Below are 72089 nucleotides of genomic sequence, written 5' to 3'. Positions count from 1 at the left end.
TTGCAGGAAGTTTTGGGCACAAAGTTGAGTTTTAGTATAGCTTTCCATCCTCAGACCGATGGGCAGAAATTTCAGCGATTGCATATTTGAATTGCATATTAGGGTTTAATTGCAAAAGTGGGTAAATATGAGCTTTAGATTATAAAGGATTTAATTGAAGTCCATAATTGAAGTAGAGGTCCTTAAATGGTAATTAGACCATTAGATTTTCATGGACAAAAATGGGCATGCATAGAAAAAAATAATTAAAGTTTTACTGAAAGACGTTTTAGTAATTTGGTAATAAAAAGAATTAAAAGGGAAAGAGATGGCAAAATGTGCTCATCTTCCAGTTGGGCCGAAACTTCAAGGGACTCCATAGCAAAGGTTTCTTCACTTTCTCAAGCTCATAGTAAGTGCATCCAAGCCCCGTTTTTAATGTTTTTTTTACGTTTTTTGAGTCCTCGTAGCTCGATTTAGCTTATTCTACCATTAATTCATGTTAGGGTTCATATTTAGAAAAATAACCATAGGTGAAATGTGTTGATTTTGATGTTTTATGGTGGAATATGAAGTTTGAAATTATTTTAAACAACTTTTGCTAGGCGATTTTAAGTAAAAACGAGTAAAACGACATAATCAGTAAAAATACCTAATGTTCATAACTAAATGTTAGAGTGGGAATTTGACATTGCCGTAGAAGGGAAAGATGTTCAACATATCATAAAACATAAGAATAAGGGATGAAGTTTAATTTTCGAGCTTTGGGGCAAAAGTGTAAATATGTAAAAGTGTAGGGGCAAAATCATAATTTTTCCAAAGTTCGAGTCAAGGACTGTTTTGATGAATGTGAGTATTAAATAAGCTAAATTTTCTATTGTAGATCAAGAGCAACGAAATCTGGAGTTAGACCAGGGAAAGAAAAATGTTGAGGACTAAGTTGCTAGATTTGATCGTATTTTGTACCGGCGTAAGTTTATGGTAAATAAATGCAATATTTCAATAATTATTATTAATGTTGTTATTTTATAGCAATTATGTACTTATTTCATTAAATTATTTCATGTTGACTCAAGTATGATATGATAGAGAATTAGTGTTAAAAAGTCCCGTTGAAACATTAGGAATGTATAGGATACAAATGTCATGACAATAGGGGGACGAGATCCCATGTAAGACCATGTCTGGGACATGGCATTGGCATTATTGATGTTATGAGAGGTCCCACGTAAGACCATGTCTGGGACATGGCATTGGTACCGAGATGAGAGGTCCCCCGTAAGACCATGTCTGGGACATGGCATGGGCACCGATATGAGAACTCCCATGTACGAACATATCTGGGATATGGTATTTGCAATACAGGAAACATCCCATGTAAGACCTTGTTTGGACATAGCTTTGGCATGCTATTATTAGATAGGAGACCCGAGTATCCTTAGTATTCCAAGTGGTTCAACGGGCTAGTGAATAGACTATGTTCCATGAAAGTTCAAGTAAAAGCATAATAAATAGATTCAGGTGAGATATAAGGGTTAAGATTATCTCAGTTATTAGTTGAGAAAAAATTTCAGCAAGGGAGGAGTAAGTTATAATTATGAGTTATTTAAGTAAGCAAGTAAGTAAACAAGTAAGAGAGTAAGTAAAGAAGAAAGTAAAGATCATGATACTTGATGATAATTTATGAGTATAATTATTTATGATAAATGTTGTTATTTATTTTCTTGTAAACTTACTAAGCTTTATGATTACCCCTTTTATTTTCCTTCTTTTTATAGTATTGCCAAGTCAATTCAAGAATCGTAAAGTCATCAGAGATCGTTTCACACTATCAACAGATCATCTCGGTATTTTGTAATTCGAAACGTTTTAAGATATGACATGTGTGGGGACTTGGTCATTTTGTGTGTGTGTCATTATGATATGGCTAATGAATAGCATGTAAATACTCGATAATAATTAGCTACTGAAATGGCTATTTAAGAACATGTTTTGGTGTTATATATGCCTAAATGATAGTTAATACAAAGAAATTATAAAAGAGTACAAACAATTTTGCAATGGAACAGTTTTTGAATAGCAGCATTGACGTGATTTTGAAAATTCACCAAGGATAGTAGAAATGGAATTTGAGAGTGAATAAGATATAGAATTAAATCTTATCGAGTTTATTTTCACATGACATAAACGGTGTAGGCAAAGAAATTTTATATTTTGTAATATTTGAATTTTAGTGAGACAGTGATACGAGTCACAAAGGCCCAATTCAAGCTCAAGGACGTGATGGGCTCAAATTACCACAAGGCCCAATAACAATATCAAAGGCCAGGAAAACGCATATGAAACTAAATGGAATCATTCAAGACTTCATTAGCAAGGCCTTAGATGCGTTTACAAAGGAAAAAGAAAATCAAGATTCACTTTCTTGTTTTCAAGAAAATCAAGAAACCGAATCTTGGTCCAATTTTGCTGTTTTGAGCGATTTCAAGAATCAAGAAAATCAAGGTTTCAAATCTTGGAAATCTTGGTCCAAGAAACCGAATCTTCCAGCTAAGGCGTATTGGATCTCAGTTACGAGCATCAACGAACCAATTTCGGGAGAGAACGAATCACAAGCCCAAGTTCTTGAAGACACGGCCCAATAAGATGTTCCAAGCCCAATCAAGAAGTTCAAACTAGACTTAGTTGAAAATCAGGCCAAATTGTCAAAGTACTTAGTTTAATTTTTAGACTTTATGAATTAAATTATATGTAAACATTCAGTCCAAGAGGCCTATTTAAAGGCCTTGGCTGAATTTTCCTTTAAAAGTCAAACAATTAGGTTTTTTCTTAGCTTTCCTAATATGTAAGGCTTGGCCGGCCACCCACACACACAACACATTGAAATCAGATTTTTTTTTATTGAGTGAAAAAATTCTCTTTGAGTTTTCTCCAAGAATTCTCTCTTGAGTTTTTTTAGAAGTATTTTTAACAATCTTTTTGATTGTGGGAGCCATCTTCAGCCTTATTCTTGCCGTTGTTCTACATCGGATGGGAGATTCGAGCCGTTTGAAGGGTGAAATCTTTCTTGATTTCAAGGCTTCTTAGGACTTTATTCATCTTTCTTGCTATTCTTTCTTCTTTAGTTGTTTCTGTTTATGCCGATTGGTTGATTAACTTGATTTAATTTCTTTTGTTGAGTTTTCAGCCATTCCAATCTTCAAGAATCTGTTTGGAACCATTCTTGGCATTAAAGAAACGTCCCTTAGTCATACTCTTCAATAGATCTTACCGCCCAAGCCTCCTAATTCTGATTCAATTCGGTTTGTTGGGTTTTGAGTTTATTTCTCTGTTTTGAGTTCTCCTTTGCAGATTCGTCTTGGGGGAGTCTTTACTTGAAACTAAATTTTTGTTTCTTTATTTCCAATCAACGCTATTAATAAGTTTCTTGATTCTTGGCTGATTCTTTCTTGTTTTGGGTGTTTCGTTTCAGATCTGTTAGTTCTAAGCTTAATTTTCTGTTTCGTTTCAGATTCGAGTGTCTAGCGCTTTCATAGGAGTTTTTCGTGACTTGGCAACTTGATCTTGGTCCACGCACAATCTCTTATCATTCGGTATCAGATTTTGGGCGTTTTGGGTGTTCTTGGTTGATTTCTAAACTGATCTCCTTTAAAAACAGTAAATAGCAGTTTTTTACCCAGAAAAATTTTTGGAAAAAAAATCATTTGAGTGGGTAAACGTTGTCTGATTGGTCTGAAATTTTATATGCATATTTGTGGCACTGTGATAGAATATAAAAAAATATTTCCCACAAAAAAATCAGTAGAAAAAGTCAAAAAATAGAAAAATATGAAATTAAATAAAACTTAAAAAAATATTCAGCGGGTTGAGTTTAGTTACAAAACTTTCCAGATCAAATATACAATATTTAAGGACATTCCAGTTTAAATTTTGTGATTTTTGGAGATCAGGAACACCTCAAACAAAATTGTCAAGTTACTCCGCAGTTTTTTGAGTTTTCGGGTATCAACAATTTTTATTGATTCTTAGCTGTAGGTTTTCATTTGTTTTGATTTCTCCCTTTACAATATCTAACACCTTCTTGTTTCTTGTGTTAGTAGGATTTAAAAGTGTGCACAATTCTTCCTCGGTGCGTCACAAATCAATTGGTGTCTCGTCACTTTTTGGATTCCTAGTGCAATTAGGATTTTTTGGTAGTTACGATTCAAACACTTTCTAATTGATTGATATAGACTCTACTAAAGAACTCACAAGACTGAATTCTACCTCTTTGAGAATTTGATTTTCCTTTTTGAGTGATTAACGGTGAGGTTTGTTATTTTTTTTTTTGGAGTGTTGAGTGTTTGTTTTTCAGGTATTCGAAAAGGAAAAAAATAAGATGCTAGACTGGGTCCAGTCGATGATGAGAATAATGACCATAATGAGGTCCATGATAAATTTATAGAGTTCCAACAACAGTTAGACGAACAGACTGCTGCACTCAAACAAACAAATGCCATACTTCAAACATTGAGTGCTACTATCAATGAGATGCGATTGGACTGAGTGGAGAAAAGAGCCCAACGAGGACAACTTAATTCAAGTGAAAGGGCAAAAATGAGAGTGCCAAGAAGATGAACATCCAATGAATATTCGAGAAGAGATTCATATCATGATTCCTATTCAACGAGAAATTCAAGACGATGCAAAGCAAGTTTCGAGTGTGAAGTTTTCCAAGGTGACGAACAAGAAATCACAAGTAATCCTTCGTATGCCCCAAGGAACTCATCCACTGAGAATTAATTTTAAAAAGGTGATCATTGTTCGTATGCAAGTCATTCCGTACATACCCAACGAGAGTCTTTTCGTTCTAATTCATTTGTAACATCTCTATCTTGTAACAAAAGGAAGACAGAAAAAGAAATCGAAAAAGAAAAAGAGAATGAAAAAGAACAAAAAGAGATTGAGAGTGAAAAGGAATGTGAAACAGACAAGAAAATTGAAAAAGAAATTGAAGAAAGAAGAGAAAATGAGTTAGAAAAGAAACAAAAGAAAAAGACGAGGAACGGGTAGTGAGGAATGTTTCCACTAACCAAGATATGAATTTTTGTTGTGTTGCTACTTTTCAGGTTCCCGAAAGACCGAAAGATAACTTTCAGCTTCAATACCTTTCTAATGAAAGACGCTTTCATACGATCAACATAGGTAAGGTTGAAGATGAAATCACACTACATGAGCCCGAAGGTAAGCGAGGTAATGAAATTTTAGCAACCGAGTCCTGTGCAGATTTGAAAATTATTGATAAAACTTTTGGTGACTTAGTTCTTAAAGATCCCCTCATTTTGATCCGATTAATTGTTATTCTTCGATTGTGGTTGATAAAGTCATTACGAAAAGAAGCGTGAGTTGTTATTCTTTTGATTTGCCTTGTGTAAGATCCGCGAATTTGTGCAAATCTGTTTTGGAGAATAAAATTTTTTTTGAATGTATGTTGGTATGTATGTGAAAATCCTCATGGTTTAACTTGATTGGTTTAATGCAATCTTTGTTACACTTCGGCATGACTAATCAAAATCAAGTTTTTAAACCCGGAATTTGTTTTGGTATATTTTGTTGGAAAATCAAGCATCATCTATTATGTGCAAATACTTTCTATTGTTTTGATACTTGGTTTTTGAAAAAGGTAACGGAATTTGCCAATTTGTTTTCAATTTATATTCGTGCCTTAAACAGTTTCTCTGGCTGTACATGAAGTTTGAGTTCCAATTGACAAAGGTTAACTCAACAACGGAGCTTCGACTACACTATGCCCCCGATGAGCGAAGGTTTGTATTAAATGGAAAAGGTAAAATCGACCCTTATTCTTATGCTTATAAAGGTAAGATGCTTGAAACTTTTGAAACACTTTTGTACTCCTCGGATAGTTACAAAGATCGTATTGATGATTTTATTTTTGTAAAACACTTAGATCAAAACGTGCTTGACTGTCCTATTTTATTTATTGATGATCTATCTGTTTTGATGGTTGATAAAAAGATTATTGTTTTTGATAATTTTTATGATGCATGTGTGAGTGAATCTATAGTCCGTCGATTAATGCATGGTATGATTGTGCAACTCTGTGAACTGTGTGAACCTTTTCAAATACCTACTTGTGACGATTACATTTACCATTTGATTTATTACTCGTGATTTATTCATGGTTTGTGGAAACAAATTGAGATGATTGAATGCCTTAAAACATGTCTATTTTTGTTTCGAATATTTGACGAGGCATTAGCAAGTAAATTAGCTTGTTTGCATGGTAATCTAAATCTGTCCATTCGCATACGTTATACTTGTTTTGTTATGCTTATGATTGGACATCAAGTTTGTTTCTGTTGTAATTTACTAACTCATGGCTATTCCTTTCAGTGGACTCAATTGCCATTAGTCTCGTTTGATCGAGGAAAGTCGAGTAAGAGGAGCTATGTTCGAGTGAACCAACGCATCGACTTGAGAACAAGTCGCTTCGAAGAAGGGGGGATGATACGACCACCTTGGCGCCCTTGGTTCGATTCATCAAGCGCCATTCGAAAACTTTCTAAGTGAATTAACTTGTTCGACTCCATGGAGTTCAATTGAGTGATTCTAGCTCGTTGAGCTTAATTCGCTTTTATTTAATTTCATGCATTTTTAATTTGTTGGAATAAATTAAATGAGTTAGTTTATTAAATTTAGTTCACTCAAATAAGTGTTAGAATTAATTTTAGTTCAACTTAAATAAGTGTCGATAATTAATTTGTTTAAATCTTGACAATTTTAATTATTTGTGTTTAATGTGTTTCATGCATGCTTTTAATATGTTTTAGTTATTACATAGCATAAATAAGCCTGTTTCATTACATCTAATTAATGTGTCTTGTTTTTTATTTAATATGTCTAAATTCAATTAATTTTACTTTGTCTTGCTGCTGAATTCATTGTGTCTTGAGCTCATTCAATTTCCTGAAAGACCAAGTTGGATCTAAGAGGTGATGAGCCTTTCCAAGTACTCGAGCGGATCAATGATAATGCATACAAAATTGACCTACCTGGTGAGTACAATGTAAGTTCTACTTTCAATGTAGCTAACTTATCTCCATTTGATTTTTCAGATTCGAGGACGAATCTTTTTGAGGAAGGGGGAATGATACGAGTCACAAAGGCCCAATTCAAGCTCAAGGACGTGATGGGCTCAAATTACCACAAGGCCCAATAACGAGGTCAAAGACCAGAAAAATGCGTATGAAACTAAATGGAATCATTCAAGACTTCATTAGCAAGGCCTTAGATGCGTATACAAAGGAAAACTAAAATTAAGATTCACTTTCTTATTTTCAAGAAAATCAAGAAACCGAATCTTGGTCCAATTTTGCTGTTTTGAGCGATTTCAAGAATCAAGAAAATTAAGATTTCAAATCTTGGAAATCTTAGTCCAAGAAACCAAATCTTGCAGCTAAGGCGTATTAGATCTCAGTTACGAGAATCAATGAACCAATTTCGGGAGAGAACGGGTCACAAGCCCAAGTTCTTGAAGACACGGCCCAATAAGATGTTCCAAGCCCAATCAAGAAGTTCAAACTAGACTTAGTTGAAAATCAGGCCAAATTGTCAAAGTGGCCCAACTTGTTAAGTTTTAATTCTTTAAATACTTAGTTTAATTTTTAGACTTTATGAATTAAATTCTATGTAAACATTCAGTCCAAGAGGCCTATTTAAAGACCTTGGCCGAATTTTCCTTTAAAAGTCAAACAATTAGGTTTTTTCTTAGTTTTCCTAATAGGGTTAGGAAAGTAGTAGTAGGCCTATATATGTAAGGCTTAGCCTGCCACCCACACACACAACACATTGAAATCAGATTTTTTTTATTGAGTGAAAAAATTCTCTTTGATTTTTCTCCAAGAATTCTTTTTTGACTTTTTTTTAGAAGTATTTTTAACAATCTTTTTTTATTGTGGGAGCCATCTTCAGCCTTCTTCTTGCCGTTGTTCTACATCGGAGGGCAGATTTGAGCCGTTTGAAGGGAGTTGTGAAATCTTTCTTAATTTCAAGGCTTCTTAGGACTTTATTCATCTTTCTTGTTGTTCTTTCTTCTTTAATTGTTTATGTTTATGTCGCTTGGTTGATTAACTTAATTTAATTTCTCTTGTTGCATTTTCAGCCATTCCAATCTTCAAGAATCTGTTCGGCACCATTCTTGGCATTAAAGAAACGTCCCTTGGTCATACTCTACAATAGATCTTACCGCCCAAGCCTCCTAATTTTGATTCAGTTCGATTTGTTGGGTTTTGAGTTTATTTCCCTGTTTTGTGTTCTCTTTTGTAGATTCGGCTTGGGGGAGTCTTTTCTTGAAACTAAATTTTTGTTTCTTTATTTCCAATCAACGCTATTAATAAGTGTTTCGATTCTTGGCTGATTCTATCTTGTTTTGGGTGTTTCGTTTAAGATCTGTTAGTTCTAAGTTTAATTTTCTGTTTCATTTCAGATTCGAGTGTCTAGAGTTTTCATAGGAGTTTTTTGTGACTTGGCAACTCGATCTTGGTTCGCGCGCAATCTCTTATTAGACAGGTTTTTGAAGTCCCCTATTCTCAATTTAGGAAATCATTCAAAATTGTACAAAAAGAATTATAAGTCATAGTTTATATGTCTAGATTCCTTAGTGAGTCTATTTTCAATGAAAACAAGCAGAATCACCATATGAATCCCGTACAATTGGATAATATATTTCTAGTGAATAGAGGTCAGAACCGTCAGACAGTGAAATAGGGGAGATTTTAACGAATTTACTGTACTATTTGGCTTACCCAAAAATTCTGGAAATTTTATGATAAAAAGATATATGACTTTCAGGGAAAATTTACGGATCTAAATTTCAAGTTTCGTAATCCGAGTTATATTTGTTTAAGTATTCGAAAAATTTTTAATGTTCTCGGTTTGGACCCAAACCATTTTTGTTGCATGTTTTAGGGTCTCGAGGTTCCTTTTTAAGGACATATTGATTGAACGTGAGCGAATTAATTTTAAAAGTAAATTTTATGCTCCGAACTAATAAGTCAGATAACACCTCGTGCTCGACTCCCGCAATGGTCTCGGATAAGGGGTGTTACAAAAAAATACTTTTAGGACCCCGTTTCTGTGAATAGGGTTTATAAATATTTTCATTAATTATATTTGGGGTTACCTTAGAAGGGAATTGAATAATAGTTAAATATTTTTAAGTATTAAGAGTTTAATTAAAGTAAAGGGACTAAATCAAATAAGGGATAAAAGTAGGAATTACTACTAAATTTTAAGATGAAACTAGCTTAAGGGACTTATCAAATAAATAAGCCAATAATTATAAGGGTACGGTGATGGTGGATGGTTTTAATAAAGGTTATAGTATTATAAATATATATAATAAGTTAGTATAATAATCATTAAAGGAATTATAAAAGTAAATAAATAATAAAAACAAATTGAATAAAGCACAAAAGAGTCCACTAAAAGAAAATCTACTCTTTTTCTTCTTCTTGCCGAAATTATTGAAAAATAAAGAGGAAAGGAATCATTGATAAAGCTTGTGTATTTGGTTTGAAGGACTTGCATATCGAGAAACAAGAGATCACGTTGCTAGTCATGGAAAAGAAAAGGCTAGGGAATAATTATCTACAAGTGTAGTTTCGGTAAGTTCGTAGACTTGAACTTAAATTTTCTATTAATTACTTAATTAATCAATGTTATTTTAATACTTGATAAACAATCGTACGTGTATTATCGAATAAAGAAGTTAAGTGATGAATGAGGAAATCATGGAAGTAAATAATTACAAAATCGTCGGTATAACCGACTAGCGCTGGGTGCAAACATTGTTGGTTTATCCAACTAGTGTTGGGCTCACTATTGATTTTGTCGGTATATTCGACTAGCACTAGGCGCAACTTTTGTCAGCATGTTTGACTAGTATTGGGTACACAATCATCGGTATAATCGACAAGCGCTAAGCGCAAACATCATTGGTTTATCCAACTAGAGCTGGGCTCACATTTTATATTGTCTATAAATCAGACCGGTGCTGGGCGCAAACTCTTCTGCGATTTATTCGCTAGGCACTAGGTGCCATATAACTAATAGGCCACACGACAAGATTATGTGATTTATCGAAAAGAGTTGGTTATAACTATTACTAAAGAAGAATTTTAATTTTTATTTGGTTGAGATATAAACTCATATGATTCAATTATTCTTATGGTTAGTTATATAAATGAAATCTATTAAATGCAAATTGGTTTCCCTGTTGCAGGTTAGATAAATAGTAAACTCAAACTCGACATCCAACTAGAATCCCGTAATCAATGTTGGTGATTTTTCTTTTGTGATTTTGGCATGCACCTAGGGTGTAAATATGTCCTAGAAGTTGAATCTTTTGAATATGTGATTATGGGTTTGTATATATAGATATAAGTTTATGTAGCATGTTTTGGTGATGGTTGGATTTTCTTGTATTTATGTTCATGTGATAAGTTTAATGAAATTAGTTGTTTTGAGGATGATTAGTATAGGTTATGCATTTACCATATTAAATTATTTGAATGCTTGGACATTATTTCAGGTACCTATGAATGGTATATTGGTTTTGGATGGATGATTTAAATGTGGTGTCAATGAGGGCACATTGGTTAGGCACTTAAGATGTTTGTTTCGATATGGTTTGAGCATGTTTTATTGTGTTTTGATGTTGCTTAAGGTCCCTTTTGAAGTGTACTTAGAATGGTTAAATGGTTATGCTTGTAAGGTTTTAGGAAAGGGCTTTTTTTTAGGTGAATTTTAGTGCACATGGCCTGATACCCGGGCGTGTGTCTCAACTGTGTGTGACATACGGCCTGGCGACACGATCTTGTGTCCCCTATTAGTTTCTTTGCATACAAGTCAAAAAGTTACATAGCCTAGCAGATGGCCTAGAACAGGGACGTGTGGGGCAAGTTCGAGATTTACACAGGCAAGGACACAGGCTAGGACACGGTCAAGTGTCCCTAGTTTGAAGGTTACATGGCCAGGGGACGCGAGCATGTGCCCCAGTCGAGCCACACGGGCTTGTGATCCCTACAAAATTTTATAACTTTTTCTTAAACTTCCCAAGTGTTAGTTTCTTTGCATACAAGCCAGGGAGTTACATGGCCTAGCACACAGCCTAACACTCAAGCATGTGGGGCAAGTTCGAGAGTTACACAGGCCGGAACACGTTGAAATACCATCCAACATTTTAGAACTAAAAACTTTGAAATTAAATACCATTTCATTAGAGATCATGTCCAAAAGGATGAAATAATTCTAGAGTATATAGACACCTTAAACCAATTAGCTGACATTTTCATAAAACGATTAACAAAGAAAGATTTTGGACATTTAGGGAAGAAATAGGTTTAACAACCTTGCCTTAAATTTGTGTCCCAATCTTCTTGTACCATATTTGATTATTTTATTGCTACAAGCTTGTTGAGCATGGATTTCATGGATTTTATATGCAAAAAGGTAGGGGGAGTTTCCTGTGAAAAATTGTTCTATTTTTATTTCATTTCACATTTAAAAAAAGTGGTATTAACTTAGTCTTTTTTTTTACATATTCTTACTTCATGCATTTCATGCATTTTACACACACTACATATCTTTATGCATATGAAATGTTGAGGAACTGTTTTGGAGTCATTTTAGGACACTTAGGAAATAATACAACAAAAAATTCTAGTTTTTGTTGTTTTACTACACTTGGAAAACATAATGCTAATTTGGTATCGATACCAAATAAAAATATCGATACTCGTGTAAAAATATCAATACCACGGGGCTTTTAAAGGTGTTTGCAGCTGTTTTAAACACAAAGATACCTATGTTGTTTTCCCTCCACCGAAAATCCTCTCATCTCCTCTCAAATTTGTTTTTTCAAATTTCTTCAATTTTTCAACGAATCTTGGTTCTTTTCCATCTTTAAACTTCTTTTTCACAAGATTTGATCCTCCTTTCTTGAAAATTTTTCCTTTTTCAACAATTTTAAGGTAAATTTCTAAAAATTTCAACTTGTTGATTTTAACAAATGTAGGTTGAAATCTTGTTTGTTTATGGTTATTGGGATATTTTTGAACAATATATATCATGTTTTATTACAGGATGTCACCTAGTCCTAAAGATATTTGTTAAACTCTTTTTCAAACCCTAACCCACCAAGTGTTTGACAAAATTCCTCAAAGAGATTTTTTTTTTGTTTTAATGTTTCTCTAAGTTGTTAATAGCTATTATGGCCCCCAAAGAAGTTTTCTAGGGCTAGTGCATCGTCTTCTAATCCGTCTAGTGAGTTGGAGTCATCTTTAGTACTTGTTTCCAAGACTCACACTCTTAGTATATTTTTAACTCGTATTTTGCATAAAAACGTGTATGGGAGGCTAGGAAAATTGATATAGCTATGTTAGAAGTCTTTACCTTTGCTTATCTCCCTATTTTACAATATTAAGGGTAGATGGATTTTTTAAATATTTATTCGCCAACTTATTTAAATCATGTTCGAGCTTTCTTTTCCAATGCCAAACTCGAACATGATGTGTCTAGTTACTCAGTTACTGCCATCACTTCTTTTTTAATGGGAGCTCCTATTCGCCTCACTCTCGAAGAGTTTGGCGATTATCTTGACTTGCCTTCCGGAGGTTCCTCCAATGAAAAAGGGCATTTTGATCCCTCCTTTTTTATCTAGTCCGGATCGACGTCTGAACTATATCTCCATGATTGTGTCCTCCATTTAATTCTTACCTGGAATCTAAGACCTATCAAAAAGCTTGCCAAACTTCGAAACACCGATTATTGGTGACTCGATTGTTTTAAATCTGATAGGCGCCCTAACCTTACACTTATCTTGTTTGATGACATTACGAAAGCTAATGGGAGGGGGATGAATACCAATATCACTCTTCCTCATGGTACATACCTGTCATACATCACCCATGGAGACACCCCCATTTCTTCTAATCAACCTATTTGTTATGGGGCCTTACATCATGTGAGATATCATTTCGATGCTGCCACCAAAACTTGGATGAGACATGACCAACCGGAAGATAATGATGATGATGACGTCGATACTACTTTTAATGTTATTCCAGAACCCGAGCCCCGCTGCTCCACTTCCTTCTTCGTTGTATGCAACTCAACCCTCCTCCGAGGTTAATAGTACTATCCTTGATGCTATACATACCTTGAGCAACGACATTCGAGGTCTTAGGGAAGATGTTAACTCTTGTCTCTCGACCTTGGAGATGCAAATGACATCTCTGTGAGCCTGTTTTTCCTTCAATGCCTCATTTTTCTCCTCACCATGATGATTAGATTAGCTCTAGACCATACATTTCATTTTCATAACATTTGCACATTTTTTCTTCTTTATGCCTTTAACTTGTTCTTGCATTTATTGCTTTATTTTTATCTTAAGCTATTTTTTTTGCTCATTTCACTTCTATCTTTTGATAAGCTAACTTCCTCTCTCTTTAAGATTTATTTGTATTTTAATATAACAAAAAGGGGGAGAAGAAAAAAGGTAGATTGATGATTGAGATTACTCCTTGTTGATAACTAAATGCAAATTTTTTGTGACCAAATTTTTTTTTAAGTAAGAATGAAGGCCAACTTGTATGACCAATTTTATTTTGGCCTCAAATTTAAAATATCTTTTATTAAGGGGGAGAAATTATTCAAAAACAAATTTACCAAATGTAAAATTGATACCAAAAAGGCATTTTTTTAAATAATCGATACCCTTAGTAAAATCGAGACAAAAAGGAATTCTGTCAAAACTTTAAAAATTATCGATACCATGTTTTCGGTATTGATACTTTTTGAAAATGATCGATACATTTCTTAAAAACGACATCAAACTTGCATTATGGTTCTCATAAACCTTACAAGGTATCGATCTGGTATCGATACCTATTTCAGGAAGTATCGATAAAATATTTTTGAAGTATCAATTTTTTTCATTCCAATGGTCACTAAATTTGCATTTATGACAAAAAATATCGATACCCTTTTTGGAGGTATCGATACTCAAAGTTGCAGGTGAAATAAAGGCTCTAGTTTCACATCCCCAACAGCCATATTAACTTCTCTAACATCCTCAACAACTGGAAATCTATTAGGGGGTATAAATACAATCTTTTAAAGTCCTAAAACATCCAAGAAAAGTACTTGAAGCAAAAATCATCAATGAAACAATCTTAGAGCTTAAATTTTTGTATTCTTCTTACATACACTTGTGGGTTTTATCTTCTTTATTTTGCTCAAGTGTATTTCATTGTATTTATGCTTCAATTTCCAAACAAATTTATCGTGTAAGGATTGTTTCTTTATCTGCTCATTTGTATCTCTTTGAGAGGTTTTGAAACTTAAGATTTGGGGTAGAAATCTTAAGGAGTTGTAAGGTTAAACCTTGTCCTCAAAGATTGAATAAATTAGTGAATTTGGGATAAATCCTTAGTGGTGGAAAGATAAGGTAATGGAGTAGGCAATTGGGGCCGAACCACTTTAAATTCTTTGTCTTCTTTATTTCATTCTTGCCTTTGCTTTCACCAAAATTTTTAAAGGCCAATTCACCCCCTCTTGGCATTTTCGGTTTGCTTCATTGAACTTTCAATATCTATATTAAATTATAAAATATAAATTAATTTTTTTATTAAATAATAATTAAAATTATGAAAATAATAGTAGTACATCAAACAATATTTTTTTTAAATTTATATAATTATTTACTTTTAAAGAAATCAATATTATTAAATTTATTTATTAGTTTATCCTATAAAAATAAGTTTTATTCATTAATTGGGTAATTATATAATAAAAATTGTTATTATGTTAAACTGTTATAAAATAAATAGATAGAGAGAATAAAGAACAAAGGATATAGGGAGCAAAGAGAGAGCGTATTTTATTGATCAATCAGAATATTTACAAAGCTTCTCCAAAGTCTCTATTTATAGGCATAAGAAGTATAAATGAAGTAGAGATCTTCTTCTAATCACTATTAAAGTTTAAAGTACATCAAAACTTATCTTAATATTGATGGACATCCACTTAATAAGATATTCATAACACTCCCCTTGGATGTCCATTGGTAGATAATGTGCTTCGTTAAAACCTTACTACGATAAAAACCCTATGGGAAAAAGTACACATATCTATAATATGCATAATATGCTGTCTCATTAAAAACCTTACCAGGAAAACCCAATTGGATAAAACCTCGGTTAAGGGAAAAAGAGTACAGCACGTATTTACTCCTCCTCATGAAAACATCACATACTTTCTCATATTCTACATATTCAAACTTTAATACTATTTTTACTAATAACTATTTGAATATATTTTGAAACGTCTTGAATAATTTATTTATATTTCTATAAATATTTAACACAAATGTGTATCTGCTTCAGTGGTTAAGTGTTCTGGGTGTGTGTATGAGGTATTGGGTTCAAGTCCCACTTTTAGCAAATTTTTTTATTTTGATCCAAGACTTACCCTTGTTGAGTGGGTTTATATAAAACTGTCTATTAATCTATATTAGAATGAGCCTGCTGGTTTGAGTGGTAAAGGGTTAGTGCGTTGGAGGTCTTGTGTTCGTATCCTTGCGCAAGCGTGGATGTTAATTTTTGCTCGGTTGTTTGATAGAGTTTTACTAGATCTAAAATTCTAAGGGAGTTATGAGTTTTGGGTTAGTGGGAGAAAAATAAGGGATTATGTAGGCATATCTTTTATTTTTTTTCTTTTTTTTCAAATTTTAATTAGTTTTCTCTCTTCTTCCAAAGTTGACGTCGATTTCTGCTCCTTCTATTCTTTTCTATCAATTTTATTTCCTGTTCCTCCTCTTTCTTGCGTAATCCTTATTCCTCCTTTCCTTTCAATTTCTTTGTTCACCCTTTCTGTTCTTTACGCGATTGTAGTAAGCCTCTCAATTTTTTTCGTTGTAGTAGCATAACGATTGTTGGAAGAAATCTAAATTCTATGAATGGTTGTGTAGGTGAGGGCGATGAATTTGTGGTTTTCCCTTCGATGGTTTAACTTTCGAGTGTAGTCATTTTGCAGTGGTAAGTGTGGAACGTTGCTTGGTTTAGTTTTTTTATTTCGTAAAGCGTTTGTTAATAGGGCTTTGGGATTCTTTTTTTAAGTGCTGGTGGTCTCGGGGCTGGTTTCACGTCAAAACCGTTACAGGTGTCTTCCCAAATTGCAAAAAATCAAGCATCGACAAAAGTAAGAAAAGCTCTCTGTCGATGCCACACGGGCGTGTGGCCAGTCGTGTGGTTGGCCATGTGTGAGACACGACCGTGTGTCTGACGAAGGTGTGGCCGTGCGTAGGACATGGCTTTGTGGTGGCCACACGGGCTAAGCCAAGATGGGTGTGTGGGCCCAAACGGGCATGCCACATGGGCGTGTGATTTTGGGCCAGGCCTTACCCGTGTGGCCCACAAGGGCATGTGGACCTATCATTCTGAATTCTTCCCTAGGGTTGCACGGGTCGTTCTGATCGACTGTGGGTCTACCGTAGGGTCAGTAAAGGCTAATCAAACCCTAAAATTTTTTAATATGACAAATTTGATATTCTGTTCTGAGTAGGACACTATATGCATATCTGATTATTCTGATAAGTATGTATATATGACATTTTTATATGAGCATGTTATGCATGATATTACTATATCTGTTATTTTTGTATCTTTGACTAGGGTGGGTTTTATATATGTGAAGGAAGTGATCTGTACGGTGACACTTCGCCTATATTCACGTAGCTTGGCTGCACATTATCTGTAACGTGTCGTATCGATACTATATGATGTGTAGGGATGGGTGGGTGTTTATAACCTCACATTGTGTGATGGGCTGGTCGGAGATGGTGTGTAGAGGAGGGGGTAGGATTTTGCATATCTGTATCGCCTATTTTGTTTTGATATCTATATTTGAAATGGACATGAGTCTGAATCTGTATCTGATTGTGTATGAGATTTTTGTATGTATTGCATGCCCATTTCTATTGGGTTACACACTGGGTTTACGAAAACTCACCTCTGTTTGTATGTTTTGTTCAGGTAATCCACAAACTTAGGCAGACCGGTGTGATAGAGCCTCACGATGACCACGAGTTCGTAACTGTTTAAGCTCATGGTATTTTTATTTTATTTAATTAAGGATTATTTTCTGGGATTTTTGTAATTTATGGACTCTCCGGACTATTTGATTTTATTTTGGGATTTCGACTTTATTTTTACATTTTATTTGCGATAGATATCTAAAAAAAATGGTTTTTACTAAAACAAGGGTTTTCCAAAATTACGAATGGGATTTCCAAAAATAACATTTTCTATGACTTCTACTATAAGTTACATTTTGGAAAATAAATCAATTAAATTACGTTTTCAGTAATAGATATAAACGAATATGAGTTATAAAACTGGAATTTTTTATCGTAACAACCCCATTTTTCAAAACCTTTCTTCATGACATCTATGGATTCGGCCATAACGTCTAGGCTAGGTTTGGGGTGTTACATTTAGTGGTATCAAAGCCAGGTTACAAAACTCGAGTTGTGAATTTTGGGTTCCAAAATTGAGTTTCAAAAAGAATTGGTTTTCAAATCATTTGTATAATTTGAGAAAGTATGTGGTACACTGAGTCTCCGGCGTCAATCTTGTAAGTATTTTCGAACTTAGATTGAATATTCTGAAAACTTGTAGTTAGTACTTTCTGAAATTGTACTGAGTTAGTTTGAGACTGAAACCTCTGAAAACATTTCTGACCTTCTAATAATTTGTGCATAAAATATCTGCTAATAAATACTGGAACTGATAAATAAAATTTTATAATGTAGACAAATTTGAATTTACGATGAGCGCTCGTGGAACTCGCAGTTGTGGTATCCATGGGTGCGGCAGAGGCCGCAAAGGGACTCGAGTTGAGTCTTCCTCTTTAGGCAGTATGTCAAACTTAGACACGAGTGAGACACTGGTTTCACCTGCTACTGAGACTAGGTCTTAGAGCCGCTCGACTGGGGATGACGCACTGTCCCAAGCCATGCTAAGGGTGTTGGAGAGGGTCGTTGGACCCATTCTAGATCTAGGGGTCGTGGGTTGGTAACTGAATGACTACGGTCCAATGGTACTGAGTTGTTTAGGGGTGTCACTGGAGTCACCGCTACTATGGTCGAGTATTGGTTGGAGGCTACTGAGAGGATCATAAATGACATCGACTGTACTCCTAAGCATAAACTAAAGGGTGTAGTCTCTTTGCTTCGCGACGAGGCATATCAGTGGTGGTTATTGGTTGAAGAGGGTACTTAGCCTGATCGTCTGAACTGGGACTTCTTCAAGACTACTTTTTAGGGGAAGTATGTGGGTGCGAGCTATGTAGATGCTCGTAGGCATGAGTTCATGAATCTCAGGCAAGGTGATAGATTAGTGGCCGAGTATGAGGCTGAGTTTCTGAGGTTGAGCCGTTACGCTCGAGGCATGGTGGAGTCTGAGTATGAGAAGTGCATCCATTTTGAGAATGGCTTGAGGGATAATCAGAGAGTATTGATTACTCCACAGAGGGAGCGAGAGTTTGCAATTCTAGTGGATAAGGCAAAGATCGTTAAAGAGGTTAAGCGCGTGGAGCGCTAGAATAGGGACCGAGAGAGAGGGAAGAATAAGAAGGACTCGGAGCCCTCTAGTTCTATTCAGAGGCCAAAGAAATGGGCTAGACCTGATGGGCCTGTTAAAGTGGGGGATCCTGTTGCTCCTACTGGGATTCAACCATGTGGGGATTGTGGTAGGTGTCATTCGGATGAGTGTTGGAGGAGGTTAGGGGCCTGTCTGAGGTGTGGGTCTTCGGAGCATCGGATTCAAGAGTTTCTCAGCAGGCTAATCAGATGTAAGCTTTAGGATCAGGTTTCGTACAGCATTAGAGGGTAGTTCAACAAGAATCTAGGGGTTGTGGACCAGCTAGGGGTGGTAATGGTATGGGCCAAGGATAGAGAGCACTGGGTAGAGGTGCTAATCAGATTGAGGCGAGTCAGCATACACTGGTTTATGTTGCTCGACGTCATGAGGATAAAGATGCTCCTAATGTTATCTTGGGTACATTCTTTATTTTTTATATACCTTATACCGCTCTGATAGACATAGGTTCTACACACTCCTATGTAGCTAGTACTATTTTTGAAAACTTGGGGATTTCTGTTGAGAGTACCTTTAGTGAGATTACCATATTGAGTCCGTTAGGGAAATCTGTCCAGGTTAATAGACTTTATAGGAGTGTTCCGTTAAAAGTGCAAGAGGTTGTGTTTCTGGCGAATTTTATGGAGCTACCATTTGGGGAGTTCGACTTAATTCTGGGTATGGACTGGTTCGTTGAGCACCTGGTTAGCTTGGATTACGCAACTAAGAGAGTTGTTTTAAGGACCAAGGATGATAAGGAGGTGGTTGTGATTGGTGAGCGTTGAAATTATCTGTCTAATGTGATCTCCGCTCTTGTGGCTGAGAAATTGGTTCGAAAAGGGTGTGAGGCATATATGGCCTTCGTCAGTGTTTCAATTTCTAGGGACTCTTCTGTCAGGGATATCAGAACAGTTATGGATTATCCAGATGTCTTTCCTGATGACTTATCGATTTTACCTCTAAATTGAGAGGTTGAGTTCGGCATTGAGCTTCTACCAGGTACAGCTCTAGTGTCCATCGCTCCACACCGTGTGGCATCGAAGGAGCTTACAGAGCTTCTCAACTTCAAGAGCTTCTGGATCATGGTTTTATCCGTCCAAGTGTGTCTCCATGGGGGCATCGGTTCTGTTTGTAAAGAAGAAGGATGGTACCATTAGGATGTGCATTGATTATCGGCAGTTGAATAAACTGACTGTAAAGAATAAGTATCCACTTTTGAGGAACGAGAATTTGTTTGATAGTTTCGAGGAGATTTTGTGTTCTCGAAAATAGATCTCCATTCTGGGTATCATCAGCTTAGAGTCAAGGAAGTGGATGTTCATAAGACTGTATTTAGGACTCGCCATGGGCATTATGAGTTCCTAGTTATGCCCTTTGGTCTGACGAATGCTCCGGCTGCATTCATGGATTTGATGAACCGAGTGTTTCAGCCGTATCAAGATCAGTTCATCGTGGTCTTCATGGATGATATTCTGGTTTACTCTAAGATTGAGGATGAGCATGACGAGCATCTTAGAGTAGTGCTTCAGATACTCTGCGAAAAATAGCTCTACACTAACTGGAGCAAGTGTGAGTTTTGGTTGCAGGAGGTAACCTTTTCTGGGGCACGTGGTTTCTGCTAAGGGGATTCGAATTGATCCTAGAAAGATTGAGGTGGTGCTTGATTGGAAACATCCTAAGAATGTATCTAAGATTCGTAGTTTTTTGGGTCTTGCGGGATACTATCGGCATTTTGTTAAGGGGTTCTCTTTGATTGTAGCTCATTTAACTAAGCTTCTGCGTAAAGGTGTTCCTTTTGTCTGGACTGATGTGCAATAGTCGAGCTTCGAGTTGCACCATCACTGGCTTTATATCTTTAGGCATTAGGACTACTGGTCCAAAAACTCCACGAATTTGAGTTACGTCTTTCTATTTTGACCAATTTATTCCACATCTATATTTCCTAATAGATTTATTCAAGATCTTCCTTTTATTTCATTATTTAAATAATAATATTGCATGCAAAATCATAGTCGACCACTTTTATTATTCAGTTCCACATTTTCTCGAATTGACATAACTTATCGAGATCTCTTATTTTCACTATTTTAATCTTCAATGTCAGGTAACTGAATCTCTTCTGGAGTTTTACTTATTAGTTATGTCTTGGGTCTCTTCTGGAGCACCCACCTCCACTATATGACCATCTAGAAGAATTTTCATCTTCAGAACTGATCAATCTATTATTTATTCTGATTGATTGTCCTACTGGGACTTTGAGTCAAATTAAAATATTAACTTCGTTATTCTCGTTAAGTTTGTAAATACATCAAACATTTAGCTTGTAATGAGTTTTCCTTGTTGAACTTTTGGTTCAAATTATTCTCCCCCTAACTCATTACAAGTTATTATTTCTCTCCCCCTAACGTCGGGAAAACTATCGAATCAAAATTGTAATTACAAAAAAACTTGTAATTAATACAAAGAAACTTGTAATTAATATATATTCTCAACTTTCTTTCAGGATTCACTCATCTTTGTGCATTGTGGTTGAGCAATTCGAACATATACGCACATACAGAAATTCAAAAATGAGAAATATTTAGCTCTTAATCAAAAAACAATTGTAATGGGGAGTTTTTATAACTTATTGGTTTGATGCGTACAACACGCAAACCAACATAATCTCATGTTGAAATAGGAAGTTTAGTTCTCATAAGTAATGGTTCAGACATTAATCAGAGGCATTCAATAAGTACTTTCTCTAAACCATTATGTGCATAAAAAGTAAACTTTTACAAAAAACTTTTACAAAAGTTTTTCAGACTCAATCAGTAAAAGACTGAGATATAAACTCGTCAATATGAGCAAGATGAATTGTCTTAATTGCATGATCTGAAATTAATTATTTAAACAAGAAATCTTGCAAACAACAAGTTGCTAGTTGATAACACATATGTGATTATTTTGTAGATGCATCTACCAAAATCATATAATATCAAAACCATCCAAATGGTGGACGAATGGGCCCATATTCATTTTAGAAATGCAAGACATTAAATCTTAATTTTAGCTAGTGAGTTTCTACTAATCAATTTTCATTGAGAACAAACAACACATGATAATTCTTTTAAATTAAAGAATCTTTTGGTTCTTTAATGAAAATCCGTATGAATTCTCGATTAGTTTTCGCATCATATATGATATAGGATGGCCAAACCAGTCATGTCAAATAGTAAAAGTATGTGCTTATACAAACTCCTGGTTTGTAGTACCATGTGCTTCAATTCACTAATATATAGATATTCAATACTTTTCATTTGTAGTCTCAATATGATATCCATTATAGCGAATATCATAGTAAAAATTTTTCATCTTTTGTCGAAAAATTATCCTGCGTAAGTTAGCCAAAGTAATTGTTTCCCTTCTTTTTTTAATGGATGCTTTGATAAAGTTTGTAACACCCCAAACCTGACCTAGACGTTATGGTCGAATATGGCATGTCACATTGAAGTGTCTTTTGAAAATTTAAATTATTGGAAGAACATTCGTTTCTAAGTTTTAAAAACCTCTTCATTATTATTTAACAATCATCTACCTAAAACATTTGCCTTGTTGTCTACTTTTGTTATAATAAGTTGATCTAAAATCGCGGAAGCTTTTAAAATTCTGTTGTTTAAAACACCTGTCTTTGAAAACAATAATTATTTTAAAAATTCATCCTCTCCTAAACTAGCAGTTTAAAATAAGTAAGCAAAAGCCCAATTAAAAATTTAAACAAACTTAAAGCTCTTATTACAAAAACAAACCCAACATATAATTTAAATTTAAATAAAAGCAAGTATAGATCAGCTGCAGTTGTGTGGCCACCTCCGAGTCCCTCGCAGCACCAAATCACCTAAGGCTGAGGATTACCTACACGGTTCAAAGGAAATAGTGAGTTTACGAAACTCAGTGTGTAATTCCCTATCAGTCAATTAGTAAACAACAAGCAGTGAAAATCTGGGCCCGAGCCCTATTCCGTAACAGTACAGTGTGGGCCTTAGCCCAATACAGTAACAATGTGGGCCTTAGCCCAAAATAGTATCAATATCGTGCAATGATGCAACCCATCCCAATCCAGCCAGCACACCACTCCGTACCACCAGCACACCATGTGGGATAAAATCGACCCACCCAGCCAACACACAATATCGTAGCAAAGCTGCCAGTAATAGTATTGTAGCAAAGCTGCCAGTAATAGTAAATGCGACAAAGCCATCAGTACAGTATACTTCCTCCATATCAGTATCCCAACCCCATGCAATATGTCATGTCATAAATCATACGTGTATGCAGAATGTCATACTCAATCATAGTCATACATATCATAGAGCAAATCAGTCATACATAAGGCCATAACAGTCATTTCATCTCTTAAGGGTATAATAGTTATTTTACCCTATGAGGGTATTTTGGTCATTTTACCTTATGAGGGTATTTCGATCATTTCACCCTATGGAGGTATTTCGGTCATTTTACCTTATACTATGAGGGTATTTCGATCATTTATTGACCTCTGGAAAGGTCCACAGTCACCTCGAGCGACTCAAGTAACCTAAATGATCATAACAGCGTAATGCGCCCAAGGCCCAATACTCGGCCCAAGTGGACCCACACGCTTGTGCGGGTCGTTTAGCCCAGATTTCACCTCAACTATGAGATCTACATAGCCCAGTCTAGTATTTGCCACAAATTGTGGATTTCATCCATGTGGAGCCCACTCAGCCTATCTCGGCCCAACATGGCCCATTACAGCCCAGGCCCATGAAAATGCTCATGGAGGTCTCTACTGTCCATCGCCCATGATTTGTAGATTGGCTTATCACACGAGCGATCGTACGCCTGTGTGGTCTCAAACGCCAAATTTTTGGCTTTTCAGCTTTTTATCGTTCTACCATTGCAATGGGGTGATTACAGACTTGATTGTGAGAATGCACAAAGATCCACGAGCACCAAAACCTACATTCGTACAAAACTTCCCATTAGTCGCTAAACAATAGGGTTAATCTCCCCTTTTTACACCCTTAACCAAAACACTTACCTCGATCGTCAAAAGTGGCTTAGCCCACTTATACCACTGACGAATGTTGACTACAATCCCTTTGACGAATATTTGCATCACAAACGGATTTTTATTAAATAGGATCGTATAATCATGTGGTTTAAATCCACACATGGCAACTTACGGACCCATAGAAAGAACTCAGCCTTCACTTCAGAATACTAGACTACATACTTACCTTTGATTGAGTAATGGGAGAAAGGTTTCGACGACTTTAATACCACTTGTTACTCCTTCACTCCTCGAGAAATTTGAACCGTCATAGAATTGTTGTCAAGTTGAAAACAAACTTGAAGAGATGAAAAGGGAGAGAAGGGCAATATTCGACAAATAGTTTATCAAAAGGAGTAGAGGAAGAAGAGCAATTCGGACAGAGGATGCAATACAAAGCTACTTCAGCTCTGTTCGGTCAAGGTTTGGAAAAGTAGAGAAACGATAAGAAGCAACCAAGAGAAGAGGAGAAGAAAAAGAGAATTCGGCAGAGGCTAACACCAAAATGCTATTCGGCCAAACAAAAAGAATAGAAGGAAAAGGCAGCAAAAGAAAAACCCGATAGGTACTCGAACTCTTAGTAAAATTTGGCACCAAAAAGGATAAAAAAAAACACTACACAAAACAAAATAAAAAGTATACTAGAATGAGCAGTAACCCCTCTAGCCAAATTTTTCTTGAGTATCGAAGTCCACTTTCGGCACACTTCTCCTCTCCCTTCACTTCCCTTGATTTTCTCCTAAAATCTCTTCCCTTATCCCTCCTGAATCACTCCACCTATTTCTCCTCAACTCCCCCAACAACTCCATTCAAACTCCCCCTTAGCTGTGTTTCAGTCCAACTCCACTACCTACACAGCTCAAGCAGCAAAATAAATGCTCCATTGCGCAACCCAGGACTTGAACCTCAGACCTCACAGTTACACAACAGGCCACCCTGCCACTTGACCATAAGCTCTTTTTGTGTCATAAAACAAGAACTATTATTTATAAGGCCTATACGCCAGTGTCCAGATTCATTTAAGAGCAAAACTCAAAATTCTACAGAAGCCAAGACTTGAACCCAGGCTTCTCAAACACTCCCATACACACCTAAATCACTTAGCCATTAAAGCAAACAAGCAATTTGTGTCATATCATGCAAAAATTAAATACTTAAATTTTTGGGGCGTTACAAAGTTTTACTAAGTGCTTAAACATATGACAGATACATGACCAATGCATTTTCATACCACATTAGTACCATGGATTGTCAATAACCTTCAAATATTTTTACCACAATTTTCTTACTTTTTTATTATTATTCTTTTTCTAGTGGTTAGAAGTACCACTATTATAACTACCTTGATAACGGTTATTAGTACGTCTCCAACTACATCCTCAATTATAACAACAACCATGATCTTTATATTTTCATTTTTCATAATTGTTATGTACTGCTACATTCACTTCAGGGAATGAAGCAAAACTAGTGGGAAGAATTTCATAGTTTTTCATAACTTATTACTTTTCCTAGCCACTAAAAGGTATGATATCGTTCGAAAATACTTTTAAAGTCATTTTCACAATATTGCTACTACAAGAGCACATTAGATATTTCAATCATATAGTGTGATGTATCTTTCGGGAATATATATAATACAAATATATGAGTATCTCATGTTATTTCTATAATAAAATATATATAACACATGAAGGTTTTATTCAACATATATTTTCTTGATCGGAAAACAATATTATATTTTACAAAATTTTGCATCACAATGAGGTAAAATATTAGCTCTTAAAGAGATTTTTATAGTTTGATGCAATATTAGCTCTTGAGGAGCATGTAATCATTTTATTATATAACCTTATTAAATGCTTAATTTATTTTAAATAATATACAGTTTGCAATTCCTTTTAACATGAATGATAAAAAATTTGATCTTCTAAAATTTTATTTATTCATATAAAAATAAAATGAATAGGTATAAATAAAACATAAATTAAATATAACAAATAATAAATTCATGTTACTAATAAATCATTGTGGTTAGATAATACTTTTATATATATCATAACACAACAAAATAGAAAATATTATAATGTCAAATTAAAATAACTTTACGACTATAAAGGTTTACATAAACATTTTCTAACCTCCACCTCTTATGGGTTAATTTCATTTCAAATTTTACGAAATTATTACAAACAATGTGAATATCTCAAAGTTTATGACAAGTAAGTATTTTTACTCATATTCCATAATAATCATATATCTTAATCAAAATCAAAATTATACCATCAATTCTATTAAAAATGGAAAAAGTATATTTATCTCCACATAAAAATCCCAATAACTAAATGTGTGAAGGGTTTTATAAATCCATAGATATGCGAATAGTGAATTATAAAGTTAACTTTTAATAGAAATCAAATCAAATTTCAAAAGAAGTTGATTAGATTGACTTACATGGATGAAAAGTAGTGATTATAAACATCCTTTGTAATGAAGAGAAAGAGATCATCCGAAGCAAATATCAAAAGGAAACTTTGAGAGTGGATCGTATTTCTTGATTTCATATAGATAACGATATCAAATATTTCACCATCCTTAAGAACAAAAAGTAAAATAAGTTAATCAAAACAATAATAACGTATAGTGAAAGAAGAATGAAAAATAATAATAAGATATGAAATGTTAAATAAAAGAAACTTCTTGTAAAAATTCTGCATCTTGCCGTCAAAGACATTGGAAATCATGAAGGATAAATTTGATCGTCAATAAAAGGAACTATCACTTTTGAGCAAGATCATGCTGATAACGTGTTATAAAATATGGGAGAGCAAAGAAAGATAGCGTATTTTATTGATCAATCGAATATGATGATAGTCTATATTTATAGCATAAGAAGTATAAATGAAGTAGAGATCTTCTTCTAATCACTATTAGAATTTAAAGTACATCAAAACTTATCTTGATATTGATGGACATCCAATTAATAAGATATTTATAATAAAATCAAAAATATTTTAAAATTTTTAAATGATAATGGGGATTGTTTTAGAAAAGAAAAGTGGAATTATAAATTTTTTAGGGTAATTTACTATTAGTCATTAAATTATGAATAAATTTTTGTTTTAGTCACTTAATTAAAAAGTTACAATTTGATTATTAAACTATTCAAAAATTTTCATTTAAGTCATTGGACTATTAAAATCAATGTTATATGACTTTTTTCTATTTCACTGCTTACACCAATCAAAAACTTTGGATATCATAAATCTATGAACCAAAATTCAGACAACTTTTTTTTCGATCCCTGGCACTAACAGTTAGATTGACTTGGATCTAAGGTATGTTATGTCAATTGGTACTGATCCATTGTATTTGTAACACCCCAAACCCGACCTAGACATTATGGCCGAATTTGGGAGTGTTACGATGAAGGGTTTTGAAATGCATCTTTCATGTTAAAACTTCCCGTTTTATTGGTTACTAAAAGAGTTCACATTTCTGGAAAAACTTATTATCACACTCTTTAATGAAAATGTCATATATCGTCCTTTAAAGTAAAACATAAGTTTGTAGCGGAAGTTTGTAAGTCGTTACATTTTGAAATCCCAGTTCGTATTTCAAAAAAAATATTATTTGTGTGAAACCGTGATTTTGTCAAACATTGCAATATAAAAGTCAAAAACACATCCAATAAAAAATAAAAAAACAGTCCAGAGAGTCCTAAAATTACAAAACTCTCAAAAATAACCCAAAATTTAAATAAAAAATCATTAAGCAAAACGGTTCGCAAACTAGTGGTCACCGCTGAGACACCATAGCACCGACCCGCCTATGTCTGAGGATTACTTGAACAGAACAGACATATAGATGTGAGTTTTCATAAACTCAGTGTGTAACCCAATAGAGATAGACATACATATTTACACAGAAATTTCATATGCAGAGCAGATACAGATACAAACATAAGTCCTTAACAGAATCATTCAAAATCAAATAATCAGAACAGATATACAGAATCCTACCCCATATAGGGTATAAAACACCCACCCATCCCTACACACACCATAGTGTCTATACGACACATAACAAAATAGTATGCAGCCAAGCTGCCAGAACATAGGCGAAAAGTCGCCAAACAGAACACTTCCTCCACATGTACAAATCCCACCCCAAATACAGATACAGAATACAGATTACAGATTTAACAGAATTAACTTGTCTCGCATGCTCATATACAGATATCATACATGGTTATACAAAATAATCAGACATACAAATCAGTTTTCCTGACTCAGATCAGTCTATCAGAATAACAGATCTCCTGCATTAAGGGTATGGTTAGGCCTTACCGACCCTACAGTAGGCCCATCGTCGATTGGAACGACTTAAGTGACCCTAGGGAAAATTTTAGAATTTTGGGCCAACATGCCCGTGTGGCCTACACACCCAAATTGGCCTTGCTCATGTGGTCAACACGGCTTAGCCCATGACCTACATGCCCAAATTGACCTAGCCCGTGTGGCCCACACGGCCACACCCTTACCTGTCACATGGTCGTGTGTCGCACACGGCCAACTAGATGGCCGGGTACACACCCGTGTGGCATTGACAGGCCACTTTTTTGGCTTTCAACAAACCTTGTTTTCCCGTGTTTTCGTTACACACCTGATTTGGGTTTGACACACACATTCAACTACCTTAGACTCCCAACTCCACCAAACCTCTTTCAGACAACCGAAACGAAAATCATCGCCCACACTCACGCAAGGATTCGAACACAATACCTACAGCAAGCTAACTCCTTACCACTCGAACTAGCAGGCTTATTCTAATGTGAGTTTACCAAAAATATCATGTAAGCCCACCTAATAAGGATATGGCTAGGATAAAAAATAACAGAATTTTCCAAAAATGGGAGTTGAACCCAAGACCTTATACACACACCAGAATACTTAACCACTGAAGCATATACATATTTGTGTCAAAATACACAGGAACAAAGTTAAGAAATTTAGGGCGTTACAACTCTACCCCTTAACAGAAATTTAGACCTTAAAATTTACCTGATCTGAACAGATGAGGATACTGCTAATGCATCAAATCCTTAGGTTCCCACGTGGCTTCTTTAGTGCCTTGATTCCACCACAGAACCTTAACTAACGAAATGGACTTCCTCCTCTGAACTTTAACATCTCGATCCAAAATTTGAATTGGCTCCTCCTCAAATGTCAAATCCAGTCTAACTTCGATCTCCTCAACAGAAACAACATGAGATGGATCATACTGATACTGCCTAAACATCGAGACATGCAACACATCATAGATACGGTCCAACTCTGGAGGTAACTCTAACTGATAGGCGACTGGTCTCACACACTTCAGAATCTAATACGGCCTAATGAACCAAGGGCTCAACTTTCCCTTACGACCGAACCGCAAAACTTTCTTCCACAGAGATACCTTAAGAAACACGAAATCACCTACAAAGTACTCGATATCCCTCATTTTTAAATCTGCATAGGACTTCTGTCTATCTAAAGCCACCTTAAGGCGACCTCGAATCAGTCTAACTTTATCTTCAGTCTTGAAAACCAACTCAGGACCCAAAACTCGTCGTTCACCCAACCCAGTCCAACATAGCAGCGTACGACACTTACGACCATACAAGGCCTCGTAAGGTGCTATCTGGATGCTAGACTAGAAACTATTATTATAAGCGAACTTAGCAAATGGCAGAAAATCCTCCCAACTACCTCGAAAATCAATCACACAGCTCCGAAGCATATCCTCTAGTATCTGAATCACCCTTTCAGATTGACCATCGGTTTGAGGATGGAATGCACTGAAGTCCAATCTTAAACCCAGAGCTTTATGGAGTTTCTTCCAGAACCGAGAAGTGAAGCGAGAATTCCTATCAGAAATTATCAAAATTGAAACCCCGTGTAGTTTCACAATCTCAGAAATGTAGAGTTTGGCCATCTTCTGCAGAGAATAATCCGTCCAAATCGGAATGAAATGGGCGGACTTGGTCAACCGATCCTTGATGACCCATACAGAATCCTTCTTAGTAGGTGTTAAAGGCAATCCACTAACAAAGTCTATCGTAACACATTCCCATTTCCATAAAGGAATCGTAACGAGTTGGAGCAAACCCGAAGGCAACTGGTGCTCAGCCTTAACTTGCTGGCACGCCAAACGACTAGAAACGAAGTTTGTTACCTCTTGCTTTAAACCTGGCCACTAATACAGTTCATAGAAATCTCGATACATCTTATTCCCAACAAGATGCATAGCATAAGAGCTACTATGTGCTTCCCTCAGAATCGACTGTCTAAAATCAGAGTCGTTCGGTACACAAACCCGTCCTCGAAAACAAAAAACCCCATCATTATTTAGCCCAAAATCAGATGTACTACCACTCTTAACTTGATGAAACTGCTGAACCAGATAATCATCCTCTAACTGCTTCTCTCGAATCTGATCAATCCAAGTCGGCTTACCTTGCAACTTAGCTAACAGACTCCCATCCTCAAACAAACTGAGACGAGTAAACATCACCCTCAAACCAGACATTGCTCTACAACTGAGAGAATCGGCCACCACATTGGTCTTACCGAGATATATTCTATAGTGCAATCATAATCTTTGAGCAACTCAATCCATATACGCTACCTAAAATTCAACTCCTTTTGAATAAGGAGGTACTTAAGGCTCTTGTGATCAGTATAGATGATACTCCTCTCACCATACAAATAATGCCTCCAGATCTTTAACGAAAACACCACGGTAGCTAACTCGAGATTGTGCGTCGAATAATTCCCCTCGTGTGACTTAAGCTGTCAGGATGCATAAGCTACAACTTACCATATTGCATCAGTACACAACCCAAACCGACATGTGACGCATCACTATACACCACAAACTCCTTACCATATTTAGAGATTCAGGCTGTATCAGAACAGGAGCTTGAGTCAGAACAGACTTGAGCTTCTTGAAGCTCGATTGTTGCGCATTAGTCCAGACAAAAGGAACATTCTTCTGCAGAAGCTTAGTCAAAGGAGCTGCAATCAGCGAGAACCCCTCAACAAACCTCCGATAATAACCCACAAGATCCAGAAAACTGTGGATCTCAAAAACGTTCTTAGGTTGTTTCCAATCAAGCACAGCCTCAACCTTTCTAAGATCCAATTGGATCCCCTCAGCAGAAACCACATGCCCCAAAAATGTTATCTCTCGTAACCAGAATTTACACTTGCTCAACTTAGCATAGAGTTGTTTCTCTCGAAGTATCTAAAGCACTACTCTAAGATGCTCATCATGCTCATCCTCAGTCTTAGAGTACATCAGAATATTATCGATAAAGACTACGACGAACTGATCCAGATACGGCTGAAAAACTCGGTTCATCAGATCCATGAATGCAGCTGGAGCATTCATCAATCTAAAGGGCATAGCTAGGAACTTGTAGTGACCATAACGAGTCCTAAAAGTCGTCTTATGAATATCAACCTTTTTAACCCTAAGTTGATGATAGTCAAAACGGAGATCTATATTTGAGAATACCGAAGCTCCATGAAATTGATCAAACAAATCGTCAATCCTCGAAAGTGGGTACTTATTCTTCATAGTTAACTTATTCAACTGTCGGTAGTTAATACACGTCCTTGTGGTACCACCTTTTTTCTTCACAAAAAAACTGGTGCCCCCCACGGAGACACACTAGGATGGATGAATCCACGATCTAAAAGCTCTTGAAGCAAAACCATAAGCTCTATAAGCTCCTTTAGTGCCATTCGATAAGGAGCAATGGACACCGGAGCTGTACTCGGTAGAAGCTCAATGTCGAACTCAACTTCTCGATTCAGAGGTAAACTCAGTAGCTCATTAGGAAATACATCCAAAAATTCTCTCACTATTCTGATGTTCTCAATAGAAGAGTCCCTAGAAACTGAAACACTTACGTAGGCTAAATACACCTCACACCCTTTCCGAACCAGTTTCTCATTCACTAGAGCGGAGATTATGTTAGACAAGTAATCCTAACACTCGTTGATCACAACCACTTCCTTATCATCCCAGTCCTCAAGACAACCCTTTTAGTCGTGCAGTCCAAACTAACCCGGTGCTCTATTAACCAATCCATACCTAGAATCAAGTCAAACTCTCTAAATGGTAGCTCCATCAAATTTGCCGAAAATACAACCCCTTGAACTTCCAGCGGTACCTTCCTATACAGTCTATTAACCTGAACAGATTGACCCAATAGACTTAGTATAGAAATTTCACCCGAAGTACTCTCTACCACAATCCCCAAGTTTTTAGAAATGGAACTAGCTACGTATGAGTGTGTTGACCCTATGTCTATCAAAGTAGTATAAAGAACATAAAAAATAAAAAATGTACTCGTAATCACATTAGGGGCGTCTCTGTCTTCACGGCGTCGAGCAGCATAAACCAGTAGAGGTGACCTTGCCTCAGTCTGATTAACACCTCTACCCGATACTCTCTGTCCTCTGGCGAAACCATTACCACCCCTAGCCGGACCACGACCCCTAAGTGGCTACTGTACAGCCCTCTGAGGCTGAACAAAACCCGAACCTAGAGCTTGCATCTGATTAGAATGTTGTGGACACTCTCTAATCCGATGCTCCAATGATCCACATCGCAGACAAGCCCCTAATCTCCTCCAACACTCGCCTAGATGACGCCTACCACAGTCACTGCATGGCTGAACCCTAGTAGGAGCAATTGGGCCTTCCACTCTAATAGGCCCATCAGGTATGGCCCATTTTTAGGCCTCTTAACAGAACTAAAGGGCTCTGAATCCCTCTTATTCTTGCCTCTCTCTCGGTCTCCATTTTGGTGCTCTACACACTTAACCTTTTCGGTGATTTTCCCCTTATCCACTAGAACAAAAAATTCCTACTCCTTCTGTGGAGCAATCAGAACCCTCAAAGTGTCTCTCAGACCATCCTCAAATCACACACACTTCTCGTACTAAGATGCCACCATGCCTCGAGCGTAGTGGCTCAATCTCAAAAATTTTGCCTCATACTCGACCATAGTCCTATCACCTTATATGAGATTCATGAACTCATGCCTACGAGCATCCACATAGCTGTCACCCACATAGTTAGCACCCACATTCTTCCCCTAAAAAGCAGTCTTGAAATAGACTCAATTAACACGATCTGATTTAGTACCCTCCTCAACCGATAACCACCATTAATATGCCTCGTCGGGAAGTAAAAAAAATCGTAGCCTTTAGTTTCTGCTCAAGAGTGCAGTCAATGACATTCATTATCCTCTCAGTGGCCTCCAACTAGTATTCGGCCACAGTAGGGCGACTCTAGTGACGCCCCTAAATAGTTTAGCTCTATTGGACCAGAGTCGTTCAGTTACAGACCCACGGCCCCTAGATCCAGAATGGGGTCTAGAGACCCTTTCCAACACTCTTAGCATGGCTTGGGACAATGCGTCGTCTCCAGCCAAATGGCTTTGAGACCCAGTCTCAACAGAAAGTGTAGCTGGAGTCTCGCTCATATCCAAATTTTTCATACTACCTAGTGAGGAAGAGTCAGCTCGAGTCCCCCTACAGCTCTCGTCGTACCCACGAATACCTCGACCATATGTTCCACGTGCGCTCATCATTTCAATTTTATCTACATTATGAAATTTTATGCACCAGTTTCAGTGTTTATTAGCAGATGTTTTATGCTTCAGATATCAGAAGTTCAGAAATATTTCAAAAGTTTTGGTGTCTAACTAACTCAGTATAGTTTTAGAAAGTTCTAACTATAGTATTTTCTAAGTTCAGAAGTACTTACAGGATTGGCGCCGAAGACTCGGTGTCCCACATACATACTAAAAAAGAAGCAAATTTTGTTTGCAAACCAATTCTTTTACAAATACCATTTTGGAACCCAAAATTCACAGCTTGAGTTTAACAACCTGGCTCTGATACCACTAAATGTAACACCCCAAACCCGATCTAGACGTTATGGCCGAATCTGAAAGTGTTATGATGAAGGGTTTTCAAACACATCTTTCATGTTAAAACTTCTCGTTTTATTGGTTACTAAAAGAGTTCACATTTTTGGAAAAACTTATTATCATATTCTTTAATGAAAACGTCATATATCATCCTTTAAAGTAAAACATAAGTTTGCAGTGGAAGTTAGTAAGTCGTTATATTTTGAAAGCCCAGTTCATATTTTAGAAAACATTTGTTTGTGTAAAACCGTAATTTTGTCAAACAACGCAGTATAAAAGTTAAAAGCACATACAAAAAAATTTAAAACAAACAATCTAGAGAGTCCCAAAATTACAAAACTCTAAAAAATAACCTAGAATTTAAATAAAAATCATTAAGCAAAACGGTTCACAAACTAGTGGTCACCGCTGAGACTCCGTTGCACCGACCCACCTATGTTTGAGGATACCTAAACAGAACAGACAAACAGATGTAGTTTTCATAAACTCAGTGTGTAACCCAATAGAGATAGACATACATATTTACACAGAAATCTCATATTCAGAGCAGATACAGATACAGACATAAGTGCTTAACAGAATCAGCCAGAATAAGATAATCAGAATAGATATACAAAATCCAACTCCATTCCTCTACACACCATCTCCGACGATCCCATCACACCATGTGGGGTATAAAACACCCACCCATCCCTACACACCTCATAGTGTTTATACGACACATAACAGAATAGTATGCAGCCAAGCTGCTAGAAAATAGTCGAAAGGTCGTCCTACAGAACACTTCCTCCACATATACAAATCCCACCCCAAATACAGATACGGATTATAGATTACAGATTTAACAGAATTAACATGTCTCGCATGCTTATATACATATATCATACATGCTTATACAAAACAATCAGACATACAAATTAGTTTTCCTAACTCATATCAGTCTATCAGAATAACACACCTCCTACATTAAGGGTTTGGTTAGCCCTTATCGATCCTATGGTAGGCCCACAGTCGACTGGAACGACTCAAGCAACCATAGGAAAAATTTCAGAATTTTGGGCCCACATGCCCGTGTGGCTTGCTCGTATGGCCCACATGCCCAAATTGGCCTACCTGTGCGGCCCATACAACCACACCCTTGCCCGTTAAAGTCAACAAGCCACTTTTTCGGCTTTCGCTGAACTTCATTTTCATCTGTTTTCATTACACACCTAGTTCGGATTTGACGCATACGCTCCCACAAGATAACCAGAATATTCAATCGAACAACGGTAGTTCCACACAACTAAATCACCGACGGACAATCCCGAGCCCTTTCGTCTTTCCCAAATTAGAAAAATTTGGATACCACAAACCAAGACATAGTGAATTACGCGAACAATTTGTGACAAAATCAAAAGAGAAGAAGAAAATGAAAGATTTTTTATAGTAAACATAAAGGAGAGAAAGAAACATCAAAATGAGGAAATTTGGGAAAAATAAATGAAAATTAAAATAAAATTAAAATTAAAATTAAAATGATCCCCACTCCATCCACTAACCACCTTATCCCATAGAATCCTACCCACTAACCACATCCAATTAGACTCCTAACTCCACCGAACCCTTTTTAGACAACCAAAATAGAAATTATTACCCACACTCACGCAAGAATTCAAACATAAGACCTCCGGCAAGCCAACTTCTTACCACTTGAACCAACAAGCTTATTCTGATATGAATTTACCAAAAATATCATATAAGCCCACCCAACAGGTATAAGGCTAAGATAACAAATAATAGAATTTGCCAAAAGTAGAACTTGAACCTAAGTCCTCACACACACACTAAAATATTTAACCACTGAAGCAAATACATATTTGTGTTAGAATTCACAGAAACAAAGTTAAGAAATTTAGGCCGTTACAGTATTGATCACTGAATTGGTGATTGGAGCTTGTTGGCAAAACTTTTTTTTAAAAATTTAACAGTTCGATGACTTAAATAAAACTTTTGAATAGTTTAGTGACTTAAATGAAAACTTTTAAATAGTTCAACTATCAAATTATAATTTTTTAATTTAAATAATTGAAATAAAAATTACCAATACTTTAGTGATTATTTTTTCAAAATTTTAAAGGAGAGAAATGATATTTTCATTCGCAACAAGAATTGACAATTTGCAGGTTAGCATAAAAACTCCGCCTACTAAACGTGATTGCGGCACGATGAGAGAGGTTTCAGCGTTGCAGGTTGGCGTTAGTGATGTTATCCAAACATCATCTTGAGTGAGATTGAAATAAAGAACAATGTTTTAAACATATTAAAGGGCGGAATCAGTTAAATTTAGAGAAAGATTAACGTTCTCTTTCATAAATTAAAATTTTAAGTGTTAAAAATTAAGTATTAAATTTTTATTGTTTAATTTTATAAATATTAAATTTATATTAGAAAAATTATTTATTTGATAAATTAGTGAATATAAGTATTAGATATAATTATATTATTTGATAAAAGTAAATATCAATTTTAAAAATATTTATTTTTAAATTTAATCTTAATAATATAATATTTTAGATTATTTTAAATAATTTTAGATAAAATATAAATATTGTAATTTAAATATCTTATTTTCTCAAAAATAAATTATTTCAATTGTTTAATAAAATAAAATAAAATATTATTCGACACTTAATTTTTAACATTTTATATTAAATAAAAATTAAAATAATTATCAAACTCATTTAAAATATTAAATATTTAAAATATTAAATATTAAATATTTTAAACATTTCTTTTTAAAATGAAATGGAAATTTTCTTTAATTTATCCAACACACGTGTCTCAAAGCTTAGGCTTCCTTTGGTTTGGCTTTTAATGCCAGTGAGGTGCAGTTGGGGGGAAAATATGATGCCAACCTTACTGGTGTGCTGTTTGGTTCAGCAGGTCAGTCTAGTGAGAAGGCATCTCCACCACGCTGGTCAGCTGGAGATTTCAGCAGCAATGGAGATTTTAGCTGGAGATTTTCGCTGTTGGTATTTTTAACAGACAAAAATACCCTTACTCTTTTGCCTCCAATATTTTACCCTCTTTCCATAGGCTATGCAGCAAAAAAATTATAAGTATTAGGGACACAACCATTTCTCATCATCTCATTTACAATAGCATTTGCTTCAGATAACTTCCCTTTATGACAGTAGCCGTGCAGTAAAGTGCTAAACTCGTTCGGCAAGCAACCTTTCTCAGGCATTTTATCAAACAACTCTCGGGCAAACATTTAGAGACTAACAAATACTAACAATATTCAAAAGCACAATAACAAAATGTATTTATCACCCAATGCCGGGGTAGGATCGCATTCACGCACTGTAGCTTTTTCTTCTATCTTCTCTTTTCTACATCCAAAAAATTTTGCAACAAAAATTGACATATATATGCTTCAAATAGGAAAGGTCAAAGGAACTGCATGATGTTTCTACATCAGAAATAAGTGGGGTACTTGGCAAAAATTAGTGGTGAGTAATGATAATAAACTAGGTTGTATACTTTTAAATTTGTAAAATCTAATAAATAAATTAACTATAAAAAATTAAAAATAATTATCATTTTATCTAATAAATAATTTAAATTGATTATATAATTCATTAAAATATTAGAAGATACATTTTAATATTTTATTAAATGAATTTATAAATTCACATATTTTAATAATTTTAAAAAAGTAAAATAATTTTAAAAAATTCTATTATATATCAATTTTAATCTGATGTCCTTAATAGTTATTTTTTATTCTCACCGCTACAGCTGCATTTGAATCCAAACACACACTCCACCATTGTTTCTAATCTCACCACTACAATATCCAATCTCACCTTTACAGTAACTAATCTCACTGTCACCGCTATTTTTAACCTCAGGTAACACACCGCCCATCCAAACTAACATTGGTTGAGATCTAATATACTAGATTTTGGTTGAGACAGAGAAGTAGGCCTGTTAGTCTCGGCTAAAATACTGGTGCTTGGGCTGACTAGCTCCTTTACTTAATATTTAAAAGCTCTTCTCTAGTGTCAGCAATCGTCGTTCGCCGGAAAAAGTTTTAAGAGTTGAATACCATAATCAAGGGCAGGGCTTTTCAATTTTCGTTTTACAAATAGAAGAAATTGAGCTAGGATCACTGGGTCTGGGAGGGGAACTAAAGTTTACAATTAAGCAGAACAAGTAGCAGTCCTTTGAGTACAACAGACCACAGAGGAAGAAAGCTCAATAAACCGATGGTGCGTTTCCAACTCCAAGAAATATATAGAAAACGGCACCGTAAGTGACCTCTGTTTCTCATTTCTGAAACGAGAAACACTGCATTCAGTTTGCTTTCCTCTCTGTTTCCAAATGTCGTTAAGATGCATTTTCCTGGCAAACTGGAAACAGAATGTCAACAAATGTTTCTTCAAGCTATACTCAACTCACCTACCTCAAACAATTTCTACAAATATTTACATGAATAAGTTGTTTAAGAGCGGGAGGTTAGACATTGCGCGGAATCTGTTTGATGAAATGCCTACGAGAACCGTTGTGTCATGGAACACCGTGATTTCTGGTTACACAAAGTGGGGGGAATTCAATGAAGCACTTGCTTTACTTTCATCCATGCATCGGAGTGATATAAAGTTTAATGAGTTCACGTTTTCCACTGCATTAAGCTTATGTGGTCGCCTGCTGTCTTTAACTCCTGGAAAACAGATTCATTGTGTGGTTATTAAATCTGGGAGTGAGAGTTTTGAGCTTGTTGGAAGTTCTTTGTTGTATTTTTATGCGAACTGTTCTGGTATCGAAGAAGCGAAGCGGGTTTTCCACGACTTGCATGATAAAAACGAGTTGTTGTGGAATTTGATGATTGTGGGTTATGTTGAGTGTGGTTTGATGAAGGAGGCTCTTGATATGTTTATCAAGATGCCGAAAAGGGATGTCGTGGCTTGGACTACATTGATTTCGGGATACATGAAGAGTGAAGAGGGATGCGATAAGGCTTTGGAGTTGTTTTGGCGGATGAGAGGGAGTAGTGAGGTGGTGCCTAATGAGTTCACTTTGGATTCTGTTATAAGGGCTTGTAGCAGGTTAGCTAATTTACGTGAAGGGAGGCTTGTTCACGGGATTTTGATCAAATATGGATTTGAATTTGATCAATTAATTGGTGGTGCACTCATTGAATTTTATTCTGATTGTGAAGCTATTGCTGATGCTAAGAGAGTCTATGATGGAGTAACAAATCTGTGTTTGAATGCTTCAAACTCACTAATTAGAGGCCTCATATCAATGGGTAGGATTGATGATGCTGAACTGATTTTCAATACACTTGTTGAGGCAAATTCAGTTTCATATAATCTAATGATTAAAGGGTATGCTGCTTGCGGCCGAGTTGAAGATTCAAAAAGATTATTTGAAGAGATGTCTCAAAGAACAATAGTTTCTACCAACACTATGATTTCTGTATATTCCAGGAGTGGGGAGATTGGTAAAGCTTTAAAGCTGTTTGAAGAAACACAAGGGGAAAGAAACCCTGTGACATGGAATTCAATGATGTCTGGTTATATTCGAAATGAGCAATACAAAGAGGCTCTAATGCTGTACCTGAATATGTGCAGATTACAAATAGCCCATACAAGGTCAACATTCTCAGTTCTCTTTCATGCATGTTCATGCCTGAGATCTCTTCAACAAGGACAATTACTTCATGCACACTTGATCAAAACACCATTCCATTCTAACGTTTATGTTGGAACATCCCTTATAGATATGTACTCCAAATGTGGCAGCATCAGTGATGCTCACAAGTCATTTTCCAGCATCTCTTCACCTAATGTGGCAGCATGGACAGCTATTATTAATGGGCATGCACACCATGGGCTTGGCTCTCAAGCTATCTTACTCTTTGAGCATATGTTGCAGAAAGGAGTGGTCCCTAATGGTGCTACTTTTGTTGGAATTCTGTGTGCCTGTGCTCATGCTGGTCTAGTAAATGAAGGAATGAAATTATTCAGGTTGATGGAAAATTGCTATGGTGTGGTCCCAACAGAAGAACACTACGCATGCGTGGTTGATCTTCTTGGTCGGGCAGGTCTTCTGGAAGAAGCTGAAGAGTTCATTAAAAAAATGCCAGTTGAAGCAGATGAGGTTGTTTGGGGAGCTTTACTCCATTCTTGTTGGTACTGGATGGATATGGATGTTGGTGGGAGGGCGGCACAAAAGTTGTTCAGTTTGAATCCAAAGACTATATCTGTTTATGTGATTCTATCTAACATATATGCAATACTTGGGAAATGGGGAGAAAAGTTGGAGGTGAGGCAGAGGTTGAGGGACTTGGAAGTGAAAAAGGATCCAGGTTGTAGTTGGATTGAGCTAGAGAACAGACTCTTTGTGTTTTCTATCGAGGATAGGAACCATCCATATTGTAACATGATTTATGCCACCTTAGAACACCTAACAATGAATTTAAACTCTTTTCATGTCGCTCCGTTTTGATTGTCTATTTGCTATACTAATGAAAGAGCCTAGCTGTCCTCATGCAGATCGATCAAGGTCTTTTAGTTTGTAGATTCATCATTGGTATTTCCTAAAATATGATTCAAAATGGACAATCGTGAGCTAAGGTCTGTGTGAGTTTAGATAGTGGATTGACATAATACTTCTATTTTGTAATAATTCTTCTCAGGCTTAAATATTCATTTAGCGTCTAAATTTTTCATTCTGTCAAGTTCGTGTTATGTATTTTTAATTTAAAGTGTAAAAAGCTCTCAAACTTAAAAAAAAAAAGTAATTAAACCCTTAAACTTAAACTTTTCATTCAATATGTTTGTTTTTTTTTGCATTCAATCAAACACTTAAACTTTTAAAATGCATTCAAAAAATCCTCAAACTTTAAAAAAAAAAGCAATTAAACCCCTGCTTTTTTTCACTTAATTGGTACTTAAATTTTCAAAATGCATCAAAAGACCCTAATTTTTTTCAAAAATCAATTAAGCCCTGCTCTTATTAAAAATTAGAAAAAGTTTATAAAAATAAAAATAATAAATTTTAGAAAAATTATTAAATTTTAATAAAAAAATTTAAAACTATTAAAAATTAGAATTTTTTTATAAAAATCATAAAAAAATTTAGCGACCCCTAGTTTTTTTTAAACTGAAATCTTCACGTGTCGCAACACAGCGTGACATGTGGTGAAAAATGATAAAAAAGTAAAATCAATAGAAGTTATAGAAAAATTATAAAATGCTTCTTTTGGTACGATAATTTTTATAAAAAAATTCTGAAATTTATATTTATTTACATTTTGTATAATTTTCTTACGACTTTATAAAATTTTATAATTGTTTTAATATTTCTATATATTTTACAATTTTTATATTTTTTACAATTTTATATTTATTCTATTTTTAATATTTAATTTTTTAAAATTTAATAATATTTATAACTTTTATTGATTTTAATTTTATATAATTTATTTTCTAATTTTTAATAAAAGCATGGGCTTAATTGTTTTTTTTTTAAGTTTGAAGGTCTTTTTATACATTTTGAAAGTTCAAGTACCCAATTGAATGCCAAAAAAAAGTAGGGGGTTAATTGCTTTTTCTGAAAAGGTTTTAAGGTATTTTTTTATGCATTTTGAAAGTTTAAGTATTCAAATGATTGAAAAAAAAAGTAATGGTTTAATTGCTTTTCCTAAAAAAGTTTGAAGGCTTTTTGTACCATTAAATTTTTTTTTTATCTCAAGTTAGTATCTGAATTTTCATTCTATCTATATTCATATTTTTCTGTAACACTGTCAAGCTTAGGACAAGTGACAGGATAGGATTGTGACCCGTGATATTAATAACATAACGATGATGTGATAATCTAAAAATATATTAAAATTAATAAAAATATTTTAAAAATAAAACAAATACAAACAAAATTATATAATTCAGAAAGAAAATATTTAAAAATCTTTAAAATACTATAATTATTTAAAACAAAAATAAAATATATATTAAATTTTGAAATATTACAAAAATAAAGTAAGTATCTTCGTCATCTCATCTCAACAAATGCCTGTTCTTTTTATCGTCATTCATCAATTACATTTTCATCTAAAAATCAGGTAATAATTTTTTCATTATTTTTCATTCTAAAATTTAATCTTTAAAAATCTAACTTCAAATACTATTAACTTCATTATCATGGGTCTCATGATTCTTTTTTTTCTAGGTTTGATTTTTATGAAAACCCACAGCTGCCACCCCTCCACCTCCAAGCTTCTTGCACAACTCTCCCAAACTACTGTTCCAGCACCCATCAATGCCCCCACCAAAACCTTAGTTGATTCAAGATAAAAGAAAGGGAATGTTTTGGGTTTCTCCAGGCAAATAAATCAAAGAGAAAAAAAGAGTAGAATGCAAAAAGTTGCAGTGCCTTTGGTGATGAAGATGAGAAACTTTTTATTTGGGTTTACTTAAAATTTTAAATCCTCGACTTGATTTAATGATGAAGAGAAAACCTAAATGGATGGTTAGAATATGAAGATAAGCCTAAACTAGAGAATGTTAAAAGAAAAGATTAGAAGATGAACAAATAAATTTTTGTCATGGATCATGGATATCATATTAAATGAATATCTATCATGATTAAGATAAAGTTTGAATGTATTTTAAATTTTAATAGTTATTAAAATTACATATCTACTTCTTTTATACTTATTATGCATATAAATAGGACTCTAATAAATCATTGTAATAATCCCTTTTGATCAATAAAGTACCTTCTCTATTGCTTTCATTTTTCTTTATTTTTATTCTCTCCATCTCTTTTATTTTATAACACGTTATCGATGACGATAATTCTCTATTTTTTTCAAAACCTTTGAAGTCATCCCCACAGATCAATTTTTTTCACCTTAAACTTTAACCCTTACAACTTCATCTTGGGATGTTAAAAATTCAATTTCAAAATGGATTATAGTTCTTATTCTAGATTTTTGATTTATTGTACAAGTATGGGTAACGATAGATTTGGTAAGAAACTTTTATATTTAAAGAATAGATTTGGTAAGAAAATTTTATATAACCATATTTTCTTTTCAATTAAGGTATGACTATTATTAATTTTTATTTGACATAAATTTCACATTCGATGATATTTGATTTTTGCCTTTCTAGGTTAATTTTTTATGTAAAAGATATAATTGTTGATTAGATATGTTTGCTATTGATATGGTATGTTTTCTCTATTATTTTTTGGTAAATCATTCTTTTGAAGTTTTTAATTAAGTTATATTATGCATAATATTTAGATGTTTTAATTATTAAATTATTGTTATTAAATATTCTTGAAATTTTATTAAAATTATGGTGGAAAGTGTTATTAACCTACCATTTTTATTAAAGTAAAATTTGATAGGATCTATTTATTCTTATTAACTTGCTAATGTTGAGATTGTATGATATCTTTTAATTTGAACTTATAAATATTTTATTAGAGCAAGATAAGATTTTATAACATATATGTGGTATTGAAATTGGTACAATGTGTATCGGATAATTTTCAAGCATCGTACAAAATTTTTTGATTATTTATTAAATATTTTACTATTAGATTATAAATGTTATTACGAAAACAAAGTTGTTTTACTACTTGTAATAGTGCTCGTGGTAATAGTCAAGGTGATGACGATGATATTAAAATCTTGGTATATTTTACTATGTTTTATTTATTATATTATGTTTATTATAATTGGAGACTAATCATGACAACATGAATAGATAGATTTTGATTTGAAATTCACGCATGTGTTTGCGATGATGATTATGAAATAAAGAATCAATGGAGGCGTTTAGAAGTCTATCCTACTAGATTTATTGCATTCCATAAAGTGAATGCAAACATAAATAAAATAAAAGATATAATCATGGACTACTAAAAGTGGGAATATAGTAATAAATAAGAGAACAATGAGAGTTCTCAAGATAACTCTTCAAAGGGTAAAGATAACTTATGTTATCAATGTGATATGAAAGATTATTGGTCACATATGTGGCAAATGCCTAAATATTTTGTTTTTGTTAATATGCTTTGAGGAAGTATATGAGAATGTAGTAATAAATTCTATCATTATAGATAGAAATTATTTATCTTATTTGGTACTAAAACAAACAAATATTATTCCAATATTTGATAGTACAAAATTAGTTGAAAGCTCTAGAAGAGCTAATATATTAATATTTTGTGATGGTTAATCCATTGGTTTTAAAAGATATGTATAATGGATCTTATATTGAGATTGTGAATGAGGAAAATATTATATTTCATATGAATCACTATTGTTATAAATATCTAAATTTGAAAGAATACAAGCGAAAGGATAGAGTTATTAATTTATATTTATTTTATAATATTTGTGATCTTCTTTTGTCATCATCCCCATTAAGGGTTGGAAGCAAAATATTTGACTGTGAAAGATCTATTTATGAGCAATAAAATATGATAATTTTATCTAAAGCTCGTTATGGTTAGATGCACCTAAAGTTGTAAAACTTTTTTTAAATATTTGAAGATTTTGGCATATTCCTAAAGCGAATATTGCATATAATTGTTTGGAAATTATATTTATTTTGTCAACTTAGTCGCATTATAGACTTCACATTGATTTAGACATTTCTAGTAGTAAATGTCACAATAGTACTTATATGTGGATACAAATTAAAATGAATAACAATAAAATTATCAATTTGTTACAATTTAGTACAATTGAAACACATGTTAAAGAAAACCAGAAGTTTACTAATACAAATGCATTTACTACTTGGCGTGACCAGTTAGACCATCCTGGATCATATATGATGCGAAAATTAATTGAGAATTCATATGGACATTCATTAAATAACCAAAAGATTCTTTAATTTAAAGAATTCTCATTTGTTGCTTGTTCTCAATGAAAATTGATTCTTAGAAACTCACTTGATAAAGCTGAGATTTAATGTCTTGCATTTCTGAAATGAATATGGGCCCATTCATCCACCATGTGGATGGTTTTGATATTATATGATTTTGGTATATGCATATACAAAATAATCACATATGTGTTATCAATCAGCAACCTGTCGTTTGCAAGATTGCTTGTTTAAATAATTAATTTTAGATCATGCAATTAAGACAATTCATATTGCTAATACTGGTGAGTTTATATCTCAATCTTTTATTAATTGAGTTTGAAAAACTTTTGTAAAAGTTTGTGCATAATGATTTAGAGAAATTATTGATTGAACACCTCTGATTAATGTCTAAACCATTACTTATGAGAACTAAACTTCCTATTTCAACATGAGATTATGTTGATTTACGTGTTGTACGCATCAAACCAATAAGTTATAAATACTCCCCATTGCAATTAAATTTTGATCAAGAGCTAAATATTTCTCATTTTTGAATTTTTGTATGTGCGTATATGTTCCAATTGCTCCACCACAACGCACAAAGATGAGTGAATCCTCAAAGAAAGTTGAGAATATATATTAGTTACAAGTCTCTTTATATTATTAGATGTTTTGAATGTATTTGAGATTCAATTATGACATGATTTGTGATTACAATTTTGATTCAATAGTTTTCTCGACATTAGGGGGAGAGAAATAATAACTTGTAATGAGTTAGGGGGAGAGTAATTTGAACCAGAAGTTCAATAAGGATAACTCATTACAAGTTACCTTTTAGATGTACTTACAAACTTAATGAGAATAACCAAGTGTTATATACCATCTAATATTTTAATTTGAATCAAAGTCCCAGTAGGAAAATTAGTTAAAATAAATAATAGATCGATCAGTTCCAAAGATGAAAATTCTTCTAGATGATCATATAGTGAAGGCGGGTGCTCCAGAAGAGACCCAAGACATAACTAAAAAGTAAAACTCCAGAAGAGATTCAGGTACCTGAAACTGAATTTTAAAATAATAAAAATAAGAGATCTCGATAAGTTATGTCAATTTGAGAAAAAGTGGAATCGAATAATAAAAGTGGTCGACAATGATTTTGCATGCAATATTATTATTGAAATAATGAAATAAAAGGAAGATCTTGAATAAATCTATTGCGAAATATAGATATAGAATAAATTGATCAAAATAGAAAGACACAACACAAGTACAATTAAATTCGTGAAGTTTTTGGACCAGTAGTCCAAATATCTAAAGATATAAACCCAGTGAGGGTGCAATTGAAGTAGTTTTACAGAAGTGGAATAAAAATATGAAGTTTTTCGCTAAGTCCTGGCATTGATTATGAAAAGATATAATATTCTTTTGTGGTGGATGCAATAACCTTTAGATATATTATTAAATTGTCAATTCATAAAAGATTTAACTTGCGTCTAATGGTTATTGTTACAATCTTTTATGAATCACGATATAGTAAAGTTTATATTAAAATCCTTGAAGGATTTAGGATGCTAGAAGCATATTTAAATTCTCGAGAAATTGTTTATTTATATGAATTGAAATAATTTGAACATATGAGGTAAATTTGACTTAGTGAATAGTAGTTGAAGGAGGATTATAAAATGATCCAAAATATCTATTTGTGTTTTTATAAAAGAATCATGATTAAAGTTTGTTATGATTATTGTTAAATCTCCTGAAGAGATCAAAATATATTTCCCCAAATTTCCATCACTCATGACTTTTAAAAGAATGGTAATATAAATGCTTAGCAAATACATCCAAATAGTCATTTGAAAAACTAGTATTCAAGATTGAATACGTAGAATATGAGAAAATATGCGACGTTTTCATGAGAGGGAGTAAATACGCGTTGCACTCTTTTCCCCTTAATCGAGGTTTTGTCCCATTGGATTTTCATGGTAAGGTTTTTAATGAGGCAACATATTATGCGTATTATAGATTGTGTACTCTTTTTCCTTCATTAGGTTTTTATCCTACAGGGTTTTTCCTAATAAATTTTTAACGAGGCACATTATCTACTAGTGGATGTCCATCATGATCAAGATAAAGTTTGAATGTACTTTAAATTCTAATAGTTATTAGAATTATATCTCTACTTCTTTTATACTTCTTTTAAATTCTAATGAAGCATTGTAATCAACCCCTTTTGATCAATAGAGTACATTCTCTATTGTTTTCATATTTTCTTTGTTCTTTATTCTCTCCATCTCTCTTTATTTTATAACAATTTTGGGTTTGAGAATAAAAGGAAGAACTTAAAGAAATTCCTTCCAAATTTCAAAATGTTTAAACTTAATAATTTATTACCATTTGTTTAAACTAGAACAAATCTTTAACTATCACTGTCAAATAGCCGTCCATGTGGCCTTTTGCAAATTGGTTAGCGTTACCACTATAACATCCTCGTTATGTCTCGGAGTTAGGAATAGTATTAAATTAGGTCAAGAATATTAGAGAATTTTAAAAATAGATAAAATAGGAATTTGGGTAATAGTATAGAAAGTAGTTAAGAGTCAGAAAATTAGAAATACATTTGAGATGAGAAAATTAATTCAAAATATTGATTTAATTGTAGAAGAATGGAAAGTGTTGGGTAAAAGTAAGAAAATCAAAATTTTAAAATGATTACATTAAATTAGAGAAAAAATGAGGAAGGACCAGAAGTGAAATTTTAGCAAAGTAAAGTATGAATCATGCATGGTATTGTAGAGAAAGTTGAAGGATTAAATGATAATTACTTAAATTAGATAATTATGAAAAACTTAATGGTTAAGGGATAAATTGTGTGAAAATTTAATTGGTGGATTATTTTGATATTTATCATTTAAAAATTGATAAATTAATTAGATATTTGTTTAGAAAATTTGGGAAAGACAAAGAGATTTCATTTATCTTTCTCTGTAACACCCCAAACCCGGCCTAGACGTTATGGCCGAATCTGGCGATATGACATTGAAGTGTTTTTCGAAAACATAGTTTCAATGAAAAACCTGTTCTATATTAATTCTTGTTTATTGAAAAATCAAGTTATCTTTAGCAGTTGGTTGATCATATTAGTTTGTTACTATATTCAAAACATTGTTTTGATGCGGTAGCTTTTATTCTATGGTACAAAAACATGGTGTTTTGGAAAAAAAACATTCATCTTTTGAAAATCTGCGTCCTACTTCTATCAGATACGAATAAAAATAAGTAAAATCCCCAAATTAAAAGTTTAAAAGAAAATTTTAAAAAGGCTTTATTACAGAACAAATACCCAAAATAAATTTCTTATATATAAAAAAAACAAATGTAAAAGAAGATGCGGTTGTGTGGCCACCTTCGAGTCCCTCGCAACACCGGTCCCTAAGATTGGGGATTACCTGTAAGATAAACAGAGGGGTGAGTTTACGAAAACTCAGTGTGCAACCCTATAAAAACAAATAGCCAAAGCATTTACAGTCTGGGCTTAAGCCTAATTTAATAACAGTTCAGTTCAGTTGGGCCTTAGCCCATTACAGTGGCAGTAACGGTTCAGACATGCAATAAAAAATCCTACCCATCCAGCCTCTACACTCCACTCCGTCTAGCCCAACACTCCATGTGGGGATAAAATCACCCACCCATCCCTACACTCCAAAATTAGCACCGATTGCGGCATTAAACTGTATTTGCAGTAGAGCTGCCAGTACAGTACACTTCCTCCATTCATAATAATCCCATTCCCATGCAACATATCATACATGTATGCAACATATATATATTGTGACATGCTCATATACAGTCATACATAACATTAAGCATACAGTTATTTTATAACATAAGGGCATAATAGTCATTTTATAACATAGGGGCATAATAGTCATTTTAGTCATTTTAGTCATTTTATAGCATATGGGCATAACCATTATTTTATAACATAGGGGTATAATAGTCATTTTACCACGTGAGGGCATAACAGTCATTTTATAACAGTTTGGGGGTCTAAGCCTACTTATCGACCCATTAGTAGGTCCACAGTCGTCTCGGGCGACCCGTGCAACCTTAACAGTCAAATAGTGAAGTTGGGCCTATATGCGGGTCCATATGGGCCTAAGGCCTATATGCGGGCACATATGGGCCCACACACTCGTGTGGCCCATATAACCTAGAATTGGTCTCGGTCATGAAATTACACAGTTTGGCCCAATTTTCTCCACACGCTCGTGTGGTTTACCCGTGTGGAGTCCACAAGCCCGTTGGGCCCACAGCCCATTTCAGTCCATCATGGCCCAAAACGACCTAAGACCACGAAATCGCTCATGGTGGCCGCAACAGTCTAATGCCCACATTTTATGCATTCGGTTTACTGCACGAGCGTGCACACGCTCGTGTAACGTAATTTGTCAAAATTTCTGGCTTGTTACCAGTTTATGCTTTGGGCAGTGTTTACACACCTGATTCCGTTAGTAATTAAACCGCACTCCGAGCACTCCAAAAACCTAGATTCAACCAAAATGACATTAGTCAACTACTTAATTTGTTATTCAGTCAAAGCCTAATGAAGTAAAGAATCGATCAACAATCGAAACCCCTTTACCGAAATCAATCGAAAACACACCCTCAGATTCTTGAAGATGCACCAACCAACCCTTGGTCTCCACCTAAAACAAAAGTCACAAAACCTTTTCGTTAAACCTTCAATCAAAAACTTAACGAGATTTCGCAACTTTTAACCATTAAAAACCCTTACCTTCAATGAAGCGACGGGAATATCGCACACTTACAGCCTTGATGGCGAAACTTCAGCCCCTTGTATACTCCCTGACACCAAACAAACCCCTTATTACCCACTTATCCATAAACAACGATAGAATTCCATTAGTACACAATCTTACCGATCACAGGAAAAACAACTGAGGCGCAACGAAGAAGGAATAAGCAAGGAAAACAAAGGAAAGGGGTAGGGTAGAAGAGAGACAAATTTCGGCAAAGGAAAAGAGAGGGGGGAACCAATGGAAAAATTCAGTAAGAGGGGAAAAGAAAATGAATACGTTAGAAAGGTAGATAGATAAATAGTTTTGGGAAGAAAACAAAATACAACTCTATCAGATTTTCTGATAACCTCTAAAATTCCTTAATTAACTCCTCCTCCTATCCCTAAATTCGCTCCCACACTTCCCCACACCCCTCAAACACCTTACTTTTCTCCCCAAATCGAGATAACTTCCCATATCCCATGATTTCCTCCTAAAATCACTCCTACTTTCTCACTACTCAGAATTTTAGTCGATCTCAAACTCTCACTCGACGCAAGCAACAAAATAAATCCCTTGTTTGCACAAGGATTCAAACTCAGGACCTCAAACAAAACCAACACTCCACTTAACCACCAGACCGACAGGCCCATTCTGACATATTTTATCAACATTTATTTTTAAGTCTACTGACTAGGGATAGGGGTTTATTCAATTAAAAACAAAAATTTTGCCCAATCCAAGACTTCTTAGACACTCCCAGAACACATAACCACTGAAACAAATACACAGTTGTGTAACAAACATACAAAAATAATTACTTGGATTTTTGGGGCTTTACATTCTCCATTTCAACGCCACCTCCATTTTCTCCATCATTTCAATTTTTTATTTTATTACAATGAGGTCATTCACATCATTTTCAAGCTTTTCAAGCTTAATTTTTTTCAATTTCTTTCATGAATCCTTAGTGAAATCAATATAGAAGCCTATTAGCCACCTTAATTTCATGAAAAGAGAATAAATAATTATCTTAGAGAGAGAGAAAATAAGAACTAGGGTTTTATTTCAAGAAATCAAGGTAAGAATGATAAGTTCTTTATGAAAATCATGTTAGTTTCATCAAAATAGCATAAATATGTTATTTGATTATGATTTTAACAAGTAGATGTTATGTGTTTTATATGAAAATGAAGAAAGGTGAAGAAAGATGAAAGAGTAATTGAAGAAAAAGGAAAGAATTTGTCAATGAGTAAAAAGAGAAGAAAATACATCATCCAAGCTTTGAGTGTAACTACTCAATAATTATTCTCTATTTAATTTTAGTTTAGGCATACATTATATTAAATTAGTTAATTTCATTTTGAATATGTTGATATTATGTATGAAATTTAGAAGTGAAAAAATGATAAGTTGGATTAGATTTTAATTATGTTATGAAATTGAATCAGTGTATTAAAATAGTAATAAAGGATTAATGTAACCTCTCAAACTCGGCCTAGCCGTTAGGCCAAATTCGGAAAGGTACATTGGCCAACAGAATGACCTAAAAAAAACCTTTTGTAGTTTCTAAACATACTTTTTAAACCATTTGTATGAGTCGTTCAAAACTAGTGAAACCGAATATTTAACTTAATCTCGTAGAAACTTGAAATTTAAAGAAATCGATGATTTCGATATTTTATTTGTAAAAGCTTAACTGCTATTCAAAACTTTCATAATTCAAATCACAGTTCAAAATCATTTATCTTTTTCTTCAAAACTAGAGAACTTGATTATTCGTCATTATTCGAGAAAAAAACATGTTAACTTTAGAAATCAAATGTCTTTAGAAATCTCCTTTGTAAACATTAGTAATTTTGAAAATTAAGTCTAACTTTATTTAAAACTCATTTCTCAAAATTGCAGCAAAAAATGTAATATTGATGATTATTATAAAAATCATAGCGAATTTTTTGCTAAAATCATATCTTGTCAAAAATAATTATTTCATGTAAATTCGATACAACGTTAATAGACTATTTAAAACCTAAAAAAGATAAATCGTTTTTGACTAAAACTTATTTTATTTTCATAGCGAAAAGAGAGATTTTGTCAAGTTTTATTAAAACCAAGGTTTATGCATAATCTTATCAAAACTAATTTATGCAGTTTTTAAAACTTAATGTCATACAATCAAGTCATGCAAATCAGAATAAAAGTTCCCAAAATAATGTCCCATGCCACAGTTTGAAAATAACAATTAAACAGTCCAGATATCAAATATTAAAGTATAAAACATTTATTTGAAAATCGTCCAAGTAGTCCTCCATCAGTCATGTCCATGTCTTAACATCAGGAGTTATCTGAAATGTCAGAAAATCAAAAGGGTAAGCTATTTAAGTTCAGTGTGAGTTCTAACTCAAGTATTAAACATAAATTTAGTATACAAATCAAAATATTACAGATAATTTATACAATTTAATTCTACGTAGTCTTAACTTAGGTACAAACATTAATTAAAAACATACATTTCAGAATATAACATAAAATATGTAAGCAATCTAATTTCACATACATCAATATGGATGATGATGTCATTACAGAGTTTTTAAGAAATCAATGCAGAATTTTTAGAAACCAACTCTAATACACACCATAAAATAGTTCCTCAAAACTTGTCCATCCAATAACACCAAAATGTGGACAAGCCACCAAATAATTCAGAGAAGTTGCTAGATACAGATATTTGTGGACAAGCCACAGAATTGCAGATAAACTGCTAGAAATTAGGGTTAAACCACTAGAATCTGCAAATCATTAAACTGTCAGAATCTTCCTCCTTTCAATATCATCCCAACCCCATGCATGTGATATGGCATACAGAAACAAAAGTTTTCAGTAGTCATGTGTAACATGCGAATCAGATTTATGTTACAAAATAATACAGTGGATATGCTCAACATGCGAATCATATTTTCATTAACAAAAATAATGGCATGATTAATTATTCATACTTATTAGATAATTCCATTAAATTTCATATCATGAGTGTCGGAATATAAACATAATATATCATTTATCAATAAATCATAGAAACACATTCATATCATCACAGATTGATCGATTCAGAATCTCTTACTTGAAATAATCCTTTTAACGGATTTAGCATTCCCTTTCAAATACTTAGTTTATTGATATATATTCACATTTCAGAGAACATAAGAAAGTATCAATTATTAATAGATATACATTTTATTGAATAATGAATCATATTTTTATATTTTGTGTTAAGTTAAACCCACACCTTATGTAAGCAAATCCAATGTGAAAAACTCCTAACGCTCACTTCCAAATTTCATTAGATCTATCTTGGATCTAAACACAAAAAATAAATAATCCATCATTAAATTTTCACTTAATTTATCATTTTAAATAAAAATGGTTTAATCTTGATTTTCAATACCACAATTACGCTTATACGACTAAAATCGGAGATGTAATTCGCTTTCAAAAGTTAAAGGTGTTCCAAGTTATTAGAAATCGATCCTTCAACACACAAATAATATATGAGATGTTAATATCAAAGAAAAGGATATCTAACACTACTACTACATTCACCCATTGATAAAAATGAGAAAGAAGTGATGATCTATACCAATATCATCCCATACTTACATTAATACGATTGGACTAGAAGAATCAATAGTTCACTAGAGTCTTGATTCGAAGAAGTAGAGACCATGGAGAAATCAACATCAAAATAAAATAATGAATAAAAGAGAAGAGTATAATTCATTATGACTAGAGATTTGAAGAGAAAATAGAGAACAGAGAAAAATGATGACGGTGGTGGTGGTGCAACGACAACGGCAGTTCAATGGTGGTATGGTGATGGAAGAAGAGAGTGAGAAGAGGAGGATGGGTGATTAAGTGGTGGTGTTTAGTTCGAATGGTGGTGGCTAACAGTGGAAGGAAAGAGGAAAAAATCAAAATGATGGTGGTTCAAGGTGGTGCAAAAGGGGAGGAAGAGAGATAAGATAGAAGATGAGAGGAAAAGAATGAAACAAATGAGAGATAGACTCTTTTTAGGGTGGGGGACGATAATAGCAAGTCAACAAGGGGAAAAATGGAAGGGAGTGAAGGGAGGGGAAGAAAAGCAATGAAGGGGAACATGTGAAGTAAAAATGGGGCTAAGGGAGGAAGGTTGACTAGCTAATGGAGGAAATAATATTTTTTTCTAATATGGCAATTATAGTGGACGACACAAGGGAATTGATCAAATATTTTTATGCCAAAAATTAAAAGAAAATTATGAAAGAGTGGGGAGTTGAACATAGGACCTAAGGGAAATTAATTAGGTTCTTAACCACTAGGCCAACTTACTTTTTTGTTAACACTTCCAACAACATTTATTTAAAAACATGGTGTGACATTTACTAAGATTTGAAGCAAAATTGCACCAAATAGAATACGGGAGAAGAGATTCAAACTTAGGTCTTCAAGGACAACTACACCACTATGAAATCACTAGACTTGATACTTATATATTGTGAAATGTGCCAAGTTCATCATAAAAAAATAAATCAGGCGTGACTGCTCTCGGTTCAATAACCAAAATTTGACTAACCTGATTTTTTGTGATGTGACAATTTAATTGTAAATTTAGCAAAATAAATCATGTGTATTTTCAGTGTTGAAAAGAAGAGTAAATGATTTGTGATGAAGTAGTGATGATGTGAAAAGGATTGTGCGGTGAAATTACTTGTCACACCTAAAAAAAGTTAAAACCTAAGTTGTAATGGTGACTTTGGGTATTAATTTGAAAAGCTTTCTAGTTGGGCGAACTCTTATGTAAATAAGAGCAATTTATGGACTGGATGATAAAAGATTGGATTTCAACCTTTAGTTTCGTTACTTTTGAACTAGAAATCTTCTTAGTGGGAGGCATGATGATTGGGGGTATCTACAATTTGTTGTTGCAGTGATTTTTGGTGAAGGAAGTACGAGAGGATTATATAAAGGAGAGACATTATTCTCTGGTGCTATTCTTTCATTTTTTTTATTTTTTTTTCATCTTTTTCTCTACTCAGTTTTGAAAGAGAAAAGGGTTAAGGAGAATTATGCCTGGAGGGAAGAGACTGATGTTTGAGTCTAAAAAATTGAAAAATTTTGTAGCTGGTAAGCTTGCTAACCTCTTTATATTGGTGAATTTAAGAAAAGGGAAGAAAGTTAAGGTGTAACCTCTGAAACCCGACCTAGGCGTTATGGTCGAATTCAAAAGGCTACATTAACAACTGAAATGACCTAATTAAATCTTCATATTTCAATTGTGCTTTTAAATCATTTTCTTATTCATTCAAAACTAGTGAAAATGAATGTTCACTTGATATTTGCAACACTATGTTAATTTCAGAAATCAATTGATTTCAGATTGCATTTCAAAATATTAATTATTTTGAAAAACATGTTGAATTTTATTAAAACTTACTTTCAATATTGCAGCAGAAAAGAGTGATATTGACAGATTTTTATTAAATATTGTGTTTCATACATAATCATTTCGAATACCAATTTAAGCAGTTTTAAAACTGTAATGTCATGCAATCAAAATAATCTCGAAATAAAACCCATGCCACAATCTAGATAAAATTAATATAGTCCCAAAAAATGAAATCATAAAAATAAGTTTGAAGTAGTTTTTACTTAAAATTTATCTAAGATGACTCCTCCGAATGTTGAGTCCATGTCCTAACCTCGAGGGTTATCTGTAAAAACAGTAAACTAAGGAGTGATCTATAATGCCTAGTGTGAGTCTTAACACATAAGCAAAACAAATACATTGTAATAGTAATTCAGAATCATAATATCACATATTGCACAAATTATGTTAGAAATGTGCATGCTTATATTTAATAGTGCAATTTTGGAATTTTAGAAATAGTTTCCTACCCATCACTGGTATACACCACAATAAGAGTTTTCCTAGAACTAATCCATCCAAAAACACACAAATTTGTGGACAAGTCACTAGTATTGCAGATAAATTGTCAGTACATCATCCTTTCATAATCGTCCCAACTCTAATGCAATGTAGTATGACATACATTAACAATAACAGAATGAGTACAGTGGGCATGATTTTAACATACAATCAGTGACAAAAACAATAGACATGAATTATCATGCATTTAGTATTTTAGTATCAGTAAACATGTTTTGAACATGTAATCAATTATAACAGAATCAGTGGGCATGTTTTATCATCACAAGACATGTGAAACATTACGTAACCATTTACTATCATTGCACACATGACTAGCATAACAAATTTCGTAAATCAGGGGCACTTACTCTTTAGCCAATCCTAATAAAGGACTTATTACTCATTGATCACTTCACCAAGAATACTTATGCATTTGGTTAGTCATAAATACGAAAAAGGTTTAAACGAGTATTATTTTTAAATATACACATATATTATTTTTGGACAACACATCCACAAAATTTAATCGGTTAGAGCCCACACCTTCAATTGCAAATATGATGTACACACTTTGATCCTCAATACTCCTATGATGTAGATCTGGTCAGATTTTTCCAAGATCTGAACTTTAAACAGACAACACATACAAAATCTGTCTATGTTAGTTTCAATTTAACCACTAAAATAGAGTCGATTAAGACAAACTGTATAGAATTGGATTCAACCATTTAACACTATGTCAAATTTCGAGTTGAGGATGTGATTAGTCCTATAATCAATGATCAAATGAGCCGACTAAATTTGAACCTTAGACAAAGGAATACACATATATTAGTGTTGCCTTAACAGAATTGAAAAGAGAATATTAAGTTCTATATTGAACAACTTACTCTTCCGTAAATAGATTGGAATAGGACACTTAACAGAGATCTTGAGTTGATGAAAGAATAACAATTACGGAAGAAAAATAATTGAGAAAAGATGAATAGATATGTATAAATATAAAAAAAATAATATTAATAGGATATTCAGTTACAGCCAAAAGAAGAAAAGAGGAAGAAAAAGAAGAAGAATGATGGCGGTGCGACAGTGATATAGCGGTGATACGGTGGTGGTGGGGCGGTGATGGTATAAAGAGAATGGCAATAAGGGAAGAGAGAAAAAGCAGAGGATGAGTAGATGTAGAAAGTGGCAAAAGAGTAAGGGACGGTGGCAATGGTGGTGTAAAGTGGCGACAATAGACAAATATTGTAACAACCTATTTTTTAGTGGTGTCAAAAATAGTAGTTTTGGGGCCACCAAATTCGATGAGTAAGTTTGATAATATTATTATTTAATATTTATAAGTTAGATGTGGTTTTAAAAAGGTTTTTGTTATTTTGATGATTAATTAAGTTCAAGTGGTAAGACCCTAAGGTTAAGTGGTTTTAGAAAATGAGGTATCGAGACCTCTTTTCTATGAATCAAGCTGTAAATATTTTTATAAATATTTACAGAGTGTCATTAAGGTGGTATTAAAGTTTCGTTGAAAAATTTTAACAATTTGATAGTTAATTAAACGAAAAGGACTAAATTGTAAAAGTTGAAAACGTTAATCACTATTAGTTTAAATGTGTTAATTGATTAAAGAATCATAGTTGGATGGCCTTAATGGGTAAATTATCCATTCTTAAGATGGTGGACGGTTTAAGTTTAATTTCTTTTAATTTTATAAGTTTTATAAGTTATTTTATTATTAAAATAAAGAATAAGGGTTCAAAAATAATAATAATAAGAAAACATACAGTTTTCTAATACACCATTGTTATGATTCAAGGTTCGGCTATGGCTATACCTTTACATGGCAAGCCATTTTTCATCCATTTCTTTTAATTTTTATGTTTTTGAGATCGTTGCAACTAGGTTCAGCTAGCCCGTACCTTCGATTTTGAAACTGTTAAAGATTTTGAATGCTTCCATTGATGAAACTTGTGGCTTTAGATGTTAAATGATGAATTTGAGATATTATTTTTTAAAGTATTTTAGTAATTAATTATTGATGAATTTTCTGATGAGGGACTAAATTGTTAAAATAGTAAAAGTTCAAGGATTTGATGTGAAATTATTGCAAATATGGGTTGATATGGGTTCCATGAATATTAGATTGTTATAAATTGGCATTAAAATGGTTAATTTGCATGTTTTGGGCTCAGGAATAAATTGAATAAAAGTAAAACTTTAAGGGCAATTTTGTAAAATGTCAAAATGACTAAATTGCATAAAATACATTGTCTTACTATCTAAATTAGTACATTGAATGAAATTATTAATTTAGATCAAGATCGAATGAAAAATCAAGGAGAATAGAAAATTACCAAAATACCCATGTACTTTGTCATTTCTGCAAGTTAACCAGGTAAGTTCATATGAACTGAATTTTGTATAATGTTGATTAAATTGAATGTTAGTATGTGATTCTATTGTGATTGAATCATTATATACATGTTATTATGCAATTTATATGGTCAAGAAATGATAAAAATTCAACAATGTACGACGATTATCAATCCCCGTTTGAACCTTAGGAATATATAGGATACAAATAACCTGTCGTTAGGGTTACCATGTTTCAGGCGCTGGTCTTGGATATCCTACCAGTGACTGAGTTTCAACATGTGTTGCGAATACTTGACAGCTTATGTGAGCAGCATCGTGTAGCTACGTTCTGACCGACAACTTGTGTGAGCAGATCCAGGTTACCAAGTCTCAGGTGCTTGTCTTGAATGTCCTACCGATGGCTGAGGTTCGGTAGTAGTTGCAGATACTCGACAACTTGTGTGAGCCGTATCGTGTAGCTTACATTCCGACTGACAGCTTGTGTGAGTAGGCCCATTTTACAGCTCGTGTGAGCTACAACTATATGTTTAGCATACTTTGTGTGAGTTTTCTCGCATATTTGGTATTATTCTAAGTGGTTCAATGGGCTTGAAATGTAAAAGTCCGTTTTCAGTGAAATTAAAATAGTGGTTTTGGGACCACAAATCTGAGGTTAAAAAATTTATTTTATTATTATTTTATAGCCTACAACATGATAGAAATATCCTATAAAAATTTCGTTAAGAAATTTTACCGTTTACATGCTTAATTTGATAAAAGGACTAAATTGCGTAAAGTGTAAAAGTTGAGTTCTAATAGCTAAATGTATTAAATAGCTTTAGGGTTTTAAAGTGGAAGTCTTTATATGGTAATTAGACCATCTACGAGTTAGTGGAAGATATAGGCTTGGCAATTTTGAAATTTTGTTTAGTTATTAAGGTTAATTTTAGAAATTAGTAATTAAAGATAAAATAAATAAAACAAAATCAAGTCTTCAACTTTTATGTTCTTTCTTGATTGAAAATTAGGGATTTAGAAAGCCATTATTAAGCTTGATAGTTGACCAACCTTACAAACTCAATTGGTAAGTGATTTTTGTCCCGTTTTTAATGATTTATACGTTTTTTGGATCGTTGTAGTTTAATCTAGCTAGCCCGAGGACTAATTTGTGCAACCATTAAACTGTTAGGGTTTTACCATTGATGAACATGCATGAGTTTTGAAGTTTGATGATAGAAAATGAATGGTTATTGTTAGATAAACAACTTTTGTAAAGGAATTTTTAGTAAAATTATTAAATAAGGACTGAATTGAAAAATAGGCAATATTACATGGTGAAATTGTGAAAGAATTGAAGTATAGTACATGCTAATGACCTATTTCATATTCGGCCATAGTGGGTTGTGGTGAAATTGATGTACTAGGGACTAAATTGCAAAGAAATTAAAAGTATAAGGGTAAAATGGTAATTTTGTCAAAATATATGTTGGACTAAATTGAATGTGAAATATATTGAATTGGGTTAAATTTATCCGTATAGATCCAGTAAGACCTCGTACAGAGTTAGATCAAGTCAAAGAGAAAATCTCAGATTAATCGCCTCCGTATCTACGTATTCTCATCGAGGTAAGTTCGTGTAATTAAATTGAATATTTATATGTTTTAATTGAATTATATGCGTGTGATTTGTATAATTGCCAGGTATAAATACCGATCGCATTTCCAATGACGTATGTCAATTACCGAGACCCGTTTGAACTGTAACACCTTAAACTCGGCCTAGATGTTATGGTCGAATCTGGCGTGTCACATTGAAGTGTCTTTCAAAAATTTGACTTGTTGGTAAAAATTCGTTTCTAGGTTAAAAAAAACCCTTTATTATTATTTAACAAATCGTCTAGCCAAAACATTTGCCTTGTTATCTACTACTGTTATAATAGGTTGATCTAAAATCGCGGAAGCTTTTGAAACTCTATTGTTTAAATTCGTGTATTTGAAAATAGTAATTATTTTGAAAATTCGTCTTCTCCTAAACTAGCAGTTTAAAATAAGTAAGCAAAGCCCAATTAAAATTTAAACAAACATAAATGGCCTTATTACATAAACAAAACCCAACTCAAACTTTAAATTTAAATAAAAGTAAGTGTAGAATAGGTGCAGTTGTGTGGCAGCACCAAATCGCCTAAGGCTGAGGATTACCTGTATAGTTTAAAGGAAAAAGTGAGTTTATGAAAACTCAGTGTGTAATCCCCTATCAATCAAACAGTATACAACATGCGAAGATGATGCAGGCACGAGCCCTATTCAAGAATGAGACAGTGTGGGCCTTAGCCCAATACAGTAATAGTACGTGCAATAATGCAACCCATCCCAATCCAGCCAACACACCACTCCGTACCACCAACACACCATGTGGGGATAAAATCGACCCACCAAGCCAACACACTAATATCGCGACAAACCCGCGTTAATAGTATCGAGCTAAGCCGCCAAGATGTCGATCGCAAGAAAGTCGCCAAGATGTGATATGTGGCAAAGCCACCAGTACAGTATATTTCCTCCATAAAGGTATCCCAACCCCATGCAATATGTCATGTCATAAATCATAAGTGTATGCAGAATGTCATACTCAGTAACAGTCATATACAAATCATGAACACACCATTCAACCTACCTCTAGGGGTATAATGGTCATTCCCATCTATTAGGGGTAAAAGAGTCATTTTTCCTTTTAAGGGTATTTTGGTTATTATACCTATTTTAGGGTCTCGATGCATATACCGACCTCTCGAGAGGTCCGCAGTCACCTTGAGCGACACAAGAATCCTAAATGGTCATAACCGTGTAAATAGACCCAAGGCCTATTACTCGGCCCAAGTGGGCCTACACGCTCGTGCGACACATTTAGCCCAGATTTCGCCATGGCTATGAGATCTACATAGCCCAATCCAATATTTGCCACAAATCGTGGATTTTATCCGTGTAGGGCCCACGAGCCCATTGGCCCACACGGCCCATCTCAGCCCAACATGGCCCATTACGGCCCAAGCCCATGATTTGCGGATATTTGTAGAAATTGTTTGAGGTAGCTGATTTGAGTATAGCTTGAAGAAACATTTGTTGACATTCTTTTTCCAGTTTTCCAGGAAAATGCATCTTAACGACATTTGGAAACAGAGAGGAAAGCAAACTGAATGCAGTGTTTCTCGTTTCAGAAATGAGAAATAGAGGTCACTTACGGTGCCGTTTTCTATATATTTCTTGGAGTTGGAAATGCACCATCGGTTTATTGAGCTTTCTTCCACTGTGGTCTGTTGTACTCAAAGGACTGATACTTGTTCTGCTTAATTGAAATCTTTAGTTCCCCTCCCAGACCCAGTGATCCTAACTCAATTTCTTCTATTTGTAAAATTTAAATTGAAAAGCCCTGCCCTTGATTATGGTATTCAACTCTTAAAACTTTTTTCTGCGAACGACGATTGCTAACACTAGAGAAGAGTTTTTAAATATTAAGTAAAGGAGCTAGTCAGCCCAAGCACCAGTATTTTAGCCAAGACTAACAAGCCCACTTCTTTATCTCAACCAAGATCTAGTATATTAGATCTCAACTAAGGGATAGTTTGGATGGGTGGCGTGTTTACCTCCGGTGAGGTTAAAAACAGCGGTGGCGGTGAGATTAGTTACTGTAGCGGTGAGATTGGATACTGTAGCCGTGAGATTAGAAACAATGGTGGAGTGTGTGTTTGGATTCAAATGCAGCTGTAGCGATGAGGTGAGAATAAAAAATGACTATTAAGGACATCAGATTAGAATTGATATATAATAGAATATTTTAAAATTATTTTACTTTTTAAAATTATTACAATATGTGAATTTATAAATTCATTTAATAAAATATTAAAATGTATCTTCTAATATTTTAATGAATTATAAAATCAATTTAAATTATTTATTAGATAAAATGATAATTATTTTTAATTTTTTATAGTTAATTTATTTATTAGATTTTACAAATTTAAAAGTTTACAACCTAGTTTATTATCATTACTCACCACTAATTTTTGCCAAGTACCCCACTTATTTCTGATGGAGAAACACCATTCAGTTCCTTTGACCTTTCCTATTTGAAGCATATATATGATAATTTTTGTTGCAAAATTTTTTGGATGTAGAAAAGAGAAGATAGAAGAAAAAGCTGCAGTGAGTGAATGCAATCCTACCCGGGCATTGGGTGATAAATACATTTTGTTATTGTGCTTCTGAATATTGTTAGTATTTGCTAGTCTCTAAATGTTTGCCCGAGAGTTGTTTGATGAAATTCCTGAGAAAGGTTGCTTGCCGAATGAGTTTAGTACTTTACTGTACGACTACTATCGTAAAGGGAAGTTATCTGAAGCAAATGCTATTGTAAATGAGATGATGAGAAATGGTTGTGTCCCTAATACTTGTAATATTTTGCTGCATAGCCTATGGAAAGAGGGTAAAATATTGGAGGCAGAAGAGTAAGGATATTTTTGTCTGTTAAAAATACCAACAGCTAAAATCTCCAGCTGAAATATCCATTGCTGTTGAAATCTCCAACTGATTTCCAGCTGATTTTCAGCTGACTAGCATGGTGGAGATGCCTTCTCACTGGACTGACCTGCTGAACCAAACAACATGCCAGTGAGGTTGGCACCATATTTTCCCCCAACTGCACCTCACTGGCATTAAAAGCCAAACCAAAGGAAGCCTAAGCCTTGAGACACATGTGTGTTGGGTAAATTAAAGAAAATTTCCATTTCATTTTAAAAAGAAATGTTTAAAATATGTAATATTTAATATTTAATATTTTAAATGAGTTTGATAATTATTTTAATTTTTTATTTAATATAAAATGTTAAAAATTAAGTGTCAAATAATATTTTATTTTATTTTATTAAACAATTGAAATAGTTTATTTTTTGAGAAAATAAGATATTTAAATTACAATAATTATATTTTATCTAAAATTATTTAAAATAATATAAAATATTATATTAATAAGATTAAATTTAAAAATAAATATTTTTAAAATTGATATTTACTTTTATCAAATAATATAATTATATCCAATACTTATATTCACTAATTTATCAAATAAATAATTTTTCTAATATAAATTTAATATTTATAAAATTAAACAATAAAAATTTAATACTTAATTTTTAACACTTAAATTTTTAATTTATGAAAGAGAACGTTAATCTTTCTTTAAATTTAACTGATTCCGCCCTTTAATATGTTTAAAACATTGTTCTTTATTTCAATCTCACTCAAGATGATGTTTGGATAACATCATAACGCCAACCTGCAATGCTGAAACCTCTCTCATCGTGCCGCAATCACGTTTAGTAGGTGGAGTTTTTATGCTGACCTGCAAATTGTCAATTCTTGTTGCGAATGAAAATATCATTTCTCTCCTTTAAAATTTTGATAAAATAATCACTAAATTATTGGTAATTTTTATTTTAATTATTTAAATTAAAAAATTATAATTTGGTAGTTGAGCTATTTAAAAGTTTTCATTTAAGTCACTAAACTATTCAAAAGTTTTATTTAAGTCATCGAACTGTAAAATTTTTAAAAAAAAGTTTCGCCAACAAGCTCCAATCACCAATTTAGTGATCAATACTGTAACAACCTAAATTTCTTAACTTTGTTTCTTTGAATTCTAACACAGATATGTATTTGCTTCAGTGGTTAAATATTTTAGTGTGTGTATGAGGTCTTGGGTTCAAGTCCTACTTTTGGCAAATTCTATTATTTTTTATCTTAGCCTTATCCCTGTTGGGTGGGCTTATATGATATTTTTGGTAAATTTATATCAGAATAAACTTGTTGGTTCAAGTGGTAAGAACTTGGCTTGCCGGAGGTCTTATGTTTGAATCCTTGCGTGAGTGTGGGTAATAATTTCTATTTTGGTTGTCTGAAAGGGGTTCGGTGGAGTTAGGAGTCTAATTTGATGTGGTTAGTGGGTAGGATTCTATGGGATAAGGTGGTTAGTGGATGGAGTGGGGATCATTTTAAGTTTAATTTTTATTTTATTTTATTTTTCATTTATTTTTCCCAAATTTCCTCATTTTGATGTTTCTGTCTCTCCTTTATGTTTACTGTAAAAAAGCTTTCATTTTCTTCTTCTCTTTCGATTTTGTCACAAATCGTTTGCGTAATTCACTATGTCTTGGTTTGTGGTATCCAAAATTTTCTAATTTGGGGAAGACGAAAGGGCTCGGGATTGTCCGTCGTTGATTTAGTTGTGTGGAACTACTGATGTTCGATTGAATATTCTGGTTATCTTGTGGGAGCGTATGCGTCAAATCTGAACTAGGTGTGTAATGAAAACACATGAAAATGAGGTTCAACGAAAGTCGAAAAAGTGGCTTGTTGACTTTAACGGGCAAGGGTGTGGTTGTATGGGCCACACAGGTAGGCCAATTTGGGCATGTGGGCCACACGAGCAAGCCACACGGGCATGTAGGCCCAAAATTCTGAAATTTTCCCTTGGGTTGCTTGAGTCGTTCCAGTCGACTGTGGGCCTACCATAGGACCGATAAGGGCTAACCAAACCCTTAATATAGGAGATGTGTTATTCTGATAGACTGATATGAGTTAGGAAAACTGATTTGTATGTCTGATTGTTTTGTATAAGCATGTATGACATATGTATATGAGCATGCGAGACATGTTAATTTTGTTAAGTCTGTAATCTATAATCCGTATCTGTATTTAGGATGGGATTTGTATATGTGGAGGAAGTGTTCTGTAAGACGACCTTTCGCCTATTTTCTGGCAGCTTGGGTGCATACTATTCTGTTATGTGTCGTATAAACACTATGAGGTGTGTAGGGATGGATGGTCTCAACCGCCATATTTTCGGCTTTTCGGCTTTTTTCCATTCTATAGTTACAATGGGGTGTTTACACACCAGTTTACGAGAAGAGCGCAAATCTCCACGTACACCAACCTAGGTTCAATCATGACCCAATGTCAGTCCTTTAAACGTTAGGGTAAAACACCCTCTTATTGACACTTAATCCAAAAACACCATCCTAATCTTGCTTGAATGAGGATGACTTAAATCCTCCAAGTTCGACAACCAAAAGTGGTCACACGCTTTTATCGATTATCTGTACCACAAACAACGATCTCATTAACTGAGTTAGGCCATATAAGTGGCCTTAAACCGTGAACGATATCCTATAGGAACATAATTAGTATACAGCCTAAACCCTAAAAGTGAGGTAGCATATTACCTTGATTGAACGTAGAGAATAAGGGTTGCAAGTACTTCAAACCACTTACAATCCACCACTCCTCGAAGGAAACCCTAAAACCGCAACGAGTAACAAACTAAGAGGAAAGTGATGCGGAAACCCAGATCTAGACACAAGAGAAACACAAATTAGAAATAAAACGAGAATAAATAAAATTAGTTAAATAATAAATAAATAAATAAATAAATAAATAAAAAGGATAGATTTGCCCTATGGAACCCTTGGTTAACTTGTAACCAAAAACGCCAATGATTGAGCGGCTCCCTACGAAACCCCTAGAAGAAGAACCTCTAGAAACACCGATGAACGGGAAAGAAATTTGAATATTTGCAACTCCGAAATACCCTCGAAAAGTAACAAACTCCAAACTAAATAGCAAGAGAAGAATCACTCTACTCTAAAAAAATTTGCCTCACACAAATTTGAAAGAAAACAAATACTCTTCTTTTTATCCCTCCTTCAATGTGTAGAAAACAAGCCTATTTATAGACAAATTACAAGAGTAATTGAATCCTAATAAAACTCTTTCAAGAGTAATTGAATCCTAATAAAAACTCTTTAAAGAGTAATTGAATCTAATAAAACTCTTTAAAATTATCTAAGAAAATAAATAAATAATAACCTAACCAATAAAATTACTTAACTCATAAATGATGTGTCCCAACCAATGAGAATTAAGTAAATAATAATAATAATAAGATACATAAAAATTAATCCACCAATTTATGGGCTTTTACTATTCCAAGATTGGTCCAGTGAATTGCATTCCCGTATTTATCAATGTCACGAACATGATGAATTAAATTTGTCGCAACAAAGTCTTGGACAAAAGCATTCATCTTTAATTTTAATTGTCGTGCCTTGCTTCGAGTGATTGGACCACTAGGAAAGACAACCCTTTGAGTGTCACCTCCTTGGCTCGTATCATTCTCCCCCTCTTCAAGAAGATTCGTCCTCGAATCTGAACCTACATCAAATTCAAAAGGAGAAAGATTAGAAACATTGAAAGTAGCACTAACACTATACTCACCAGGAAGATCAATGCGATAAGCATTGTCATTTATTTTCTCGAGTACTTGGAATGGTCCATCTCCCCGTGCTTCAAGTTTATTCTTTCTCTTAGAAGGAAATCGTTCCTTCCTCATATGCACCCAGACCCAATCTCCAGGTTCAAACAAGACTTGCTTTCGCCCTTTATTAACTCGATGTGCATTGGACTCATTCTTTTCTCAATGGCTTTACGAGCCTTCTCATGGATCTCTTTCACTAAATCAGCTTTCCTTTCACCATCTAAATTAGCAATCTCATTCAAAGGTAAAGGAAGCAAATCTAAAACGATAAGTGGATTAAAGCCATATACAATCTCAAAAGGAGTAAAACTTGTGGAAGAATGAATGAACGATTATAAGCAAACTCAACATAGGGTATCCATTCTTCCCAAGATTTAACATTCTTACCTATTATGGCTCTAAGCAAAGATCCCAAAACTCGATTTACCACCTCGGTTTGACCATCAGTTTGAGGGTGGCATGTAGTAGAGTAAAGTAATTTAGTACCTAACTTACCCCATAACACATTCCAAAAGTGACTAAGAAATTTTGCATCTCTATCTAAACGATAGTCCTTGGGATTCCATGTAATCTCACAACTTCACGGAAAAATAGATCGGCAACATGGGTTGCATCATCAGTCTTATGGCATGGAATGAAATGAGCCATTTTAGAAAATCGATCCACAACCACAAAGATGCTATCTCGTCCACGCTTTGTCCTTGGTAAACCTATTATAAAATCCATTGAAATGTCAGTCCAAGGTGAACTAGGAACAGGAAGAGGAGTATATAGACCATGAGGCATCACAGTGGATTTAGCTTGTTTACAAGTAATGCAAGTAGAGCAAATTTTCTCAACAAGTTTTCGCATGTTAGGCCAATAAAAATGCTCATGTAAAACATCATAAGTCTTAGTGACTCCAAAATGACCCATAAGACCACCACTATGAGCCTCTCGAACCAACAATTCTCGCATTGAACACTTTGGTAAGCATAGTCTATTATTTCGAAAAAGATAGCCATCATGCTTATAAAATTTATGAAATGCACCATGTTCACATGCGTCATAAATGCTTGCAAAATCAGAATCAGTGGCATATAAATCTTTAAGATACTCAAAACCTAATAACTTAGTATGCAAAGTACTAAGTAAAATGTACCTCCTTGATAGAGCATCAGCCACAATATTATCTTTACCTTTCTTATACCTTATAACATAAGGAAAAGATTCAATGAATTCAACCCACCTCGCATGTCGCTTGTTCAACTTACCTTGTCTCTTTAAGTGCTTAAGTGATTCATGGTCAGTGTGAATCACAAACTCCTTTGGTAAAAGGTAATGTTGCCAAACTTCTAATGCCCTTACCAAGGCATACAACTCTTTATCATAGGTCGAATAGTTCGAATGTGCTCCACCAAGTTTCTCACTAAAGTAGGCTAGTGGTTTACTATCTTTCATGAGGACGGCACCTATACCTACACCAGAAGCATCACATTCAATCTCAAAGGTCTTTTCAAAATTAGGTAAAACAAGAATAGGAGCATTACACAATTTATCTTTAAGTTCATTAAATGCTAATTCTTGCTTATCTGTCCAATGAAAAGATACATTCGTTTTAATAAGTACAGTCAAAGGAGAAGCAATTGTGGAAAAGTTACGAACAAACCTGCGGTAGAAACCGGCTAACCCAAGGAAAGACCTTACCTCAGAAACAGTTTTAGGGATAGGCCATTCTTTAATTGCCTTTACTTTCTCCTCATCCACATGGATTCCTGTAGAACTTATCACAAAACCCAAAAAAACAAGCTTATCCATACAAAATGTGCATTTTTCAAGATTAGCAAAGAGTCGTTCATGCCTTAACACATCCAATACTAATTTAACATGCCTAACATGATCATTCAAAGTTTTGCTATAAATCAGTATATCATCAAAATACACAACGACAAATTTTCCTAAAAAAGGTCTAAGTATGTGGTTCATTAATCTCATGAATGTGCTAGGAGCATTAGTTAAGCCAAATGGCATGACTAACCACTCAAACAGGCCATACTTAGTCTTAAAAGCAGTTTTCCATTCATCACCTTGTTTCATTCTTATTTGATGGTAACCACTTTTTAAGTCAATTTTAGAGAAAATGCATGCACCATTAAGCTCATCCAACTTATCATCTAATCGAGGAATTGGATATCAATACTTTACCGTAATCTTGTTGATACCACGACAATCAACACACATTCTCCAAGAACCATCTTTTTTTGGGACGAGAAGTACAGGAACCGCACAAGGGCTTAGACTCTCACGAATCAACCCTTTCTCTAAGAGATCTTCAACTTGTCTTTGCAACTCCTTAGTTTCTTCAGGATTGCTTCGATAGACTGGTCTATTCGGAATACTCGAACCAGGCACAAAATCTATTTGATGTTCAATCCCTCATAAAAGAGGTAATCCCTTAGGCATTTCAGAAGGAAATACATCCTCAAAATCCTGCAAAAGATCAACAAAATAACTAGGCAAATGTGTATTAGGGTTAGTCAAAACAAAGTTTTCCCTAAACCTAATTATTACAAATGTTTGTTTTGTACAAAGAGCAAATTTGATATCTCGAAACCTAGCGAATAAACTCACTTTCTCATCTCGTGACTTGTGTGTGCAATCACTCACCAATGTTGGGCCTTTAAGTTGGCTTTTAACACTAATGGCCTCTTTACTCTCAGCCTTTTTCAATGATTTTACCTCACTTCCCTTACCCATCTCACTAGCAAGTTTGTGTTGATCATTGTAGACTTCTTGAGGAGGAAGTGGAGCCAAAGTAAACTTCTTTCCAAGGAACACAAAGGTATATTGGTTAAGGAACCCATCATGATTTACTCGTCGATCAAAGCGCCATGGTCAGTCCAAGTAATATGTGCCCGACTTGCATTGGAACAACATCACACAAAACTTTATCAGAGTATCTACCAATGGAAAATGAAACTAAGTATTGTTTAGATACTTTTACCTCCCCACTATCATTTAGCCATTGCAAGCGGTATGGCCTTGGATGCTTCACACAAGGTAGGCCAAGTTTCTCAACAAGGAAGAACTCACCACATTGGTGCAACTTCCACTATCAATGATTAATGAACTAGGTTGACCACCAATCGGACATCTCGTGTGGAAAATGTTATCTCTTTGTTCGCCCTTCCTCTTTAAATGGACATTTAAAGCCCTTGAGCAACAAGTGCTTTCTCACCATACTCCAAGTATTCTTCATATTCATCATGAGTATGCACATCATCAGACATCTTCCAAAGGAGGCATCTCATCTTCGTTATCAGACTCAAAATCAACCTCGCCATCTTCTCGAATCACCAAAGACTTTTTATTAGGGCATTCTCGAGCATAGTGACCCCTTCCTTGGCATTTGAAGCAGGTAATATCTTTTGGCTGCTTAATGGCACTAGGAGAAGTAGAAGAAGAAGATGGAGCTCGATTAGTAGAAGTAGAACCTTTAAATGAATTAGGCATACCTCTATCTTTGGAGTAAGTTTTAGGCTCATTTGGCTTGAACCGTGCATCTCTCCCATTCCACAATCTATCATCTTGTTTTTGCCAATTTCCTTTCCAAGCAGGATTAGAAACTGAACTAGCACCCCTCGATGTCCCATGCTTTCGTAATTGCTTTTCAATGGTGAGTGCGGTTTGAAGCATCTCTTCAACATCCATGTAGTGTTGTAACTCAACTCGATTTGCAATCTCAGGCTTTAGGCCAGCAAGGAATCTAGCCATAGTCACCTCAGCCTTTTCAACAAGATTGGCTCTAATCTGAATAGTCTCCATCTCTTTGTAGTAGTCATCCACAGATCTATCTCCTTGAACAAGATATTGGAGTCTTTGATGGAGTTCTCGATAATAGTATGGTGGAACAAACCATTTTCGTAAGATGCGCTTCATTTCAACCCAAGTAGTAATAGGTTGCTCTTTATAAAGAATCCTACTTTTACATAATTGATTCCACCATGTTAGTGCATAATTAATGAACTCAATGACGGTATGTTACCTTTTCTCATCGAGTAATTGTAACAAGCAAAGATTGCTTCCATCTTTTCCTCCCAATCAAGGTAAGCATCAGGATCATTCTTCCCTGAGAAAGAAGGAAATTTTGGTTTGGGGGTGTCATTGTTTCGTTCCACCCTTTCTCTAGGTACATACTCGGACTCAAAGTCATCATCAAAAACATGGTCCTCCCTTCATTTAAAAGTTCGATCGCGTGAATTTGATCGGCTTATAAAGGCTTCGTTCAACTTCTTGTAATTATCGGTAATGTATCTCTCTTGAGTTGTAAGTTTTGCATCAAGATACTCCCTTTGCTCTTGTATCATCTGGGTCATGCGATGTTCGACTTGAGTTTGCAACTTTTTCATCTCTTTTTGTAACAACTCGACCAAAGGATCGTTATCTCTTTTTTGCTCATCCTCTTCATTTTTACTAGTTTGGGATCTAGTGATCGGCATGGTATCTGTGAAAAAATCACACAAACAGGAACAAGAAAAATAATAATAATCTCACTCGTTAGCTCTCAAAAGAATAACTCTCTGAATGATTCAAAACTTGTAAATATGTTTGGAGAGGGTTACTAATCAAGATCAAATAATGGAGGTGCAAACTTCAAAGAAACAATGAAGATCCTAATTGCTTTAAGAGGCTAATAAACTTGAAGAAGCAATTTGTAATGGAGGCTACACGGATGAAGGAATTGTGCGTGCCTTTAATATCTGCTAACACAAGAAGAAACAAAGTGTTAGAAAATGTAAGAGAAACAAAAAAAAAACGTAGACCTGCAACGATCCCTAACTCTAGAGTCAAAGAAAAGCTTTAATAAGAAGAAAACTTAAGAAAACTCTATCCAATTTAAAGGAAAACAAAAATCGGAAGCGTTTGGTGTCTTAAGATTTTCAAAATTGAAGCTTTAATTATACTTGAGTCAAGAAAGAAGGGAAAAAATCAATTTTGGGAAAAATAAAATAAAAATAATAACAATAATAGGAAAAGAAGAAACCTCACGTATGAAAGGTAGGCAACTTTTTTTTTTGCGCTTTTTGCTTTTTGATTTTTTTTGCGCTTTTTACTCTCTTTTTTTTGCGCTTTTTTGCTTTTTTTGTTTTTTTAAAGAATAAAAGGAGAATAAACACAAACTTCACAAAAAAGAGAATCAAGAAACCGATGAAAAGTGTTTTAGGTATTTTGACTAGTTTGGATTTGATTTTAGCTTGAAAATAACAAGAATGGCTGAATCGATACCAACCGATGCGGAAACCCGGATCTAGACACAAGAGAAACACAAATTAGAAATAAAACGAGAATAAATAAAATTAGTTAAATAATAAATAAATAAATAAATAAATAAATAAATAAAAAGGATAGATTTGCCCTATGGAACCCTTGGTTAACTTGTAACCAAAAACGCCAATGATTGAGCGGCTCCCTACGAAACCCCTAGAAGAAGAACCTCTAGAAACACCGATGAACGGGAAAGAAATTTGAATATTTGCAACTCTGAAATACCCTCGAAAAGTAACAAACTCCAAACTAGATAGCAAGAGAAGAATCACTCTACTCTAAAAAAATTTGCCTCACACAAATTTGAAAGAAACCAAATACTCTTCTTTTTATCCCTCCTTCAATGTGTAGAAAACAAGCCTATTTATAGGCAAATTACAAGAGTAATTGAATCCTAATAAAACTCTTTCAAGAGTAATTGAATCCTAATAAAAACTCTTTAAAGAGTAATTGAATCCTAATAAAACTCTTTAAAATTATCTAAGAAAATAAATAAATAATAACCTAACCAATAAAATTACTTAACTCATAAATGATGTGTCCCAACCGGTGAGAATTAAGTAAATAATAATAATAATAAGATACATAAAAATTAATCCACCAATTTATGGGCTTTACTATTCCAAGATTGGTCCGTTGAATTGCATTCCGTATTTATCAATGTCACGAACATGATG

The 72089-nt window shown here is 34.0% G+C and overlaps 4 protein-coding genes across 4 annotated transcripts; 2 read left to right on the top strand and 2 right to left on the bottom strand.

Annotated features, from left to right (window-relative positions):
* The first annotated feature begins 17868 nt into the window (after nucleotides 1–17868).
* On the top strand, nucleotides 17869–20224 carry LOC105763833 (uncharacterized). The gene is made up of 7 exons (XM_012582212.2): nucleotides 17869–18011; nucleotides 18155–18281; nucleotides 18363–18620; nucleotides 18702–18891; nucleotides 19140–19451; nucleotides 19677–19804; nucleotides 19919–20224. The coding sequence occupies exons 1-7, from the start codon at nucleotides 17869–17871 to the stop codon at nucleotides 20222–20224; spliced, it is 1464 nt and encodes a 487-aa protein (XP_012437666.2).
* Nucleotides 20225–28839: 8615 nt separating this feature from the next.
* LOC105763843 (uncharacterized) lies at nucleotides 28840–31377 on the bottom strand. Its single transcript, XM_012582224.1, has 7 exons — nucleotides 31054–31377; nucleotides 30682–30948; nucleotides 30457–30587; nucleotides 30112–30376; nucleotides 29557–29991; nucleotides 29212–29448; nucleotides 28840–29103 (listed from the first exon to the last, which is right to left on the bottom strand). Exons 1-7 carry the CDS (start codon nucleotides 31375–31377, stop codon nucleotides 28840–28842), a joined length of 1923 nt encoding a protein of 640 aa, XP_012437678.1.
* A 59-nt stretch (nucleotides 31378–31436) lies between these two features.
* On the bottom strand, nucleotides 31437–33399 carry LOC105763852 (uncharacterized). The gene is made up of 3 exons (XM_012582232.1): nucleotides 33154–33399; nucleotides 31897–31996; nucleotides 31437–31759 (listed from the first exon to the last, which is right to left on the bottom strand). The coding sequence occupies exons 1-3, from the start codon at nucleotides 33397–33399 to the stop codon at nucleotides 31437–31439; spliced, it is 669 nt and encodes a 222-aa protein (XP_012437686.1).
* Nucleotides 33400–37730: 4331 nt separating this feature from the next.
* LOC105800917 (pentatricopeptide repeat-containing protein At2g13600) lies at nucleotides 37731–40288 on the top strand. Its single transcript, XM_012632278.2, has one exon. The coding sequence runs from the start codon at nucleotides 38113–38115 to the stop codon at nucleotides 40240–40242; it is 2130 nt and encodes a 709-aa protein (XP_012487732.1). The 5' UTR covers nucleotides 37731–38112; the 3' UTR covers nucleotides 40243–40288.
* The last annotated feature ends 31801 nt before the right edge of the window (nucleotides 40289–72089 follow it).

This window comes from Gossypium raimondii, chromosome 7 (genome assembly GCF_025698545.1).
Source record: "Gossypium raimondii isolate GPD5lz chromosome 7, ASM2569854v1, whole genome shotgun sequence".
NCBI classification, from domain to species: domain Eukaryota; kingdom Viridiplantae; phylum Streptophyta; class Magnoliopsida; order Malvales; family Malvaceae; genus Gossypium; species Gossypium raimondii.
The sequence above is the reverse complement of the archived record's forward strand: the minus strand, read 5'-3'. Positions and strand labels throughout refer to the sequence as shown.

Bases quoted from the DNA above. Each gene is read 5' to 3' on its own strand.
- LOC105800917 (XM_012632278.2), top strand. From the start codon at position 38,113: ATGTCGTTAAGATGCATTTTCCTGGCAAACTGGAAACAGAATGTCAAC.
- LOC105763843 (XM_012582224.1), bottom strand. From the start codon at position 31,377: ATGAAGAATAAGTACCCACTTTCGAGGATTGACGATTTGTTTGATCAA. The intron at 30,588-30,681 runs GTAAGGAGTTTG...GCATCCTGACAG, and splicing joins AGCCTGAATCTCTAAATATG to CTTAAGTCACACGAGGGGAA. The intron at 29,449-29,556 runs GTGATTCAGATA...AATAGTTTCTAG, and splicing joins CCGATGGTCAATCTGAAAGG to TCTAGCATCCAGATAGCACC.
- LOC105763833 (XM_012582212.2), top strand. From the start codon at position 17,869: ATGAGCGCTCGTGGAACTCGCAGTTGTGGTATCCATGGGTGCGGCAGA. The intron at 18,282-18,362 runs GCATATCAGTGG...ACTACTTTTTAG, and splicing joins TCTCTTTGCTTCGCGACGAG to GGGAAGTATGTGGGTGCGAG. The intron at 18,621-18,701 runs GTTAAGCGCGTG...AGTTCTATTCAG, and splicing joins AGGCAAAGATCGTTAAAGAG to AGGCCAAAGAAATGGGCTAG.
- LOC105763852 (XM_012582232.1), bottom strand. From the start codon at position 33,399: ATGAGCGCACGTGGAACATATGGTCGAGGTATTCGTGGGTACGACGAG. The intron at 31,997-33,153 runs GTAACTGAACGA...CAATCTGTTCAG, and splicing joins GATCTAGGGGCCGTGGGTCT to GTTAATAGACTGTATAGGAA. The intron at 31,760-31,896 runs GTATGGATTGGT...TCTCCGCTCTAG, and splicing joins AGAGTTTGACTTGATTCTAG to TGAATGAGAAACTGGTTCGG.